The 72,089-nt window shown below is 40.6% G+C and overlaps 1 protein-coding gene across 1 annotated transcript; it reads left to right on the forward strand.

The window, feature by feature from the left end:
• Positions 1-21,990: 21,990 nt before the first annotated feature.
• Positions 21,991-56,812, forward strand: NR2E1 (nuclear receptor subfamily 2 group E member 1). The gene is made up of 9 exons (XM_066580925.1): positions 21,991-22,033; positions 25,526-25,671; positions 37,914-38,001; positions 38,429-38,664; positions 46,259-46,405; positions 47,518-47,614; positions 47,982-48,131; positions 52,584-52,689; positions 56,650-56,812. Exons 1-9 carry the CDS (start codon positions 21,991-21,993, stop codon positions 56,810-56,812), a joined length of 1,176 nt encoding a protein of 391 aa, XP_066437022.1.
• The last annotated feature ends 15,277 nt before the right edge of the window (positions 56,813-72,089 follow it).

Genomic DNA, 72,089 nt, shown 5'->3' on the forward strand with positions numbered 1-72,089 from the left:
GACTTCTTGTTTTAGGCCCCCTGCACACGGGCGGAAATTCCGTGGCGGGATTTCCCACGGAATTTCCGCTGCTGCAAGCCTGCATAGGATTGCGTTAACAAATGCAATCCTATGCAGACGGCTGCAGTTTGGCCGTGTGAAATCTTGCGCGGCAAACAAACCGCGGCATGTCCTATTTCTGTGCGGGGCTCATAGAGCCACGCACAAAAGCGTCACTCACCCGGCTCCGGCCTGCGCATGCGCCGGCTGCCCGGCAGCCAGCACTTGAAAGGGCCGGAGCTGCGGGGTGTGGGTGAGTACGCGCTGGTCCCTGCAGGCACTCGGGTCGGGTCCCGCGGTGAGAATCCTCGCAGCCAGAACCGACCCGCCCGTCTGAAGGCGGCCTTAGTAGTTTAAACACTTTTTGTTTATTGCCCCTTTACATCTTTATTGAGCCACATTGGTTTTCTTCTATTCTTGTCAATTTTATTCCTACAAGGTTTGAACCTCTCACAGTAAGTATTTAAAAATGTTTTCAAGCCTTTCCCATTTATAGTCCGTACTCTTATTTTTGAGGACATTATCCCAGTCAATATGGTTTAGGGCATCTCTGAGCTGATTGAACTTGGATTTCCTAAAGTTTAGTATTTCTGTAGCTTTCCTACAAACCTCTCTCTTGAAAGACAGGTTGAAATTTATTATATTGTGGTCACTATTTGACAGGTTCCCCCCAACTTGCACCCCTGTTATTCTGTCAGATTTGTTAGTTAATATTAAGTCTAAAATGGCTGTCACTCCAATTTGGTCCAGTACAATTTGGGTAAGGTAATTATCTTTAGTAATTGACAGAAATTTGCAACCTTTATGAGAGTCACAGGTTTCAGCTTCCCCGTTTATAACTGGATAATTAAAGTTTCCCATAATAGTTACGTCATTGTAATTTGCTACTAGATCTATTTGCTTCAGTTTTTGATTTTCAGTGGCTTCTCTTAAATTTAGTGGCCTACAGAAAACCCCTAAGATTTTATTATTGTTTCTCCCTTCATGTATATTTACTCATAGAGACTCCACATTTTCATCTCCCTCCCATATACCGTGTTTCCCCAAAAATAAGACACTGTCTTATATTAATTTTTGCCCCAAAAAAGGCACAGTGTCTTATTATTGGAGGGGGGGCTTGTACTCACCTGGTCCGCAGCGTCCCGATGCGTCGCGATGGTCTACGGGGGCGCTGCGGCAAGCTGCAGTGTCCTCTGTGCTGACATCTTAGCTTCTTTCTCTTGATGGGGCTTTGAATACCCCGCCAGCAAAGCAAGCGCTGTGATTGGATTGAGCACCAGCCAATCACAGCCATTCAGTGATGTCATTCACTAAATGGCTGGGAATGATCGAGCGCCAGATGTTATTAGCTGGTGCTCGATCAAATTATAGTGCTCACTTTGCTGGTGGTGGGGTATTCAAAGCCCCATCACCAGAAAGAAGCTGAGATGTCAGTACAGAGGACACTGAAGCTTGCCGCAGCGTCGGCAGAGACCATTGCGAGGCATCAGGACGCCGTGGATCAGGTGAGTATTCTTTTTTTTTATGCAGGTTAGCTAGGGCTTATTTTTGGGGAGGTCTTATATTTCAAGCCTCTCCGGAAAACCAGGGTAGGGCTTATTATCAGGGTGGGTCTTATTATCAGAGAAACACGGTATCTTCCCTGAGTGTGGGCTTTAAACAGGATTTTACAATAAGACAAACCCCTCCTTCTCTCCGGTTTTTACAATCCCTTCTGAACAGACTGTAACCCTGTACGTTCACCGCCTAGTCACAGCTTTCATCCAGTAAGGTCTCAGTTATTCCCAATATGTCATAGTTTCCCTCAGACATTATCACTCACATTTTATGCAGCAGTATGCACCCTCGAACTGCTGTTCAAGGACAGCATACATGGCACAAGATATGCACTGGACGGCACTGCCAATCATGGTGCACATTCTAAATGGGGATCGTACAAATAGATTAGATAAAAAAATATATGTAAAATTTCAGCTGTAATTAAATACAAGTGACTCTTCCAAAGTACCCGTAATCTAAGGTCAGTAATCCCAAGTCACACACTTGAGACACAATACTCTTAGAAAACAGTACAGTTAGAATATAGCCATGCACACTCATTTAGCTAGCATGCTCACTTAGTGCTTCTGCTTCTCCTCTGTTTTGAATAATCATCTTCATCTGCACACACACTGGCACCCAACTTCACAGCCAACACGAGACCCCACAGTGATGCACGGACGATGCTCACCACACTACCCAAACCAATTAAAATAGCAGGAGTTTACTATTTTAAAGAGAACCTATTAGATGGCATGTCTGTTATGGTAAATTCTTGTATTTCCCATAATATAATAGCAAGTTCAGAGAAGAACTACCAGGATGGTGAGCGGTCTGCAAACCGTGTTCTATAAGGAACGGTTAAAGGATCTGGGAATTTTAGCTTGAAAAAAAAGAAGGCCGAGAGGAGACTTAATAGCTGTCTACAAATAAGCAATGGGATGAAACTGAAAGGGAGGAGACACAACTTAGATATTAGAAAAAAACTTTCTGACAGTGAGGGTGATCAATGAGTGGAACAGGTTACCACGGGAGGTGGTGAGTTCTCCTTCAATGGAAGTCTTCAAACAGAGTCTGGACAGACATCTGTCAGGGACTGTTTAGTGAATCCTGCATTGAACAGGGGGTTGGACCAGAAGACCCTGGAAGTCCCTACTATGCTATGATTCTTAATAATTCTGGACTATTTCTCCTTAGAACTCTGCATTGTGCCATTCCTCTCTCATCCCTAGTAAAATTATGTGAATAAACTTTTGTACTGTTTGTTACGGTCCCATCAGTGCTGACAGTGGCAAACTGTGGAAGGACACCAACCTTTGGCATGAAAAATGGTAGTGCCAAATGTTCAATTTATTCATAAATTTCTGGGAGAAATAGAAGGAATGCCACAATGCAGAGTTCTAAGGAAAGATGTTCCAGAATTGGTATTTTATGGAGAATATTAGTAATCACTAATGTTAGGGCTACATGGCTACTTTGGCCATGGCTCACGGCGTGCAGTCAGAGATCACAGTATTCATGAAAGTGAATGAACGCACTTGCATTGTGAGTTGCACATTGCCACAACCCAAAAATAACAAGAAACCAATCAGGCTTGATTTCGTGCAATTGTTGGGTCATAAAAATGGCAATTCAAGAGTCACAATGCGACCACATTCAATAATATTAGGTTGCGATGTAATAAACCAATGTTCTGATCTTTGACTGTACAACATGTGTCTCAGCAAAATTTGTCATTTAGCCCTACCTAAGGCTAGTTTCATACTTAATCTTTTTTTGCAAAAAACTCCATATATTTGGCATTTGGACACAGTATTTTTTTTCGGCAAAATCTTTTGCATCCAGATGTTTGCTTAGGTCACTAGTAAAATATTTGCTTTATGTAGTGATGTTTTTTGGTTCCATAGCATTTTTGAAATTTACAGCATGCTGTGGGTATGCCGTTTTTTTTAGGTGTTTTTCTATAGGCATCTCAATAGGAAAAACTTTCAAAGAAAAAGCAGGTGACAAAAACCATCAAAAAGCCACTGAGAAAATGCAGACATCAGTCAAAACATGTTTTTTCCTGGCTTCTTTCACGGAAAAAAAAACCTGCCAGATAAAAACTATGTCTGAAGGAGACCTAATGGACAAATCAGAAGTGGTGACAGGTCCTCTTCAACCATATTTATTACACTTGTGTTTCCCCTTTCAGTAAACACGGGTGCTACTTTTTGATAACATAACTTCCAAGTCTCCCATAGCTGTACATTGTATAAATAAAATTTTAATGTGTGGGTTTTTAACATAGGGCTTTTTGATGATGGATGAAATTAGTTCAGAGCTATTGGCCAACAAGAAACCAATCCGATGTTGCTGTCTTTTTAACTGCATTGACCCAAGATTGACAGTAGCAAGATATTGTAATATTTCCCCTTACAGCCAGAAAGAGTTGTGCTACTCTCAGTTTATGATAACTTCAGGAATGCACACTATGTAGTTTCATTTATCTATCTATCTATCTATCTATCCGTTTATATGTTCTATGTGACTAGCTATCTATCCGTCCGTCTATATGTTCTATATGACTATGAACTACAGAATTTACACTGCAGCAGTCATACATGCACAGCCGGTATTGTAGTAAGCCGTGCAGTGAAAGTTCTTTTACAGATACAACTCACTTTCTATGAGTCCCAAATTGTGATGGATTTGTCTCCTCTCACCTGTCTGTCCCTATATAATGCCATGCATAAACTGGAATGAATGCAAAAACGAATGTCTTCACGGCACGAGATAGTTTAACGATATCATGGTGATCAGGGGAGTTGAGAGTATACAGGAGCTGTGAGAGTATACAGAAGAGGTTGAGGTATGTAGAAGAGGTGAAGGTGTACAGAATAGGTGATAGTGTACAAGAGAGGTGAGAGTATACAGAAGAGGTGAAGGTATACAGGAAAGGTGAAGTTATACAGGAGAGATAATGACATACCAGAGAAAGGGGTGAGTATACACGAGTAGTGAGATTATATAGGAGAGGTGAGGGTATACAGGAGAGGTGAAGATATACACAAGAGATGGAGGTATTCAGGAGAGGTGAGGCTATACAAGAGAGAAGGTATGCAGGAGAGGTGAAAGCATACAGGACAGGTGAAATTATACAGGAGAGTATACAAGAAAAGTATGGGTATGCAGGGGAGGTGAAGGTATACAGGAAAGGTGAGGGTATACAGATAAACTGAAAGTTTGCAGGAAAGGTGAGAATATATAGGACAGTAAAGAGTATACAGGAGGGGCATAGGTACGCAGGGGAGGTGAAGGTATACAAGCTAGGTGAGGGTTTGCAGGAGAGGTGAAGGTATACAGGAGAGGTGAGAGTATACAGATGAGGTGAGCGTATAAAGGAGAGGTGAGAATATACTTGAGTGGTATTGGTATACAGGGAAGGTGAGAGTATATGGTAGAGGTGAAGGTATACAGGTGAGCTGAGTATATAGAGGAAAGGTGAGGATATGTAGGACAGGTGAAAGTATAAAGGAGGGGCATTGGTATGCAGGGGGGGTCAAGGTATACAGGATAGGTAAGGGTGTATAGGAAATGTGAGGGTTTGCAGGAGAGGTGATGGTATACAGGAGAGGTGAGTATACGTGAGAGGTGAGAATACAGATGAGGTGAGGGTACACAGAAGAGGTGAGAGTATACTTGAGAGATATTGGTATGCAGGGGAGGTGATAGTATATAGTAGAGGTGAAGGTATACAGGAGAGGTGAGCATATACTGGGGAGGTGAGGGTATTCATGAGAGGTGAAGGTATACAGGAGAGGTGAGCATATACTGGGGAGGTGAGGGTATTCAGGAGAGGTGAGAGTAAACCAGAGACGCTTGGGTATACAGGAGTGGTGATGGTATACAAGAGAGGTGAGATTATACAGGAAAGGTGAGTGAATGCAGGGGAGGTGAGGGTATTCAGGAGAGGTAAGATTATACATGAAAAATGATGGTATATAGGAGAGGTAAGAGTATACAGAAGAGATATGTAGGGGACGTTAGGGTATACAGGAGAGGTGAGAATAAACTGGTTAGGTGAAGGTATACAGGAGAGGTATGAATATACTGGAAAGGTGGGACTGTACAGGAAAGGTGAGAGCATACAGAAGCGGTGAGGGTGCACAGCAGAGGTGAGGATATACAGAAGAGAAGACTGTATACAGGAGAGGTGAGAGTATGTAGAAGAGATGAGAGTATACAGTAGTGGTATGGGTATGCAGGAGAGGTGATAATATACAGAAGAGGTGGGGATATACAGGATAGTTGAGAATATACAGGACAGGTGAGAGTATACAGGGGAAGTGATGGTTTGCTGGAGAAGTGAGGGTATACAAGAGAGGTGATGGTATAAAGGAGAAGTGAGGGTATATAGGAGAGGTGATGGTATAAAGGAGAAGTGAGGGTATACAGGATGGGTGATGGTATAGGAGATGTTATATTATACGGGAGAGGTGACAGTATATAGAAGAGGTGAGAACATACAAGCGAGGTATAGGTATGTAGGGGACGTTAGGGTATACAGGAGAGGTGAGAATATATGGGAAACGTGAAGGTATATAGGAGAGGTGAGAATATAGAGGAGAGGGGACGGTATATAGGAGAGGTGAAGGTATACAGGGGAGGTAAATGTATACAGGAGAGTTGAGGGTATGATGGGGAGTTAAAGGTATACAGGAGAGGTGAGGGTATTCATTTAGAATAGAGTGCTTATATAACATAGTTTGTATGGTAGCAATAAAACGTTAATAGCTCAATATAATAATTATTGAAAATGTCTCATTGTTGCCTGCAATAATGGAACAGTGGATTAATCCTATTAGCATCCAACACATAAGCAATTAACTTGTCCCAGTCAGCACATGACAGTGATAGCATAGGGTGATACTCCATGCTGGAGATAATGAGATCCCGAGCAGCAGGAGCATCCACTGACATTTCAATACTGCAGGATGGGGAGTAGTCTGACGCCACTGCAGTGGGCACCGGCATGGGAGTGTTACTGCACGTAAAATACGGTCATCATGATATATATATATATATATATATATATATATATATATATATATATATATATATATATATATATATATATATATATATATATATATATATATAAATCAATGTTGCATAATAAGTATATGGTATATAGCAGAACTGTGTTTTAGATTTATTGTACATAACATGTTATATATACGAAAAATCTGAATGAAATAATGCTAATGGTAATATTAATAATGACAATATTGTGCACAATATATAATACATGTTAGAAGAGTGTTGTATAGTGAATATAAATTGTACATGAGAACAATTTTAATATATATTCAATATATGCAGTACTGTATATACTAGAACAATGGTAATATTTCTACTGTATAATCTATATACGGCTGCACTAACCAATATATACCATAAACCAGCACGGTATCTCTTATGTAACATTCAATATATGTCAGAACAAGTATTTGTTCAATATACAGTATTTACCATATAGTAGTACAGAATATTCGTTACACAATATGTTACAAAATATAGCAATGCAGTATATGCAGTCTATATCAGGGTCAAAATCACTGTGCAACATTTTCATTAGTTTCGGCGCATTATTCAGCCTAATACAAGTTATCTGCTTGCGTCCTTAAGAATATGCCCCACTTGTACCGCCGGCTGGTGTGTCGTATATTGAGCAGTCTGAGGAGTTGCTTCGATCCCTAAAGCATTGACGTCCCGTTCAGAGATCTGGACTGCGCGCCATTTGTAGCTAATAATCCTGTCTGCATATCAATGACAACTCGTATGTGGCATAGTAAGATGGAGAAGTGACATTTGTATATGTGTAGAACAATTTCAATAAAGTCGGCACAAAATTGTATTAAAGTAAATATCATAATAATGAGAAGGCCATTATCTGGATGTGGAGAAATGTGGAAATAACTAATGGGAGTGAATAACTCCTGGCATAACTGGCGTAGACGTTTAGTGCCATTATATATAGGAATGCATTCATAGCATGCAGCAGGTGGGTGGCTTTTACTGGATGGTTCTTGTGAATAGAAAAAATAATTGATCATGATGATGATGATTAGTGGGAAATATAACTATCTGATCACTTTTGGAATATCTGAATATATTTTAACTGTCTTTATTCTTAGAATTTTCAAGTATAAGCAATGTATTGACCATAAATACAATCACACTTTCATGTAGCTGACAACACAAAAAACATCAACACATCAATGTTTTATTGTAATATGATTCAGGATTTATGCCCTTTATCATCTACTGTACAAAAAATGAAATATGTGTAATGAAAACAAAGCGCACCCACAGATTGTGCATATTGTATACAGCATGCGGATGCAAATGAGATTATATAATAATCCACACTATATATATATTAGTACTGTGTAAAGGATTTGGCGGATGTGGAAAAAATGCAAAACAATATATTTTTTTTCAAAAGTTGAAGCCGTCTGATTGACTTCACAGGTATTCTGCAGCAGAACAGCAACCCCAGATATACAGCCAATGTCATTAAGAACACTCTTCGGTGTAAAGGAGAACAAGGAGTCCTGGAAGTGATGATATGGCCCACACAGAGTCTTGCTGGGATCATCGATTCTGTCTGGGATTGCATGAAGAGACAGAAAGATTTGAGAAAGCCTACATCTACAGAAGATCTGGGGCTCTTTCTCTAAGATGTCTGGAACAACCTCCCTACCGAGTTCCTTCGAAAACTGTGTGCAAGTGTACCTAGAAGAATTGACGCTGTTTTGAAGACAAAGGGCGGTCACACCAAATGTGGATTTGATTTAGATTTCTTTTTTTTAATTCATTTTGCATTTGCTAAATTGACAAAAAAATAAACTATCAGCACTTCCATTTTTAAAAGCATTCTTACTTTGCATTTTTTCCATACCTGTCTAAAATCTTTGCACAGTATGTGCGCTATAGGCATCACACCGATTAAGCACTTTACTGTAGTCTATCAATTGTCCGTGGAGACATTCTGAAAGTGTGAAAGTTTTCTTTACAGATTTAATGTATGTTCAATAAATTACTGATTAATTAGCCAAGAACTGCAACAAATCATTGGAGGCTGATTGTTTCCTGCTAATGATCCTATATTTTCATAGTAAAGTCTAGCGCATGCAGTATAGTACTCAGCGCTGTAAAATGAACCATACCATGAAGTGGATGAGAAGGGTTAATTTACCTACTGAGAGTCCCAGTGAACTCGACCATTGTAACACTGCTGTATCAGGTCTCTGCTTGTTTCACATTGAGCCACTTAAAATGAATGTTTTAAACGGAAGTTAATTAATCATGTCTGAGCTGCCCATTATCAATAATAATAATAATTATTCCCTGCACATATGGTTTAGGGACATGAACTTATACTGGTATGAAAAGATGATAGATAGATAGATAGATAGATAGATAGATAGATAGATAGATAGATAGATAGATAGATAGAAAGTTTCCATACAAGTTTCCCCAGTCTACAGTACAGTGTGTGATGCTGGAGCAATGGGCAGGGGACTGGGATACAACAGGTGGGCGGTGTTACATTACTGTCACTACTGTCACACATCACTGTATAGGGACCTCTCAGGAAAAGTCATCGGACGTTAAATTGAGCAAAAATATATAAGCACAAAACGAAATGTAAACCTGTGTCCTGGTGTCACAAAGTGACCATAAAACATTTCTATTCTAGCTTACACACGGGCACAGACAGGCAGACGTATACAGTACCTGAGTGCTCCACAGCTTGAGCTGACACAGCAGGAGGGCACTATACCTGCACCGCACTGGATGCCTCTCATTCAGCATATAGCAGGAGCATGGAGGGTTTCCTGCGGGAGGTCCATAACATTATTATCTCTCCCCCCCTTCCTCCCCCCGCCCGTGCTGTGTGACGTCACGCCCCTCCAGGTCTGGGGAAGAGCAGGGCAGCGCTAAGTGGGCATAGGGCGCATTTCCCTCCTCCCCAGTGTCCTGTCACTTGCTCCTGTCTCCATATTATTCTAAGGACTGCAGCAGAAAGTCAGTCAGTGCATTCAACTTCCCAATCCCTCCAGAGAGCAGGCACTGCCTAGTGTCACATTCTCTCAGCTCCTGCAGCCACCTCTTAACTCTGTGCCCACTCTCATAAATCCACTACGCTGGGCATGAGACATTGATTGGTAGAAGCAGCACAGCTGAGAAGTCATACGCAGTTTTTTGGCATTGGAAAAATCTAATAGAGTCAAGACCAGGACAGAAGACAAGACATTGCCACTTTCTTTGAGACTTTTGACTGCAATCTCCCAAGAACAAACCCTCCTGCGAGGAGGATGCCTGGATTGTCCCAGGAAGGAGGGCACTGAACTCTGGAGGGCACCTGTTACTGGACCTTGCCATAGGCTGCTGGACCTTCTGCCAATATGAGCAAACCTGCCGGATCAACAAGTGGGTATTACATCCTGCTTTATATTATATAATGGGAGATAATAATATGGAGAGAATCCTGTATTTCTATAGAACATAGATAGATCGATAGATAGGTATTAGAGAGATAGAGACGTAGAGAGATAGATATGAGATAGATAGATCGCACTCAGCACTTTACCTCTTTCTTGCAGTTCCTCTGATGTACTCTCTACAAGTTTACTTTAAGACTTCTGGGATAACTTTTTCCTAGAACAAGGAGAGATTTTACAAGCGGTGGTATAATGAAAAGAAAGCGGATTTGAGCTCAGGCTATTGCACCCAGAATTGCTAATTAAACTGTTCTAGAAACCAAGGATCGCAGAGAAGAAAACAACTTTAAAGTCACATTGCCCTAATCCTGAATGCAGGCTCCATACACTGCGCCTGATTGTGTATAGGGAAAGTCGCTGCCGCTAATCCTCAGCACAGGTTACTGGGAGAAAGACACATTCTTCTGGACAAGTGTGCGAAAAGTCATTGTGCCAGAGAAGTAATGCCACCATTCTCAGGATGATACATACTTTCAAATAGATTTAGGAAAAGATGTATTTATAAGATATTTTAAATACAATTATTAATTCTACATAGTGTCAAGTCTTTCTGTGATGTAGAAAAACAGGTGCATAGCACAATATACTGTAAACCTGTAAATATATCATTTTCCAATATATTTTATAATGGAGCAAATAGTTTATATGCACAAAAGAAAAATGTTTTACCCTGGGCTCATATTATAAGTAATGCCAAACTCAAGATAAGTTACGGGATATGCGAAAAGTTTGGTGTCAATTTTAGAAGATAGATAGATAGATAGAGAGTTCCGCCCCCTTATTAATTCTCTTTAGGACTAATGACAGGGAGCAAAGGTGCGGGTGTAATTGGTGGTCCTATAGTCCAGGCTATAACTGTATGAGTGTATAGCTATGTGAACTGATCTCTGCCTGGGTGGTAATAAGAAGCCAAACTGCAGTCCCTTAGACTCAGACTAACTTCTTTCAACAGCCCCTGATGGTAATTACAGTAATCTAAGCTGCCATATATCTTTAAGCAATTATAACACACAAAAAGTCCCAAAGCTCCCCCGCTGCGGGATGTTCAAAACGGTTTCCCAGTTCAATAAAAATCTGTTTTCCCTCGTTGTACTGTCAAGACCAGGCTGCCTGGAGGAAGAGATGCTGCCCAAACACAAGCCTCCCCTGAGCCTAATGAATGACCCTGGGTCACAGTCACATGGCTGCCAGCTTCCAGTACTATTATTATTAGGTCTCTCCCATCACTTATTGAGATGGACTGTTGTGGAATTCATCCCTATCCTCTTTTATTCTGTTTGTGCATTGTATGTGGGTACAGTGCTATAATATATTGCATAGCTGTAGTTGTGTCCCATACAGTACAAGCTGCAGTCATGTTGTAGTGTGAGTGTGGGGTTCAGAGGTGGAGTCTGTATCAGTGGAGGCTGCAGGAGGGGGTGAGTGCTCTCCCTGTTGGCATTGTGTGATACCAGAATTCCCATGCTACTCTTTTTGACGGGTCACTGGTGAATCAATAGTTAGGTAGCAAAAAGATCTTGTAATTACACATGAATACAAACATGACAATTCAGAGTGTGCTGCCACTGCTAAGGGCACAGCATACCTGGAGACTAGCACATGGCACCTGCTATACCTGTCCCTGTGATAGTAAACTGCATTATGACTGATATTAATTGTAGGAAAGTAACTTCACAGTCCCCCTCAGCCCCACCCAGGCTTAATCCCTCTTTTCCCTGGCCCTGTTGTATACAGCAGCTGTCGGGTTTCATTTAGTAGAAGATGTGGCAGCTTGTGCTGGCTGGAGGCAGTCAAACCACATTCAATGGGGAAATCATTAAGTTAACACTTTATCTAATGTCTCTCTAGTTATCCCCTGGGCATTGTTTTAACCCTGCTGGATCTGCTCTCCACTCTATGCTGCCTCTTTGGGAAGATGAGTAGTTGTCATTTTACCAACCCAGTCCCACCAATGTCCCCCACACAGGCTTCAGAGAATGCCAACACGTGCTAGGCTAGGATTTCTAGACACTACACACTACATACCGTATATACAGAAGTGTGCAAAAAGATAGCATCACATGCTCCATTCCGTATTTGGTAATGAAAACAGTAAGTAAGCTGCATAAATCCTCCTTGAACTGTTGGAAATACTAGTAAAAATGTTTGAAATGCAATTAAATTTAATTTAAACACATTTACAACAGCGCACTGAGGTTTTAAGCAACCTACTTTTTTCAGTAGCAAACACTAAATTAAGCATGTGATGCTATTTTTTCCACACGTCTAGATAGATAGATGAATAGATAGATATAGATATGACATTATACAATCCTGTCCGTTCAGTCTCCGTCTGAGTATTATATGTATTCACAATATACTGAGACCAGTTAGACTTTCATTTTCTTTGCTTTATTTTTATAACAACCCTTCCTATAAAAAGAACTGTAGTAGAATACCATCCAGTGCAAAACTTGTACCCTGATAACTACCCACACAGTTGGACGTTACTAATTATTGCTAGCTAGATTACTAGCTTTATTATTACATATTTATATATTAAGCAATGATTTATAACTATCGTTTATATACCAGAGAAAGATGATTATGTGATCTAGCTATTAATCCGGTAACTTCACACGTTTGTTGGACACTTGGAAGGCTCTAAAACGGTTTGCTATACAATAGGGAAGCAATACATGGACAACTAGTTGTGCGTATTAAATAGTCATACAACTCTGTAGCTGTGTATAATACTTATAGATTAGATAGATAGATAGAGATTTCTCAGGTAATATATGATTGTATGTATTTTATAATACATAGTACACATATGGTATCTGAGTTGTTTGACAAAAGTTGTAGTGTCTGTAAAACAAGTAAATTGGGTAAATAGTTACTAATGTAGCTAAATGAACTTTATTTGGATTGCCATCAATTATTTTATTTCTATCCAGTTGCTCTGTCTATTGAAAATTCTCTAATCCCACCAGTTGCACCGTCTTTAATTACTCATGTAACATCCTTCATCTACTGTTCTGATAAACTAAAGTGTCATTACACGGATTAATTCAATTTGCATGATAAATATGTATTCATATTATATAGATATTTCATCAATGGTATCAGTCACAGGAAAGCAGCATTCGTTTGATACCGATAGTCATATTAAATGTCAAACTGCAACAGTTAAAAGCCTAGAGAAATGCTGATAGTTTTTTATTATTTCTGCAATTTATTAATTCCACAACTGAGCACATATAGACATGAATGTATACAATAAATCTAGAGAAAACATATAGATAATATATTTCTAAATGTTTCCTTTTTTAACTGTGAAATATTTCAAGTTGAAAAAGCAATTATTTTCTTACAGAACTTTTCTATCCGATCTGGTATTAAATTAACGATCACTCAAAAAGTGTTTTGAATTAGGCTTTTCTATTCTGCAGTTATTGCACCATTTCTTTGTAATCATTTGTCCAGATGAATATATCTATTATATGTGATATATTTCCAATGAATATTGGACGTGAAGGAAAGATGTGCATAGAAATTAGGAATATTGCAAAATTGAAGCTCTAATCAGTTTTCTGAAAGAGGAACAAACATGCTACTTTATAAATGGCACACATGCAGTGCTATGACAGGGTTATTGGAAAACTCATAAGTTATAACTTTACATGCATACATAGGTACGTAATTAGATACCTCTTTCTCACCATCTCTCTCTCTCTCTCTCTCTCTCTCTCTCTCTCTCTCTCTCTCTCTCTCTATCTATCCATCCACTTCAAAAATTTGATGTACAAAGCCTAATACTGGGGGAAGTCTAATGTTTTTAAAACATCCCTGTAAAAGCTAAAACTAAAGAAGTTAATTATGCATTAGTCCCCAGTATTCCTAAAAGTACATTTTTAGACAAATTACAACTTACAATTTTCTTTAATAATTATACACTCTATCATTAGATTCCATCTATTTTGGTTAAACTTCTCCTTCAGCATATATGATGTGCCTTTCATTATTTATTTACTTATAATAATCTTGCACAGAAAATAGCAATCACCATAGAAATGTTACTCTTAGGGCTCTTTCACACAGGCGTCGTTTTCGCGTAGAATAGGCGCATCAAAAAATCGCCACTGACTCTGTGAAAAATAGTGTGAATGGGCAATTTGCAGCTATCAAATCTCAAGCTTAATTAGCAGTGAAATTGCCCATTCACACGATCGGGAGCTGCGTGTTGCGTGTTATTCAGCTCCCATAGGTGTCTATGGGAACTCCTGCGCATCATGCACCAAAGATAGGTCAGGTCCAAGTTTGTTGGTCAGATGCAAGTTTGTTGTGCATCTAAAGTTCTTTCATCTGAACGTTTCTATAGGAAACCATTGGTTTTAATAGATGCAATTGTTTCACGCGCCTATTCTCCATGAAAAGGATGCTCGTGTGAATGAGGCCTTAGATAAAATGTCAGTGTGGACTGTGTACAGATTACAATTTTATAGTACACAAAAGTCAGTGAATTATAAGTGACCAAGGAGGTAAAGTAGCCAAGTAATTCTATGATAATAGCATAAGACTAAAGCCACAGTCATAGGGGTGTAAAATCTTTGTGCGCAATACACAGTGAAGTGAACCCATTGATTTAAATGGGTTCATTCACATGCACATATCTTTTACTGCGCATTTCAGTCGCACAAAAAAAACGCATCATTCTCTATTTTCCTGCACATTTGCGCACCAAAAATCCCCATAAAAGTCAATGGGGATGCGCAAATGTGTGCAAAATATGCTAGGAGATGCATGAAACACTGTGTATTTGCGCAAGAAAAAGAACACATCCATAACCTATTAGTCTAATTAGCCATTTCAATGCACACCTACGCTCACTGCTATGGAGCGTAGCTGCGCATGAATAGGGTTTATTTTCTCCGGCCGTTCAAACTCTGCACCACAGTTTGAAACTCTGAGCAGAAGTTTGAAAATAAAACGTGGGAAGATAGGTCCTGCCCTAGGGCAAGTCCAATCTTTTCTCAGGCGTAGTATTCATGCTCGAGGAAAGAGCTAGTGAAAACTAAAGCATTTAAATCAATGGTTTCATTTTGTCCCGTTATGTGGCCGCATAATGTGACTGAAACACGTTCGTCTGTTTAAGCCCTCGAGCAACAGTTCTTGCGCTAACACAACTGACCCCTCCATGGGCCACCCTTCCACACAGGCAGAATAGTTTTGCATTTCACAGCTAAAAATGCTATAAATTTCCCACGAAAATCTGCAAATATACATGCAGGTAGTGGGAGAGGAAATCCACAGCTGCGGATTCAGCTAAATTTTTAGCTGCAGAACGTGGAAATATTCCACCCATGTAAAAAGGCCCCACGGTAAATGAATTTCTACATTTTTAGGGTACATTGACATGAACGTATATCGGCTCGGTTTTCACGCCAAGCCGATATACGTCGTCTTCATCTTCAGGGGGGGGGGGGTGGGAATCTAAGAGCCAGGAGCAGGAACTGCCTCCTCTCCACCCCCTCTCCGCCCCTCTGCACTATTTGTAATGAAAGGAGGTGGGATGGGGCGTGGCTAAGTTCCGAGAATTAGCCCCACCCCTGTCCCGCCTCTTCCCATTGCAAATAGTGCAGAGGGGTGGAGAGGAGGCAGAGAGGGGGCGGGAGCTCAGTTCCTGCTCCTGGCTCTTCCATCCTCCCCCCCTGCAGATGAGGACGACGTATATCGGCTCGGCGTGAAAACCGAGCCGATATACGTTCGTGTGAATGTACCCTGAGGCCTTATGCACAGGAGTGTATTTAGGCAGCTATTTAACTACATTTATATGTTAGCCGAAAATCGCAACCATCTAAGGCATTGGTTTCCAATGTATTTGTTCAGATGACTAATTTTTAGCTGCATAAAAACATTGCACCAGTAAAAATAGCACATATGCGACCAAATTGATACGCCTCTGGAAAAGATAGGTTGTGCTCTATCTTTCGACCAATATACGCTGGTGGCTCCCATAGACTCCTTTGGGAGCTGCAAAAAAAGGGAGGGGTACGCAGTTTAGCAGGGTCCAACACAGGGAAAAGCTTACAGGTGCCTCTCTTTAGGCATTAAAATTAATTCCGAGAATTCATGCCGACCGAGGGATTTTCGCTAATATGTTGCACCTGGCCGTGTGAATGGACAAGAAAACACTAATTAAGCTTGGGACTTGATGGCGGTTCTTCTTCATTCATGGGGCTAGTGTTAAAATGCATACGCTCGTGTGAAGCAGTCCTCACTGAAATCAACAGCTGAAAGCAACTTCCCTTTGCAAAATCAGGTGTTCATAGGGCCTCTTGTGGAAAAACGTAGCTAAAGTTTGCATTAGATGGTTCCGAAAACTGTCCTACATAACTGCCTCATAAATAACAGCAGCTGAAATATGATACGCCTACCATGGGGAATAATGTTGATTATGGGACTTTTCACATTAGAGAAAGGCAAGACAGTTAAGTACAGAGTGGTTGCTTAAAAGTAGATGGCTGGGAACTATAGGTATCACTAGAGAAATTAGAACATTATAGTAACATATACTATGTAATAAACCTTTACTTATAGTTTACTTTGGTGAATACATTAGGAGGGTAATATGTTACAGCAGATCGGAGTAATACATTTTAATTCTTTTAAAGAAAAGAAAATATATAGTATAGTATTGTATATGGTGTATATGTGTTCATTATGTGCTTTTATCAACATAGTTCTTTATATAAGACTATTGATTAGGCCACATATTTTAAGTGACTGGTGTCACCTAAAATCTGATGGATGACTCATGTCTTTGCAAACTAGCTGGTGTAGTTATAAATTATTGCAAAGTTAATGTACAACTCATTGTAAAAAAAATCAAGCACCTATAAGGAGTTGTCGGAACGAAATGAAACTTTATATATGTGATTGTAACATTGATATAAGTTATTTCAAAACAAAAGCATAATTTATTGTGGAGAACTGAACCTTTGAAGGGAGGCTCTAGTACCTCATTGTACCACTTCTAGCTTGGATAGAAGATGTGATACAGGTGGGCATGGAGGCATACAGGTTCCGTATGGTATCCTGTGGCATATTGGTCCAGACTTGCTGTAACTGAGCGTCTAGACTGTGCAAACTCATAGGCTGTCGGAGTTGGTGTCCCAAATGGTCCCATACATGTTCTATTGGCAATAAATCTGGTGACCGGGCAGCCACAGAAGTGTGGCAATGTTGTGGAGACATTCCTGTGACCCCCTTGTGTGTGCGGCCGAGCATTATCCTGCTGGAAAATGCTTCTTGGAAGCCGCCATGAGAGGAACACATGTGGCTGCAGGATTTCCTAAACATATAGCTGAGCTGTCATTGTCCCTCGTACCACTACTAGGAGTGACCAACTGTTGCATGCAATGGCACCCCAGACCGACACACCAGCAGTGGGGGCAGTGTGCCACTCTACAGCAAAGGGAGGATTAAGACACTCACCACTAGGTCTCCAGACACGAACACAGCCATTGTCAGTTCCCAAATTAAACCTGGATTAGTCGTTGAAGACAACCTAGTTCCACTCCATAGCAGTCCAGTTTTATTCATCATTGCACCACAGCAATTGTAGGTGATGGTGGGTGGATGTCAATGGCAGTACATGTAATGGGCACTATGAGACCAAATGTCCTTCAGCCAAGTACCTGGAAATGGTTCCAACAAACACAGGGGCCTGTAATGATGGTGCTAACTGTCTCTGGGTGGCGGACAATAAAACAGTTGGAGCTGCTCATGCTTTTCAGACAATCCTCTCTACTGGTGGTCTGCTGAGGGCGTGCTGGGCGTGGTTGCCTTGTATGTGTGCCCTCACGAATCCGCTAGTCCCAACACTTCCCAATAGTCTGGTCAGAATGGTCCAGGTGACGGGCAATTCATCAATATGCCCTTCCAGCTTCTCGCATTCCAATAATGCACCCCCTCTCAAACAGTGTTAACTGGGCAAAATCTCTCTGATTGTGTCATAGAGGCGTCTACTGGTCAACAAGCTTTACATAAACAGAAAAAGAGATCCACTACACACAAGTAGCCATTGAGAGCTATTTACAGGCCAAGGGTGGAACCACTTTTGAGGCCTCATGTGGCAAGACTGTTCATCTAATCACACCACAGCTCTAATCATTTGTATATCTGCCTGAGATGTAACTGCATGCCGAGTTTTGCAGCAAAACAACAAGTTTATATATACTGTATGTATGTATCTATAGAAAGTGAAGAACTACACATTAAGGACACCATGAGACTTCATTTCAGCGTATCTATCAGATGCTGGTAAGAGAGTACAAAAGGTATAATGCACAATCAGGGTGTGGGGTTATGGGTGGGCTTTAGTTTTATACAGAGTAAGGCCCCCTGTCCACGGCAGTTTATTCGCCGGCGGTAAACCGTCGGTGAATCACGCCGGTCGACGCTTCCCATAGCATTGCTATGGAAAGCGCCGACACCTGTCCACGAGCGGAGAATCATTGCGATTCTCCGCTCATGGCGGGCAATTCGCAGCATGCTGCGAATTGCCCCGATTCTCTTCGGTCAGCCTATCTATTAGATAGGGCTGACTGGCGGAGATTCGCCGGTGGCTCCTGCTCCCAGGCGGTGGCTCCTGCAGCGGAGCTTCGCCGCGGGATACCGCATCGCCCGTGGACAGCCGGCCTTATTATATGTCACCTTGTAAAAAGTTTTGAAAAGGTCACATGTGCATGAGACCAGCAGGTTGTAAGCTATAAATTTACACCAAAATCATTACACCTTCTGCAATTTAAAATTCAGCAAACTCCACAACTGTCATTGATATGAGATACATTTAACAGAAAACATACTCCAAAGACTGACACACATAAAAGAATGAACATGAAAATGCCAACATTTAAATATGTGTCTTCCCAGAAGCGTTTACCCATTTAGCAGCCCTAAATCTGTGGAACTATATCACTAAAACTTGATGTCGATACATTATTGTGAGATTTTGTGCAATTTGTATCTTGCATAAACAGTAAAAGGATACCTGGTATCTGTGTTGTATTGCTGGAAGATATATTTGATTCACCATGCAATCTTGTAATTAGTTTGTCGAGTGAAGTGTACCACATTCGCATTAGAAGTTCCACCTAATGATTCTTTGCAAAGCATCACTCAAAAGCTAGAATCACATATTTTAACGTTACATCCTTTTGATGAGCTATACAGTCATTTTAGCTGATATGACCCAGCTGCACCAGTCATACTGTTAAAGGGTTATCACTTACACAATATTTGAACATAAAAGACCAATCACAAGACACAGGACCACACCAGGACTATTTCAGCATGGGTGGTCCGTGTTTTTGGCAGTATTACTCTGTGTGCTCTGGTAAGGAAAGAGTTAAAACAGCATTCTAATGAGATCAACAAGCCCAGCAGCAACTGAACCTGTCTACAGGGTTTGTAATCATTTGCAAAGCTTACAGCCTATTAAGGGTGCTTTCACACGGTACGGAATTAGTGTGCCTGAGCATTTCTGCGTCACAATGTTATCCCTATGGGACTTGAATTCCGCAGTTGTTAAAATCTGCAGGTCTTTAATTGAAAACCACAAGATTTAATTTGGCAGAGGAAAAGCTTTCTTGCGGAATCAAGGATGTCTTACGGAATTGTTCTTGCGTATTAATAAAATACAGGGGATGTAATTCCACACCTAAAGTCTGTGGAAAAAAGGCAAGAAATTCCACAAGACGTTCCGTAGAATGCCTTCCACAGTTAAAAACTCAACAAAATCCGCATCTGTGCTGCGTCCTGCGGCTTCTTCCATCCCATGTGATAGCACACATACAGATGTTTCCTCAGATTACAACATGGCATCAACTGATAAATATATGTTGGTGCTATACAAATAAAGATTATTATTATAAATATACTTGGGAAATTAATATAAATATTCTCACTTCTGCGCTGTACATGTAGTTTCAAGGTACAGGGAATATTTATAATCAATGTTGTGAAGGCTATGTGTATGATTCCATTAGAGCATAGCCATCATTTCAGATGATCTTTCAGAATAAGCTTTTGTGTGTACATGAGGAATAAAACTATTTCTGGACATTACATGACTTTCCGCAGATTTTGTCTCTAGAGACCTAATCTCCAATTCTCAGTTCTCATTGAACTGGATGATGCATCCCATACACTGCATGTGGAGAAAACAGGCCTAACTCTCTATTAGAAGTACTATATAGGACATTATAGAAAATTACTGAACTTTATTAATATGTAGAGATGAGCGAGCACCCAAATGCTCGAGTCTGCGTTATGCGAGTCAAGCTTTTCGTAAAATTCAAGAGCTCTACTCGAGTAATGAACCCCATTGACTACAATGGGAGACTCGAGCATCTTTGGATGTGGGATGCCGGGAGCTGAGCTTTTTTTTTTTCCTAGGTTCGACTCTCTCTCTCTCTCTCTCTCTCTCTCTCTCTCTCTCTCTCTCCCCACCCCTGCCTGCCAGATAAAAAATTTGCCAATGACACGTGTTGTATCGTGACGGGGAGGAGCCAAAACAGGCGCGTCACAGCGGGGAGGAGCCAAAAACACGAGTAACAAGCACCATCGAGTACGCTAATACTCGAACGAGCATCAAGCTCGGCAGAGTATGTTTGCTCAACTCTAGTAATATGCATAGTGCACTTGGGGTAAAATAGAAGACTCAATATTTGCAGCAGCAGCCTCCCTGTGTCCCTCTTCACTCAGCTCCACTTCCTGCCCCTATCATCTCTTCATCGACGTCTATGGGCAGCATGTGTGTGTGTGTGTGTGTCTTTCTCCAGCGCCTCCCTTCTCCTCCCCACTCTATAGACTTTACTTGTCAGCATGTTATTTTATCTGTCAATGAGATGTTAGTCTGTCTTGTGTATATCATGATGGATTTTAGCAGATTTTCAGCTAAAGTCAGTGAACTGTTTAGGAGGAAGGGATGAGGAGGAAAGGAGCGTGCTACTGTAAGTGAAAAAATAAGCATTTTTTATCTGATAAGATACACTGTAAAGTTCATTATATTCTTCTGTACTATCGATACATGCAAAGTTTGTTAAAATGACTGTAACAATGTGAAAGGGTTATCCAGGGCCCAAAAATGCTTTCACACTTATTAACAATGCTCACCTCACTGACTCCCCACCACTCTGCTACTTCTTGGTCCACTGTTGGCCTTTACTTCTGGCTGCAGTGAGCCAGTGATTACATCACTAACAGCAGGAGCATGTGATTGTTGCAGCCAGGCTCATTTCAGCCAGCTCACATATCCATTGTTGGGACATTATCACTGCTGCACCTGGAAGTGAAGAGCAGCTAGGAGGTCACAGAGTAGGGTCTTGGGACCTCCCTTTAGGAACTTGAGAAACACTGTGAACAGCCATCAAGTAATATTATTAATTTCTCAGTAAGCGCTTGCTGCAGTAAAAAATGTGATCAAATGTTATTTCCCTGGTTTAAAAAGCCAGATCAGCTTCACTTATAGAGGTGGCTGTTGTTGTGAGGCCCCTTTAACAAATTTACTTTACTTTAAAAATTTTTTTTTTGCATAAATAATATTTATGTGCTTAAAAAAAGAGGAAAATGAAATAGAGTACCATATTGTACCAAATAGGACTGAAAATATGCTTACTTTGACACGCAAGGGTATTTCGATCTCTCCTCGAAAGTTATTTGTTTAACATAATGGGACTTATTTAGTATTGAAAATTTAATAGTTTTCTGGCGCAAATTCTACCAGAAAACTGTCATATATGCTTTGCGCCAAGTTTACTATGTGTTTTAGACACTTTCAGACACTTTTTTATGTTGCTTTGTAAAAAGTGCGGAAATGACTTACATTGCAGCAAATTGCACGCAAAACTTTGTAAATGGTAAGCACGAGCAGCACTCTTATATAGTCTCACAGTGAAGCAGGACTGGAAAAATGCACGCCACTACAGGGAATACGGATCCAAGGATTCCAGCCAGACACAGGAAAAAATAGTTCATGGCAGCATAAAGTGATGCAATAAAAATCAAAGCTTTATTTTACCTCCAGAGTAAGATCTCTTGATCGAAACGTTGCAGCTTTTACTCTGAAGGTAAAATAAAGCTTTGATTTTTATTGCATCACTTTATGCTGCCACGAACTATTTTTTCCTGCACGCAAAACTTTGGTGCCTAAAAGGTGGTCTAAACTTAGACTACACAGTCTTACACTTCAACAGATATATTATTGAACAGAGCCATTGTCATAGCACTGTCTAGCTTTTAGATAGTATTAGTAAATAAGCCCCAATAACCTTTTATTAGGCATTAAAATGTATCACATAAACAAAATAATTTTATTTCTCTTACTAAAAGTAATAACAATTTTTTTTCTCACTAAAGGCTTGTTCACATCAGCAGTAGGTGATTCCATTTTCCTGGTCTGTTCAGGGAGCAAGAAAATGGCACCCCCTGGCTGAACTGTTCCATTTTATTGAGGGAACAAAACGGCACCAAACAGCTCCCATTGACAATAATGGGGGTCTGTTCAATTTCCGGACAGTAGTCCGGCATTTTGCTGGAGTTTGCAGAACAAAATAGTGCAGCTTGCTGTGCTATTTCTTCCTATTTTCCTGTGGAAATCAGTGATGGAGGTTTCGAGCTGGAACTTTGATGCTGATGGGAATGAATCCTAACACTGTATCAGACTTTTTTCTTTTTAACTTTGGCACTGGCTTCTATTAGATTTAACATGTGCAAATGATCCAAACTGAATGGATAACTGATGGAATAATCAGTTTGCATCACTTTATTAACCAATGATGTAGTATACTGAGTTTGCTAAATCCTAAAACTAAACAGATCCTTACTGAACTGATTTATTTTTTAATCAGTTTACATTTCATAGAACTGATTAGGATCTTTTCCTTTATTCATTTTTTTCAACAAAACATGAGTCAACTAAAACAAGAACTAGTGTGAACATACTTGGTCTTAGTTGAATGGCTGACATAAAGTGAGAAACATAATGGCCATGTACTTAAAGTTTTACTAGGTAGTGTAACTTGTACCAAGTTCAAATATCCTTACCTTACATGTGGCAAAGTAACTGAAAACACTAAAACTGACCTTACTCAAAGTTTCCACTTAAATTGGCAGAGAATGTGGAGAAGAATGGTTAAGTCTCTAGACCAACTTGTGGCCGAAAAAAAGACATGTCCACCCAGTTCAGCCCATTACCTTCAATGTTAATCCAGAGGAAGGCAAAAAAATCCCAATGAGGTAGAAGCCAAAACTCCTTCCGTACTCCAATCTGGAAACTGGAATAATTCCTGGATCTACAATTCTTCTGAAATAATTAGTGATTATAACATATAATATTGTATCACTATAGGAAGACATCCAAGCCCTCTTAAACTCCTTTATCAAATTTGCCATCACCACGTCCTCAGGCAGAGAGTTCCAAGTTTCACTGCTCTTACAGGAAAGAACCCCCTTTTATCTTGGTGAAGAAACCTTCTTTTCACTAGACATCTCAAAATTAGATTATTTGTTCCATTGAGGGTAAATTTATGTTGGATTGTATGTTTCAAATAATTGTGTTAGTTATTAGGACCTTGATTTAGTCACAGAATAATGACACTTCCACATGATGAGAATATGACTCTACATGGCAGCTGTATACTCGTACTGTATTTTGAGCCAAGATGAAACTTGAGGTTATGTTGTATAAGGTTTTCTTGGTTTGTTCTAATGGGACGAGTCTTCAAAATATACAGCTCCCACACATAGCCATTTCAAGACCATCCAAAAGCAGCCTAATCCTGCCTGAGCCTACTGATCTTGTACCTAGGACATGAGTAAACATCATATCTTGCTAGCATTAAGTCAAAAGAACAGTTTCATGCATTCATGAATTCTATAGTCAAATTTTGGTTCCCAGGATTAAAGGAATGTTGCTGTATTTGCACTGAATTGGCTGTCCGTTGTCAAAGCCTCTGAGGCCAAAGCCATTATCATTGGGGGCATTCATACTGCAAAATGCAGTTATGTGAATCATCCAGGCAGTGGAGGTAGAGAATGACATCACACGGTCCTGTTGGTGGTATCTTCTATCTACATAATGCATAACTGCAATACAATTGTGTTTCTTTGTCAGTATTTAGAAATATTTACTACAGCTGCATATGAGTAAAGATCTAGGCTTCTATTCAATAAACACATCAGTCAGGCTAATAAACCGGTTCAACTGAGTCATGGATACACTTCATGTGGCTCCGCTGCTGATGCTTCCCCACTTCCCCCTGGTCTCTGCTCTTCCTGCTTCAGGTCTCCAGCAATGATGTGTTGGCATGACATGCCCACTGCAGCCAACTACTGGCTGCAGCGGTAACCTCCAAAGTGTCCACATGTAACAGTTACAGCCTGTGATTAGTTGCATGTCATGTTGAAACGTCCTCAGAGGAGGAAGACGGGAGACCAGAAGGGGACCAAAAAAAGTGTCAACACCGGAATAGCGGGCAAGTGGTAAGATGAATATTACTCCTTTTGTTACTTCACATGCTATAAGCTGTTTCTTGAAAATTTCATGGGGTTGGACAATTCCTTTAACAATTAAGCACAACATGTAAGGTTGCTCTTACATCTGCATTGGAGGTTCCATTTTCCTGCTCCTGTATGGGAACAGGAGAGGGGAATCCCCTGGCCAAATGGAACCAAGCAGCACCAAATGGACCCCATTGGCTACAATGGGGTCTGTTTTGTTTTTGCTCAGCTATCCGTCATTTTACTGGACAATAAAATGCTGCATGCAGCACTTTTTCTTCTAATATCTCGTGATGGAATTATTTTTATGATTTGTAATAGTTTGAAGTAAAAAGTAGTTAAGGGGTATCATAAGAAAACTTGTAATAGGGCCTCCACCTCACCATAATCAACAGCAAATCACATCTGGTTCTGGTTGTTATTGGCTATATTCTCTGGCTCTCTCTCTCTAAGTTCTGGGAGTGCATTACATTATGTTCCACTCAGCTTCCCTGGTCATTCAATCTTGTTCCCCTTTTCGCAGCCATATAAATACCTGATTCTTGAATAATTGTGTAAAGAATATATATTTCAGCTTAAATCTACTTTTACCCCATTGTCAATGACACATAACAGCTAATGAGGTGACAATGCAGACCTATGAAGACATTATTAAAGGAAGCACATTATATCATCACCACCCAAAACTGTCCTTCATTACAACAAATCTGTACAAATCAACTAGCAGACACAGAGGTGGCTCATGGTTGACCAGAACGCTATGAAGAATGTGCAAGTCATCTATTAAAACTTAAAATAAAAAAAAGTGGTGGTACTCATATCAATTAATTATTTGATTGCTTCTATTACAGGCCGGATCTTGGATATTCCTTGTAAAGTATGTGGAGATCGTAGTTCGGGTAAACACTACGGAGTTTATGCTTGTGATGGATGTTCAGGATTCTTCAAAAGAAGCATTCGGAGGAACAGGACTTATGTGTGCAAATCAGGAAATCAAGTTAGTATTGCTAGACATGTGTGGATGTACTGAGTAATATAAATAATGGTTATCATATGTTGTACTACATTGCATTGTTTTAACTACACACCCAAGAGGAATGTATTGAAACAAGGAACTTTAGTCTTACGGCTCACACCCACTTGCATTTTTTTAACGATATCGCAGCGTTTTTTTAACTCAACTGTCAATGGGGCTTTCTAGTGTTAAAAACGCATTGCAGGTTTGTGCTTTCGATTTTTGTGCGATGCGTTTTTAACATTAGAAAGTCTCATTGGCAATCACGTAAAAAAACCGCAGCGATATCGCAGAGTTAAAAGTGTAAGTGGGTGAGAGCCTTTATTGATTTATCAGCTTTCTGATATATACTGCGTAAGATCAAACAAAATAGAAGTACATCGGTACTTCCCAGGTACATTTTTTAAAGCCACCTCCCCCTGTGAGGGGTTATTGCAGCAGACTGTTGTGCTAAAAGTTCCAATAAACATAAAAAGGTAGACAGATAAATAGATATTAAGGAACTAACTTCATTTTTATGCAGTCAGCCTTCTAGCTTTGGTTGTTACTAAGCAGCAGTAGTCTTGTAGAATTTCTGCTTAAGACTGAGGTCAGACGAGTGTTATTTTTGCGCATGAATAGGCGTGCAAAAAGACTTTGTCTATTAGAACCAATGCTTTCCTATGAAAGTGGTCACATGTACGTGTTTTGGAGGCACAAAATACTCGCACTTGTAAAAGATAGGACAGCATGGCAATAATGTGCACCTCTAAGGTCGTGCTGAGAGGAGAGATAGGACCTGTCCTATCTTTGGCGCGTGCTTTTCAGAGACTTCTAAGTCTGCGATCACATGGGGCGGAATTTTAGCGGAATGGCCGCATAGAAAAACCACGAGATTTCCATGGGAATAGTGGGCATTCCCACATAGAGAGGAGAGAAGCTGCTGCACAAACGAGAAAAGAATTGAGATGCTGCGGAATTGCAATTCCGCCCCGTGTAAACCCAGCCTAAGGCCTCGGTCACACGGGCTTTTTTTCCCGCAATCTGCGGATGCATTAACGGATGCACATCCGCAAATTGCGTGACCGGGGCCGACGATTTGCTGAAAAAGCTGCACCTAGCAGCGTTTTCAGTGAAAGGGCCCCGATCAAAGGAGCGCTGCCCGCTGTCCTCTGCCACAGCTGTGGCACAGCTGTGGCAGAGGAGAACGATGTTCGCCCATTAAATTCAATGGAGCCGGCAATACAGCCGGCTCCATTGAAAGCAATGGGCTGCCGGCAAGCGCTGGATGAATTTTTGGGGAAGGGCTTTAAATATAAGCCCCTTCCTGAAAAGCATCCTGCAAATGTGTAAAAATAAAAAAAATGTATACTCACCTTTTTCCTGCAGCCGGAGTTCAGCTGTGTCTGGCCGGCAGTTCTCCTGAACTGCTCTGTGTAGTATTCAGCTGTCATTCAATAGCTGAGAGCTGCCTCTGATTGGTCCCTACGCTCAGCCAATCGGAGGCAGCACTCACCCATTCATGAATTCATGAATGGGTGAGTGAGAGCTTTCTCTGATTGGTGAGGGCTGTGAGCAATCAGAGGCAGCTCATTCAGCAGGCGAGGATTTTAAATCCCCGCCTGCTGAATACTACACAGAGCAGTTCAGGAGAACTGCCGGCTGTACGCAGCTGAACTCCGGCTGCTTGAAAAAGGTGAGTATACATTTTTTTTTTTTTTACACATGTGCAGGATGCTTTTCAGGGAAGGGCTTATATTTTAAGCCCTTCCCCAAAAATTTATCCAGCGCTTGCCGTCAGCCCATTGCTTTCAATGGAGCCGGCTGTATTGTCGGCTCCATTGAATTCAATGGGCGAACATCGTTCTTCTCTGCCACAGCTGTGGCAGAGGAGAACGATCTTCAGTATATGTTCTCAATGGGGTCGGCGCTGCTGCTGCTGGCCACATTAAGTGCATATATAGAACACAACGATTCGCAGAACACAGATAGGTGCGTTCTGCGAATCGTTGTGTCCTATAATTTATCGCACATCCGCATAAAAAGCGGACATGTGCCTGCTCTCATTGGGATACATGTGGTCTATAGATCTGCAGATCGCAAGCGCGTCTGCAGATCGGACCAAAAAACGCCCCTGTGACCGAGCCCTCAGGGAGCTGGAAAACACACACCTCCAATTGTGTGAACGGGCTACTTCAAATAGCTGGAATTCACCCGGTCACACAATTTTTTACACACGCGAGGAGCAATCTTTTTGCGCGCCTATTCATGTGCAGAAAAAACGCTCGTCTGACCGAGGCTTAAAGGGGATGTATGAGCAAAAATGACCTATTCTATAACTCGGGTTTTTATGCTAAACATATTTTTAAAGAATTTTTGGTGTTTTTTTTTTATTTTTTATGTCATAGTTTATATTTAAAAAAATCCTAATATCCTACAGTTTGACATGTCCTATTCTGTAGAGAAGATATTTCAGCAACTTATTATCACCATTACAATGAAAGGTAATGCCTATATATAGATAGTATATGATCCATAATTTACAGTAGGTGATGTACACAGTTTATCTACTCCTCCTCACTGCACAGCGACATCTGCACACGTCTCAGGGCACATCCACGATATTCCCTGATAGAAGTCAGTGGGTCAGATCCATGATTATCATGTGAATGGTCCATGAGTTCTGCTGTAAAGTATCTATAAATGCTGTGAATAGGGATTATCCATTTGTAAACTATTGATGCCCTATCCTCAGGACAGGTCATCAATAATAGTTCAGCAAAGGTCTGCCACCTAGGAATTCGGCTGATTAACTGTTCATTGGGCCAGTGTATTCTTGTTTTTAGCTGATTTCTTCAGGAAGCAGACAGTTCCATTCCCACTGTAGTGATCAGACTTGGCATTGTAGGTCAAATTCTCATTCATATCAATGAGAACTTGGCCTGCAATGCCAAGCCTGGCCACTGCATAACAACAGTGATGTCTGCTTCCCGCCGAGCAAACAGCTGGTTGGCAGGGGTCCCAGGTGAGGAACACCCGCTGATCTACTATTGATGACCTGCACTGAGGATAGGCCATTAATAGACAACCCCTTTAACTGTAGCAAAAGCAAGATGGCAGCATCCACAGTTATGTACAAATAATAGAATAAAAAATGTTTCACTCTCTAATTTAAATTAGTTTAAAAAAAAATATAGCCTTAAGGGCATTAACAAGGCAATCATCATCCATACACATCATAATCCTTTGCACATATAGCTTACTGAATAACATGGTGTTTGCAGGAATCTGTAGTTCACATCATGGCATGTAGCTAGGTTAGGACTATGGGTGGGCATATGCCCCAGCTGCTGTATTCCACTGGCACAAACAAATCACTCACCCTCAGTCAGGGGACTTAGACTGAGAGCTGGGGCAGTACATTTGATCTTTATTCCAAGGAAACTAAAGCCTAGCTACAACTTACTCTAAATGTTTGTGATGCAAAATGGGTAGAGATCTAGACTAAAGCTCTTTACGGAAACGTCCAAACTGGATATATTTTAAGCATCTTAAAAATTTCATGGGGTTGGACAACTCCTTTAGCAGTTGAACACAACATGTGAGACAGCTTTTACATCTGCGTTGGGGTTTCGGGTTCCTGCTCTGTTATGGGAGCAGGAAAAGAGAATCCCCTGGCTGAACAGTTCCGTCATAGGAAAGCTGGAAATCCACAAAAAATTTGTGGCAAAATCCATTTATGTTGCATGCTAATTTGCTGTGGATGTTGTTACGGATTTCACTCTATTCATTTGAGGAGATAACATTTGCAGTGAAAAATGGCAGCATGAATTGACATGTTGCTGACTTAAAATCTGCACCACAGGTCTATTCACGCTGTGGATGTTTTCCGCGGCTCGTGGATGAGATTTCTTAAAATGTCATCCACATTGCTTATAGTGTAACATGCTGTTTTTTTCTGCAGGAAAATCCATGCTGGAAAATACACCGTGACTACACTATGTGTGAACATACCCTAAACGATCTCTGTGCTGCGGTTATCAATAGTATCTCCCCGCTCGTCCCTAAAGATTCGGGGGCCGGCGCGGGTGACAGGTGAGTTGCGACGGGGAGCGGGGGGGAGAGAGGGAGAGAGAGATCTCCCCTCCGTTCCTCCCCGCTCTCCCCTGCCGCTCCCCCCCCCCGCCGCCGGCCCCGAATCTTTGGAGACGAGCGGGGAGGTACTCGGCTAAGGCACTACTCGCTCGAGTAACGTGCCTTAGCAAGTATACTCGCTCATCTCTAGTCATCACCTTTGAGCCCCATAAACTCTGGGGAGGTATCATTCATACTCATCATGTGCCCCATTCCAACGTTGTGTCCCTGCATAATCAGCAGCTTGACTTTTTCTGCACACATCCCCCATAGAGATGAATGGGAAATTCGCACGCAAAAAGAGTCAAACTATTGGAACATGCTGACTTCGTGGGGACACAGCACTTGAACATGGCAACCGTTATAAATGTATGTAACATTTGTGATTTGGGCCTCCAAATAAAATGATCTCCATAAAATGTTTAAAAGCAAATTTAACAGTAAACCAAAACTCTTTCATAATGTATTTCATCTTGAACTGTGTAGAAACTTTTTTTTTAAATTCTTTAGGTAAAACATTTTGATATCACTTACTTATTTCATCTAAGCTACTTTTAGAGTTTTACATGGCATACCAAAAATATAGCTTATCACAGCATTCACAGAGGCCGTATAAGCAGATTGTAGTTTCACCACTCACATATAATAACTATAGAAGACATAAAGCTAATGCTCAGAAAACAATGAATGCAAAAAGAAATGTGTTCTTGCCTTTTGTATATCTCAAGAGATGTTAAGAAATGACCTCACTGTATTGTTCTTCTGCTTAATGCTATAAGCTATGTGATACATATACTGGGAACTGCGTGTTTTGCTTAGCTGTAAATCTGATATGTTTTACTCGTGTTTCACGGATACTGAATGTAGTAAAAAAAAAAAAAAGAATGAAAAACAGCATGATATGATTGTCAACTATTTATTTCCACAAGTGGCTACATAATAGGACTAGCGGACTGACACTACGAGTACTATAATGAGTTATTTAGACACCTTGTTCTATAACTTTTAGGTCTACACACATCTTCAGACGCATACTACCTAGGTGCATAGATATAGTGACCTGTAGGATAGGTAGGTTTAAGCATTTTGAATGTTTCCAGGGTTGTATTTTCCCCTGTTTAGGTCTAGGTTCATGTTTTGACTGTTTATTTATCTTCAAGAAATAAAATTCAGGGAAGACATACTAAGTTAGAGATGAGCGAGCACCCAAGTGCTCGGGTCCGCGTTATTCGAGTCAAGCTTTTCGTAAAATTCGAGAGCTCTACTTGAGTAACGAACCCCATTGACTACAATGGGAGACTCAAGCATTTTTGTATGTGGAACGCCGGGTCCCAAGCTTTTTTTTTTCTTGGTTCGTGTGTTCTCTCTCTCTCTCTCTCTCTCTCTCTCTCTCCCCTCCTGCCTGCCAGCCAAAAAATTTGCCATTGACGCGTGCTGCGGCACGGTGGGGAGGGGCCAAAACAGGTACGTGACAGTGGGGAGGAGCCAAAAATGGGGCGGGGTCGAACATGGCGTGATGCTCGTTTGAGTAACGAGCACCATCGAGTACGGTAATACTCGAACGATCATCAAGCTCGGCAGAGTACGTTCGCTCAACTCTAATACTAAGCATAATTCCTGATGCCCATAGGCATATAATGGTTTTCTACAACCTCCAAGTTTTACAGAATCCTAGCACTGCACTTTTAGATCTCTTTAGGAAGAGACACTTCTATAATATGGCATTAGATGGAGCACCACACTGCACCAAACAGGGGGCCTACAAGGACTGGGTAGCACTTCTTGAATATAATATAATTCTTCACTGACCATGAGTAATTATAGCAATGAGACATATTAGTATGCCTAAAGGACCATATCTTCTGGACTTCAACTCCACAGTCCATATCATACTGTGGTATCTAGAGCACCTATAAAGTGACACAAAGCAGTATTACAGACTATGGATCAACTCTATTAGATTAGTGAGATGGTTTTGGTTTGAGGTTCATTTAAGCTATGGATTGGACTCATCTTGAAGGTCACAGTGGACTGAGCATCCATGTATAATTCAGTGGAGTTGCGGGATTAGTCTTAAGTGAACCAAAACAGTCAAACATTGTTTTAAGTCAAACTTTGGCAAAAGTTTGGATCTGCGTGATCCTGAACCTTGGACAATATAGCTTGGGTGAACAAACTAAAATTTTTCTTTATCTTAATTGAGGAGAATCTTCCTTTCTAAGTTTTTCATAAAATGTGCCTTAAAAACAGCACAAAAATACTTAGATAACGCTCTTAGATGACCTAAGAGCGTTATACACATCTTTTATGGCTCTTAAACAGTGTCATACAGCCGTTTAGAATTATTGGTAAAGTTGCGGTTCCATTCAAACTAATTCGGACTGAACCAAACTTTTTGCTGAAATTTGGCAAATAGCCCAAACCAAACTTTTCAAAAGTTCGCTCATCACCATATAGGATATATAAAATTGGATATTTATGGAAGAGTTCCTATTATCTTGTTTCCTCACTGGTTATTTCTCAATATCTTGAAAGGGCCACACTAGTGATTTTTTAGCTATAAGTAAGCTAGTGTTATCTTGGTTATTTATTTATTTCTGTCTGAAACTTCCAGCCTGTTTTTCCTCAGATGGTCATATAATTTCAATTCTGGCCAGCTCACATCTCCTTTGTGTAATTGGTTAATTCTTTAGTCAGATTCTCAGTCTGTGATGCTATTACATTGATCTACCACATAAACTGCTTACAGTTAATCATACAGGCAATCATACTTACTGATGATGATCACATGGCTCATTTCACACAGTTATAATAGAGGAGATCACAGCTCATCCTCCTGATGTTATACATATGGTCTCTAGTTTATCTAGGTGAACACATAAGGAATTGATAATTAAGCTCTCCCCCCAGCAAGCATGGTATAGTCTCAGCTAATGCTATGCTAATGCATTATGGGATTGATGTGAAACTGAAAGCCTGTCTGAGGGTAGAAGAAAATGTCAGGTTTTTTTTTCTACAGAAACAGTTATATTTTTCCATGGTTGTTGTGCGGTGTTAAAGCTATCAACCCTTAATACCAAAAGTAGAGAATATAGTAGAAAGGCTATAATAATAGAGGTATGGTGAAAGACTCAGTGAATTGTTCTTAAAGGTGATGGAAACCTTTGTGCATGAAATATCAATACACATGTATTGTACTAAGTCCCTGCAAAAAAAAAAGATTCACTCCTTTGTTTTTTGCTCTGCATTTTCATTCTCATGCACTTAAAACGCCTTATACATCCCAGCACTCATGAGCACAAGCTCAGATTCCCTCTCCTCTGTCAGACACTTTGTAGACACACCTACTCAATAATACTATACAAGGTACTGGTGTATCTTGTCCCCACCAGAACTAGGTGAGACATGGATTGGCCTGACTCAGTCACAGAGAAGGTGCTAGTGACGCTCCCAGCAGTGCATTTGCTGATGCTGGAATGGCCCCAGCACTGCATTGACAGGCTCCCCATCATTCTGCAATGCTGACCCTGCTGGTAATTTTCTCAGCGGTGTAACGTTATCTCTCCTGCACCCTCCTGTAAGTTTCTTCCTGGTGCCTGCACTAACTTTCCCAGATGGACACCCATCATTTCCCCTCCGAGCTTCTGTCAATTAACCCATCGCTGTCCCTTGTGCCATTGTGGCTTCTGTGCGTTCAGGCTCCCCGCTGCTGCTGCTCCACTCCTCTTGCAGCGCTACTTACCACGGCGGTAGTCTCACCCTCACCCACTCTCACTCTCTGCGATGAGCAAACTTGTCATGGAGCACATCAACTACAACCTGAGGCGACTAACACCCCATGATACTGATCATTCACTGTCTGCTGGGGGAACACAAGGCAAATTGAGCTTCAACACTACTGGGGGTGAGAAGCAAGACAAGCGACAATGCAAAACCATCAGGGACATGATCTGCTGACAGCTGGGGGAATGATATTCCCCACTAATGGGTTACATAGCTGGAGCCAGCACAAGACATGCTTAGGGAAGCAGCCAATCCATTGATGGGTGCGTCACCAGCACCTTCCCTGTCAGTGAGCCAGGCCAACCCATGTCTCCACCCCTAGTTCCGGTGGAGACAAGATACACCAGTACCACTATACAATGCTGCCTCTGGTTTTACTCTTTCCTAGTGAGAGATAGTTTGGTGGTGGTAGTGCAACAGATAAGCATAATGTAGTTGATCAGAGTATAGAGCTATCTCTAGATGAAATGACAGATGGTGTGAGATGAGCTTCACAAAAAATACATCCTAATTGTACTATGATCTGGATGGTAAGTTGAGCATAGCAAAACAGTACTAAAAGGTGCAGGATGGTAGGGCATGGAAGCTAGTGAGATGATAAATATCTTCCCACATCTCCCAATATTGTCATATAGCACTCTGTAATAAGGTTTCTTCCTTCAGACATATTACAATTTTTTATCCTCTTTTACTACTTGGAGTGACTGCAATAAACAATGACCTATAAGCTTTTCATAGACTTCACTTCCCTGTGTGGAGGACTCATATGAACTTACAAATGCCTATGTGCTGATTTCCTCCTGTTACTCCAGAAAGCCCCTGTGTGGCCATGTCTCACAAATGCCCTGTTGTGTAATGTTCCCCACTCACAACTACTCCTTCACAGACAGGATAGCAAGCTAGGGGAGGGCCTGAGAATCTGCCCTCAGTTTACTCTCATTTAAGGATTAGGGAAATCTGTCAGTCCTCCAGTCTGCAGTGCCTTGGAAAATAATACAAGCATAGAAACCAAGCAATAAGACATTTTTAATGAAAACCAATTACAAAAAGTCTTCATTTCCAAAGACACATTGATTAAAGAAAAAAAGGAGTGCAAAGGTATAAATAGCCTTTAAGTCTTTAAACAACGAATATTCTCAGAAATATTTTAAGGCTTAAAGCGATCCATTGGGCCTGGGAAACAAAGATGGCTGAACCACTTCTCTGACTATCTGATGCACACCATGCATAGCATGTCTTGATAGTCCAAGACACTAAATGCTGCTCCTACTGGCCAATACTGCTCACATTGGCAACACTGGTCAATCAAAGCAGGTGTAGTGTCTTAAACTAATGATGTATACTAGTGCACAGTGTGCATCAGGCAGTACAAAAAGCTGATGTGGCCATTTTTGTTTCTCCAGGCCTAGACAGTCACTTTAAGGCCTCGGTCACACGGGCGATTTTTCCTGCGATTTGCGCATGCGATCTGCGATCTTTTAGAACCATTGCTTTGCAATGGTATCGGACACATGGGCACTTTTTATGCATTTGTCCGATAAATTATAGGACACAAGAAATCTGCGATTCCTTGTGTTCTCTACATGCGCTCAATGGGGCCGGCGGCAGCAGCGCCGACCCCATTGAGAACATATACTACACAAATCATTCTCCTCTGTAACAGCTGTGGCAGAGAAGAATGATGTTTGCCCATTGAATTCAATGGAGTCGGCAATGGGCTGCCGGCGAGCGCAGGATGAATTTTCGGGAAAGGCTTAAAAATATAAGCCCTTCCCTGAAAATCATCCAAAAATGTGTAAAAATTAAAAAAAAATCTATACTCACCTTGTCCCTGCAGACGGAGTTCAGCCGCGGCCGGCCGGCAGTTCTCCTGAACTGCTCTGAGTAGTATTCAGCAGGCAGGGATTTAAAATCCTCGCCTGCTGAATGGGCTGCCTCTGATTGGTCACAGCCCTCACCAGTCAGAGGCAGCTCTCACTCACCCATTCATGAATTCTAGAATGGGTTAGTGAGTGCTGCCTCTGATTGGCTCAGTGCAGGGACCAATCAGGGGCAGCTCTCAGCTGTCATTCAATAGCTGTCACTACATAGTCTCTTTACATAGTACACAGTGGACCACTTGATACAAGCAATATCCTGCACAAATGCTGAAATAGAAACAACTATAAAAAACTGTCTTCGATCTTTTTTCTTTTTGAACATTATTTTTTTATTGAAAGCAAGATTGAAGGGTTCACATTACAATTAAACTGACACGTTTCATATAACATACAATTAAGTATACAGATCAGCTTGGTTTTTGACAATTGTTTTTGTACATAAAACGAGTTTAACTAGGTAAAGGGATACCTCCTTTCCTTACCAGAGATTTTTTTTTACTATTATATTACTACATTCTGAACGATGCTTATCAGACCTGTATCCGATCATCAATTTCAAAAGCGAATGCTAGAAGATAGAAAACATGAAACACCTGTAATCCTTGTCTATATGCACATCATCACCAGCATTTGAGTGGTAGTGATGTTTTCTAGTTTACTGACTTTTCACTTTCTAAGGCGAAGATCTTTTTGTATAATATAAAAATGTATGCAAATTGCTCTATGAAATACTGTATAAAACTCAATGATTGATAAGTAGCACAGTACTTCTTCCTTAGGCCTTAGTCAGACGGGCGTTTTTTCACGCGATTTGCGGATCGCATGACGGATGCGCATCCGCAAATCGCGTGACCGGTGCGCGCAAGTCGCCCGCAAATCGCCCGCAAATCTGCTCCTAGCCGCGTTTCATTAGAAACGGGCCGGAGCTGTCCAGCGCATTGCATTGAATGGAGACGGCAATAGAGCCGCCTCAATTTAAAGCAATGCGCTGCGGGCGAGCCCGGGATGAATTGTCGGTAAGGGCTTAAATATATAAGCCCTTCCCTGCAATTCATCCTAAAATGTGTTAAAATAAAAAAAAATTGTATACTCACCTTCTCCCGGCAGCCGGAGCTCCGTGCGGCCGTCCTGCAGTGGGTGGGAAGGGGGTGTGAGTCAGACCTGCCCCCTGATTGGCTCAGCGCTGAGCCAATCAGAGGCATGCCTCACTCACACCCATTCATGAATTCATGAATGGATGTGAGTCAGACCTGCCCCTGATTGGCTCAGCGCTGAGAGGCAGCAGTCACTCACCCATTCATGAATTCATGAATGGGTGTGTGAGTGAAACCGGCCTCTGATTGGTCAGGGCTGTGACCAATCAGAGGCAGATCATTCAGCAGGCGGGGATTTTAAAGCCCCGCCGGCTGAATAGTGCCGAGAAGCAGTTCAGGAGAACTGACAGCGGCCGCGGCTGGACTCCGGCTGCAGCGGAAAGGTGAGTATACAATTTTTTTTTATTTTAACACATTTTAGGATGAATTGCAGGGAAGGGCTTATATATTTAACCCCTTCCTGACAATTCACCCCGCGCACGCCGGCAGCCCATTGCTTTCAATGGAGCGGCTGTATTGCCGCTCCATTGAATTCAATGGGCAAACATCGTTCTTCTCTGCCACAGCTGTTACAGCTGTGGCAGAGAAGAATGATTTGTCTTCTATATGTTCTCAATGGGGTCGGCGCTTATAGAGAAGAGAACAGGAATCGCAGATAGGTGCGATCTGCGATTTTTTGTTCTATAATTTATCGGACGAGCGCATAAAAAGCGCTCATGTGTCCGATACCATTGCAAAGCAATGGTTTTATAAAATCGCCGGACGCATGTGCATGCGCAAATCGCGGCTAAAAACCCCTGTCTGACTAAGGCCTTAAAGAGTGATTTTATTCACGCTGCTCTACTGATATGACAAATAGATGCTGCAGTATATTTTATTATCCTTGTTAATATTGACCTTGCTTATAATACCCACTGTTGCCCCAAAGCAGTAATAATTGTGTCAACTGCCAGGTCTCTTTCTTAGCTTTGTTTCACTCTTAGTTAACGGTAAAATTTCTATCCAATGTGCTCATTTTCCATAGTAGCAATTCTGGTGTGTATACAACATCAACAAAATTCTTTGAAATGACCAACCACATTTTAATTGAAAAAAAGATCTTTTGAGGTCGTGGCTTTCACAAAAAAGATGGCCACTATATATGACATATAGTGGAACTAACAATCTATATCAGGAAATCTGGTCTAAAGGTTGGTCTTCTAAAAGAGGTGGCCTTTTAGAAAGGTTTCCCTGTAGGTATTTTAAGATATTTTAAGATCTTGACTGAAATGTTAACATTTGTATTTGTCAAAATTTAACTGAAAATCTACGGTTTTCCACAATACACAAACTTAATCTTTTTTGCTCTGTACAGGGTGGGTGTCCAGTGGACAAGACACATAGAAATCAATGTCGAGCATGTCGCCTCAAGAAGTGTTTAGAAGTCAACATGAATAAAGATGGTAATTAAAATACTCACTAAACGTCTGGTTCCCATTAATAGGAAACGTGATCATTTCTGGCCTAAATATACAATCATCTATTGTCGCTCATATTACAAAAAGAAAAAAATCCAATTATAAGATTTTCTTAGCAATCAGCGAGACAGTCACTGGTATCTTTTTACATAAGCAAAATCAAAAGCATTATGCTTAAGAACAGAAGCCTACATTAAAATGATTGACATAGCTCTGGTAAAATATAGATTAATACCGTTATTTAGAAAAAAGGAAATCATAAGGAAGAAATGTTCTCTCAAGGACACAGTATGAGGGAAGATTTTCATGATTTTAACCTTTTAATGAACTGAAGTATCTAAGAGCCTGCTCTTTGCATCAATTTACCAAATGAGTTTGATTAGTACTAAGATGATTACTGGATTGATTTCAGCCGTTCAACATGAAAGAGGACCGAGAACATCCACCATAAGAAAGCAAGTGGCTCTGTATTTCAGAGGACATAAGGATGTCAACGGAACCACTCCTCACTTTCCATCAGCAGCTTTGCCAACTCCTACCTTTTTCACTACTGTTAGCCAACTGGAGCCTCATAACCTAGAGTTAGCGGCTGTATCAACCACCCCTGAAAGACAGACATTAATTGGATTAGCTCAACCAACCCCAAAGGTAAGCTTTATATCATGGATCATAGTAGGATCCTACGTTAAACCTTTGCAATTGTCCTAGTACTCAGTACATCCAATCCTTTGATATTTGTTTACTAATAGTGTAAATTACTGGGCTTTACCTTCTATAAACTATTCTGACATAACTTTTCATCTTTTTATTGTATTGTTAAAGTGCTTGTCCAGGATACGAAAAACACAGCTACTTTTTACCAGAAGCAGTTCCACACCTGCCCATTGGTTATATATGGTAATACATTTCAGTTCCATTGAAATGAAAAGGACTGAGCTGCATACCACATAAAATATGTGTCCAGGTGTGGCAGTGTTTTTGAAAGAATTCAACCAGTCTTGAGTCATAGCCTTCCATTTTGTGTATACAGCTCCTATGCAGACCTATTGGTTTCCATGGTTGTAGACTACACTGTGTACATAATTGTTTTACAATGTCATGCTCAAAGTGAATATTTTAATTTCAACAATAGTATGTGTTGAACACGTTCAGATTGCAACAAAGTAATATGAAAAAGAAACTATTGTTAGTGAATAAATTAAGCAGTTTAATTAACTTTAAAAATGTTATACTGCAATATACAAGTAGTTTAGAACACTAAAAGGAAAGCTCTTTAAATAATTTATAGCTATTCAACATTGTATATTTGACAGTTTTAGTCCCAAAAATATACAGTTATAAGAAAAATGAGGTACGCCCTATTTTAATTCTATGGTCTTACATATCAGGACATAACAAAAAACAGCTAGTCCTAGAAGGACAAAACTAAACCAAAATGCAGCAGCAGTGTGAAAAAAATAAGTATACCCTTAGGCTGGATTCACACGAGGCGGGATTGCTGTGGAATTTTCGTGCAGACTTTCTGCACGGAAATTCTATTCACAATTTATATCCTGGGATAAAGCAGCAAAGTGGACGAGATTCGCAAAAATCTCTTCCACACGCTGCAGAGAAGCCGTTGTGGCCAAGCTGCGCTAAAACTGACATGCCATGCGGAATTCAAAGCCGTGGAATGTCAATAATATCGCCGTCTCTGTTGCGGTCTCTCTCCTCTCTATTGGGAGAGACTGCCGCAGTGGAATGCAGGTGGCAAAGACACTACAAAACCTGCAAGTAACATTGCGAGTTTTGCATTTCTGTCACTGAAATCTCGCAGTATTTCTGTGTGGTCATTCCGCAAAATTTCCGCCAGATTTATGCCCCATGTGAACCCAGCCTTACTGCATCCATAGCAATTAAAAGGTTAAGCAACACACAGGTGCTCCTAATCAAATGCTCTTGATTAATTGATCAGCAGCAACTGTTCCCACCTCTATAAATGCAGACATTTTGGCAATTTGCTGGTCTGGAGCACTCAAGCATTTGTTAACATAATTCCAAAGAGGAAATACATCAGCAATGATCCCAGAGAAACAATTTTTAAGAAGTATATCAAGGTTTTCCTGCACCTGGGGCAAAGATTGAGATTGGCGCCCGGCCACTTATACAGTTTACTGTGCCCCTCCCCACCTTAATGACCAACTCAATTTTTCAAATTTGTTTCATCAATGCATTCCTAGAGTCATAACTTTTTAATTTATCCACATAGCTGCCTGAGGGCCTGTTTTTTGGAGGAAACGTTTTATCTTTTTGGGGTATATCTAATATATTGTATAATTTTGGGGGGATTGGGGGAAAAAAAGACATTCCACCATTGTTTTTTGGATTTCATTTTTTCCACGTGCAGCATGCAGAATAAATAATGGGAGAATATTATTCTCTGGGTGAGCATAACTCCAGCGATACCAAGTTTATACAGTTTTTTATGTTTTGCTATTTTTGTACACTTAAAACAATTCTTTTAATAGTTTTAAACTTTTTTTGTGTCGTCACATTCCTAGAGCCATAAAATTTTTAATTTTCTATCCATAGAGCTCTATAAGGGCCTGTTTCTTGAAGGATGAGCTCTTGTCTTCATTTATCCCATTTTTGGGAACATATCACATTTTGGTCACTTTTTATTTCACTTTTTCTAGAGGCAAGATTACCAAAATCTGCAATTCTAATTTTTTTTACGGCATGCACCGCGCAGTATAAATAATATGTTCAGGTAAATCTGCAGGTCAGTACAATTACATTGATACCAAATTTATATATACTGCTGTTTTCTTTACTGACATAGGTGCTTGCACTGTCTGACTCCAATGGCCCAGCCTGCTTGTCAGGAGAACTGAGCTACTGTAATCAGCTATATACTTCAGTGGGCCCCACTGTAATACACTGCAAAAGAACAGCATCTCCTGCACTACATCATGCTGCACTTCCAGAGACCCTCAGTGCTGCCCACTCTCTGCGTCTGTGGGGCTGACAGCACTGTAGTGTTGAGCCTGCGATCCGCTGCTTAGTATGTGGGACAGGACAGAGGATGTGCAGTGGAACACTAGGACTCCCCTTTGTTAGGAACATGTTGGCTGCAGTATAGCAGTGTGCAGTGGTAGCCTTTCTTCTTTATTGCACCCGGGGCACATTCCCTGCCTTCTCCCCCAGCTACACCCCTGAAGTGTTGCTTTCCAGCAATCATGGAAGGTTAGAAGGCCATTTCCCAAAAATTCAGAGCCCATCATTCTACAGTAGGAAAGATTGTTCAGAAGTGGAAACATTCAAGACAGCTGACCATCTTCCCAGAAGTGGCTGTCCCAGCAAATTCACTTTAGGGTCAGACTGTGCAATGCTCAGAGAAATTGCAAGAAAATGCAACAGCAACATGTCAGATTCTAAATGCCGCTGAACATGTTAAATGTTTAAGTTCATGACAGTACATTTAGAAAGAGAATGAACAAGTGTGACTTGTTTGGGAGGGTTGCCAGATGAAAGCGTCTTCTTTCTGACAACTTAAGTTTGCATCTGAACAAGCTATAAGACTTCTGGAACAAAGTGGAGATGTTTGCACAGACAAGACTAATGGGAGATGTTTGGTCATAATGCACAACGCCACATTTGTCGAAAACCAACAATAACATATCACCACAAACATCTCATACCAACTGTCAAGCAGGGTCATGGAGGGGTGATGATTTGGGCTTGTTTTGCATTCACATGACCTGTGCACCTTGCGCTTACTGACTAGACCACAAACTTCTCTGTATACTAAAGTATTCTAGAGTTAAATGTGAGGCCAACCATACAAAAGCTAAAGTTTGTCCAAAACTGGGCCATGCAACAGGAGAATGGTCGCAAGAACACCAGCAAAACTACAACCGAATGGCTGAAAAAGAAATGAATGAAGGTGTTGCATCGGCCCAGTTAAAGTCCAGATCTCAACCCAACTGAAATGCTGTGGCAGGACCATAGTCAAACCCTCCAATTTCGGGAAAAAGTCTGTCCTGGGTCTGGAAGAAAAGGGGTATATTTCCTGGAATTGTTCTTCTCTGCCGTGACCTCCAATACAAAAAGTTCAAGGTCCTGTTTTTTGCCATCTAAGATGGTCGACAAAATCTTCAGACTACCTAATACCACACAGTACATTGGTAGCGCCAGTGATAGATACATACTATTGTATCTGATCTCCGATTGGCTAGAGCTGCTCATGTGATCAGCACTGCCTAATCACAGAGCAGTGCACAGTGTAGATTAGATAATTAGAAAATTGCTGCCACCATCTTTGACGGCCAAAAGCAAGGCAAGAAATCTGTAGATCAAAGTGGCAGCATAGTAGAACAACGGCAGTTAATATACCCCCTGTCTCCCAGGACAGAATTTTGTCCCAAAATTGGAGGGTCGTTTTAAGAGAGCTGCGCATAAATGAATGCCCACAATCCTCAATGAAGTGAAGCAACGCTGTGGGCCAAAATGCCTCCAGAATGATGTGAGAGACTGAAAAAGCCATATAGAAAATGAGTACATCAGGTTATTACTGTTAGGGCTTAGTCTTATGGGCGCATCCAGGCGCCGATGAGCCCGTCTTCCTGCAGGATAAGACGGCCGCACTGCAGTTGCGGAGAAAGAACCATTGCTCCATTGCCGGTCATGTGTTCTTTCTTCTGGCGCTGCAGAGGGTCGTCCGCACCTGCAGTGCGGCCATCTTCTTCATACAGAAGACGGGCGCATCGGCGCCCGGATGCGCCCGTGTGACTAAGCCCTAAAGGTGATTCTACAAGAAATTGTTTAATGGGGTGTACTTAATTTTTCACACACTACTTCATTTTAGGCTAGATTTGTAAAATAAATAAAGACAGTGTAATCTGTCATGTGTTTTATTTATATGAGGTTGTCCTAATTTTAAGACCTTCTAAGGACCAGATGCTTTGTATTATGTCCTTATGTGTAAAACCATAGATTTCAAAGAGGCTGCACTTATTTTTATTCATGTTTGTATTTCAGTTGTTTAGACAACATATGGAAAGATAGATGATATATGGTAGTTAAAGTTCCAGCAGCAGCTAGTAAAGGAAGCATAATTAACTAAGATGCAAATCCATAAACCAAAATTACAAAGTGGGAAGACTTGGGAGAGTGCAGTTTTCTAGAAGAGCAATTTGCAGCAAGTTTTGGCCATTGCTCAACAACCATATAAATATTTAAAGAAGTTTTTCCAAAAACGCAGGACTAGAAATTACTTGTAAAAATATGGATAAGTAAATTAATAATTTTACACTAGTCTTAGGTAGTGTTCTCATCTGCATTGAAGGCTCTTTTCAGAGTTGCCTTTGCAGATTTCATCATATTTGACAGGAATAAATAGCAATGCATGCAGCGTAGAGATGAGCGAACGTGTCCGTAACGGACACATCCGCACCCGGACACCGGCTTTAGCGAACACTGGAGTGTTCGCGCGTAAGTGTCCGGGTGCCGCCGGGGGGCGGGGAGATGCGCGGCGGCGCGGGCGGCAGTAGCGGGGAACAGGGGGGAGCCCTCTCTCTCTCCCTCTCCCCCCCACTCCCCGCCGCACCCCCCCGCGCTGCCACGGCGGCCCCCGAACTTTTTCGCCCGAACACCGAGGTGTTCGCAAAGTTCGGTGTTCGGGCGAAAAAGGGGCGGGGCCGAACGTGTTCGCTCATCTCTAATGCAGCGTCAATACATTGAACACCTTAGTGGAAAATGACAGACCCTATTTAAGTAAGGCCCATTGGGGTCACTGGAGTTTGTCATGTGTTTAATCCAATAGAGGGTTATACTATCTAAAACCCATGATGAATGTGCTACAAAGCGTGAAACACTAGTGCATTTTCAATAGTAAATCAAGCCCACAGTTATCACAACACCAAGAGAAATACAACATAACACAATAACATGTAATCGTGTAGGGTTGAAAGGTTGCCATGGCAATCGAATGCCAGACACTGGTGTCCTAGCCTACCGTAGCCTATGATGAGAAGTACTGCAATACATTATCATAGCGAGCATAGCTTTTATGGTTCAAGTTCCCTACAGGGGCATAAAAAAATAAATGAAAATAGTGTAAAAAAAACAAAAAAAAACTTTTTTGCACACTTTCGAATGTTTGGATAGAATTTTTTTTTTTTTTAAATCCCACATATTTGATATCCTCGTATCCATAGAGACCTGTACAATAAATTAAACACACTACTTATTCTGCACTGAAAACAAAAACCTCTAATAATACGGAGGCAAACTGCTTACTTTGTTAATTTCCTCTACCCAAAAAACACAATAAGAGAAAAAGCTGTATGTATCCCAAAATGGTAACAATAAAAACTACAGCTCATTAAGCAAAAAGCAAGACCTCACAGAGCTCCGTCGATGAAATAATAAAAAAGTTATGGGACTTTGATTGCAATAATGAAAAAAAGATTATAATTTCCCCAAAAAACGGGTTTCATTGTGCAAAAGTGGAAAAACCTAGAATAATAATTATAATTTTGGTATGGTCGTAATTGTACCAGCTTGCAGAAAAAAGTTATTAGGTCATTTATGCTGCATAATTAATGCTTTATTACAAAAAAGCAAATATACAGCACAATTGATGTTTTTTCTCTCTAACTTACGGAAAAAAATGTATATAAGTTTTACAATATATTATATGTACCCAAAAATGGTACCATTACAAACTACAGTTTGTCATGCAAAAAAATAAGCCCTCATACGGCCCTGCAGACAGAAAAATAAAAAAGTTATGGCTTTTGAAGTGTGTGGATGAAAATTCCCCCCAAATCGTTGCATCCTCATGGTCAAAATAGGCCATGTCTTTAAGGGGTTAAAATACCATTGTTGTCTAAGAGAATCAGAAAGGCAAGACTTCAGTTGGCAAAAGAGCACAACAATTGGATTACTGAGCAACAGAAAAATATTGCGTGGGCAGATTAATCTAGATTCTGTTACACCATGCTCATGAAAGGATCAGAATTTGGCACAAGCAGCATGAATCAATGAACCCTTCCTGTCAGATATCAAAAGTTCATGCTGGTAGAGGTGGAGCAATGATGTGTGAAATGTGTTTTTGGCCCATACTGATCTTCTGAACATCTATAGATAGATACCATGATTAATTGCTGTGGTTCTACCGCCCAAAGGAGACCTACAGCATTACTAAATGGTGTCTCTAAAAAACTGTATTATGTTAACCTAAAAGGAATTTTCTGAGGAAAATGGGAGTCTTCCATTGTAAGTATCAATTAATGAGCTCTGGGGTGCCCTGCAATGAAGGAATGTGACCATACTGAATCTGTATGGATTGTTTTAATTCAGCATGATCACTTCTACAGAAAGTGTTGGCACCAACAGTAATATTTCATTGAAAGGCATGATAGTCATAATTAGTACTAGAGATGAGCGAACGTACTTGTTTCGAGTAATTACTCGATCAAGCACCGCGATTTTCGAGTACTTCCGTACTCGGGTGAAAAGATTCAGGGGGCATCCTGGGGGGCGGGGGGAGGTGTGGTGGCGCGGGGGATAGCAGCGGGGAACACGGGGGAGCCCTCTCTCTCTCCCTCTCCCCCCCACTCCCCGCTGCAACCCCCCCCCCCCACTCACCCACGGCGCCCCCCGAATCTTTTCGCCCGAGTACGGAAGTACTCGAAAATCGTGGTACTCGGGCGAAAAAGGGGCATGGCCGAGTACGCTCACTCATCTCTAATTAGTACTATATAGAACAAGCTATTCATAATAAAATGTTTAAAGGTTTAAACTTCCACTCATTCTGGGCTTAACAGTCCAATAGGTGGGCCTACAAGTGACTGACAGCTATCTGTGATTGACTGTACATACAGAAATAGCTGGCAATTACTGTTAGGGCCGCTTATTAGACTATTCAACTCAGAATGAGCAGGTACGTAAATAAATAAAATACAAGTTATACTGAATCTTTCCCCATAAGACTATATACAATCTGCTCAGCCCTATATGCTCTATAATATCCCTGCAGTTTGGACAGCGTGTTCCCTTTAATTCAACTTGATGCATGCTATATTTTAGTTATGTGGTAACTGTTATGTTCAATGAAGTCAAATACAATAAAGTACCCTTCAGATGTATAGCCCATACGTAGCACTGTTTCTTTTTTTCATTAGATTGTAAAGCCCAGGAATATTATTAATGCATAATAAGACTAACAGCAATGCAAAAACAATATAACTTTTTCTAGTATCCTCACGAGGTAAACGGAGCTCCCCTATACCTCTATGAAGTGGCTACAGAATCAGTATGTGAATCTGCTGCTCGGCTTCTTTTCATGAGCATTAAATGGGCTAAGAGTGTGCCTGCTTTCTCCACTTTGTCTTTGCAAGATCAGGTAAGAGCTAATTAAATCTTATTTGGGTTTTGTAGTTTTTATTTTATTATTTTTACGTTGCTTTTATTTAATATACTATTTTTTACCATCATTTATTCAGATTAAACTAAATTATGAAACTAGAATTTGATAAAGGAAGTTGTTTTTTTCATAGAAACCCAATAAACTCGTAGATAGAGTAAACATATAATATGTCAAGTTAATTAGACTATCATAATTTAAACAATGAGATGTCACAGAAATGATGATCCCTCTTGTAATGTGTAAGTAGTCTTGTTATTTTCAGATTTATCTCTGTAGGATAGACTTTGACTGAAGGAGAAAAATACATAATCTACAATTGCTGAAAAATTATGAAATTTCTAAATGTAAATTAAAATTGAAACATTAAAATTGTGGGTTAGCGTATAAATTAAAAGAAAATAAAAATTATATGTATGTTTGTTTTAAGGCCCGATTCAAACTTTACACTGCGGAGGAAAGCTTTATCCTTCTCCTCTATGATTTTTTCCAGTTTTCCCCCAAAAAATTCTGAAAAGAAATTTAAATTTGAATTTGCAAATGTACAGACCTGACAAACCTGGCCTTGTAGTCAGCTGAAGTTGGAACAATGGTGCTTGCAGCTTCATGAACTTCCACTAGCATATTATGTCTGCTACTGTAACTACTACTGGTAGTATCATTTCATTTTTGTTCATTGTTTTGCTTTTTGTCTTTTTATCTGAGCCCCGCAACAAAATGCAATTGTATTCCATCCGAAATATTCTAAAGCTTCACCCTTCCCTCACTTTTAGTATTTAATTACACTGCATATTATCCCACATATAACTGTTCTATATAGATTGTGTTGTTCTTTCGATCCGGAATATTTGTTTCCTTAAATGAGAAATTTCATACTTTAGAGGCAATTTAGTTTGGAGGGGAACTATTATAGATACAGTCGTGTCTGATCTCCGCAGCACAGTGCATCCTCAGTATCATTAACAAAACATAATTGAGGTAAAATATTCAGCTCTAAAGAGTTCTAAAGAGCAAGCAAAGGGATCCTGAAATAAGAGCGGTATGCGTGGCTGATGTACTTCTAAACCTATCATTCATACATTGTGTGGCAGCTGATGCTCCTGGAAGATGCGTGGAGAGAGCTATTTGTTCTGGGAATAGCACAATGGGCCATCCCGGTTGATGCTAGCACGCTACTGGCTGTATCTGGTAAGGACTGCTCAATTTAATGACTTTGTTGTAGAAATTAACATTAAAATACATTGCTGGGAATATGAACAACATGTGAAGAATAACAAATCCCATGTGAACAATAGACCATACCTGTCATTTATAAATCTATATTTAAATGCAAATAATGTTGTCTTGTTGTATTCATAACTGCTTGTATCATCATTGAAATGCTAATCACTGTGTTTGTTATCATCCAAAGGAGTACTTTATTATCATTTTCATAAAAATCGACACGGAAATAGTTTATACCAGGCTGACAGATACATGTTAAGTGGAAGAGATTTGCTGGGGATTAGAAATGAAAGGTATGAAAACTATACATTTAGATATGTTTTGATTTCAGGAATGAACAACGATAACACAGATTCACAGAAGTTGAATAAAATCATAGCTGAAATTCAGGCGTTGCAGGAAGTGGTGGCGAGATTTCGACAGCTTCGACTAGACGCAACTGAGTTTGCATGTCTCAAATGCATTGTCACTTTTAAGGCTGGTACGTTGTTAATAGTTTGAATATGCCTAGATCAAATATGTAAATATATGATAAAAGTACATTTACAATAAAACAATAAATTATTTGTGTTATGTTATCTTGCCGACATATTAAACAAGCAGCTTCTAAGCTTTCTATCCCCGATCATGTTATTATTAGCAATATAGAAGTAATATGTTTAATGTAACATTCATTTTCTTTATTTTATTCTATTGTTTTCATTTTATAGAATTAGTTATGTTAGCTAAAGAAAATGTGCAAATGTCACTTGCATATGATGTATAATATATAAGTCATAAATGTTATAAGTTCTTAGATTTTATTTTAACCACCTTGCAACCCCCCACTGTAAATTTATTACACTGCTTAGCGGGCTCTGTGCAGCTATAACATAAATTTATGTTCTTCACTCATCAGGTGAGCATAGCCCCCTGAGTGGGTGAAACACCCAAAACAAACGGTTACTGACAACCTGTAGTTCAGATCCCATCATCTGGTTCCCATCATTGGTTCAGATCCCAATTACATCATCAGCCACTTGTGCTGGCTGGGAAAGTTTGCTGTAGTAACAAACTTTCCAAGCATTTCAGCACTGCAATACTCTCTCTCTTTCACGCTCTCCTGTTAGAGTGAGATCGGTGAGAAAGAAGTTGAAAGTATTGTGAAATACCACACCTTAAACTGAAACTAACTTCTTCTATTACAACCACCTGTACTATTTAGTTAGTATAGGTGATTGTATTGGGTGGGATTCATTAGTAATATCTAGAAATAAATTACATTTATAACGATATGTCCACACAAAAATCCATAGCATGTTTATGGCTTCACACCAAAATCAGCATCGCAATCCACCTCATTTGGTGCGGATTTTAACGTGGTTTTTGATGTGGATACAAACCACTTTCTATACAATCACCTATACTATTTAGTTAGTATAGGTGATTGTATACTGTAGGATTAATCTTTTACTAATTTATCTAGACATAAGTTAAATTTATAAGGGTATATTCATACACAGTGAATTTTGGTTCTGTTTTCACCCTTTCAAATATAGGGTTGAAGTCTTTTGCGGATCCAAGTCAAAATCTGCGTAAAAATCCACACAAGTGGTATAAAAGAGAATTTAACATGGATTTCATGCAGTGGAAAATCCGCATTAATTCCACTACTTACATTTACATTAAATTATTACATAAATTACTTACTATATCCATTAATCATCAATACCATGTGTATAATTTCAAAATAAATGAAAATTAAAAATGTAAAAATGAAAAAAACTTAATGTTCAGTTAGTAAGTCTCCTAAATTGCTCAGAAATGTGCTAAATTTTCCAAATGTGCTTCCAAAATATATAAGTGAAAATATATATATTTGATAAATAAATAGTACAGTATGTATATACATATTTGACACACCACATTTCAAAAAAATGAAAAAAGGAATTTTTTTTTACAGTTATGCTCAACACATGCTGAAAAAAAACAAATTTTTAAGGATTACTTAAATTTGTAAGACCTTTACGGAATTATTCTCTGTTAAACTTAAGATATTCATCAATACTAGTTACATAAATAAGTTAAAAACAATATATTTCAAAATTTTAAAAATGAATATTAAATTAGTAATTCTCCTAAATTACTTATGCAAAATTTTTCAAATTTGCTTCCAAAACAAAGTAGGCAGGTGGAAATATATATGATAAATAATTATCACAATTTGTATGTGCACATGTGGCATACTGCAGATGAAAATATGAAAAAGTGATAGATTTTTTATATTTTCCTCAATTTTGACTTTTTTTAAGTAAATATATGCAAATGATATCTAAATATGAAAATAAACTACAATATTTGACAAAAAAACAAGATTAGGATTACCTGGATGTCAAAAACCTTTATGACTCAGTCAGACAAGCGTTTTTTTTCACGCATGTATAGGTGTGTTTTAAAAACAGGTCCAATTAGAACCAGTGCTTTTCAAGGAAAGCAGTCACATGTCCGGTTTTTACAAGTGCAAAAAATTCGCACCTCTAAAAGATAGAACAGTGTTTAAAAAGCGGAGCCTTCCTCCCTACTGAAAACATAGGGAGATGATCACGCTCCTCTGCCACTGCTGTGACTGCTGTGGCAGGGGATTCCTTAATCCCCATGGGGAGTCCCCTCATCACTGAACACTGTGACAGCACTTCAGGGGTTTCACATCCAAGGAATCCCCTGATGTAGTTGTCACAGCCGCAGGAGGGACTAGCGATCCTCTCGCATTGCCAATTGGGCCGCACTATTTATCACAGTGTTGAGTGATGAGGGGACTCTCCACAGGGATGAAAAAATCCCCTGCCACAGCTGTCACAGCAGTTATCTTCTCCCATTTCAATGGGGCCAACGCTGTTGCCACCTCATTGAAAGCAATGGGATAAAGGCAACCCTGCAGGGATTTTTATTGGGGGGGGGGGAGCTAGAAATATTATTCCTACCCCCATAATATGCTCTAGCTACAAGAAGAAAAAAAAGATCACCTAGAAGCAGTCCCTGGCACTGTGCTTCTTTATTTCTTCTGGCTGGGGATTGAAAAATCCCCGCCTCCTGGAAGTGCTGCCTCCCATTGGCTAAGTGCTGTGACCAATCACAGCCATTCAATGATTGAATGGTTGTGATTGGTCACAGCGCTCAGCCAATCAGAGGTAGCGCTTCCACTAGGCTGGAATTTTTCAATACCCTGCCAAAAGAAATAATGAAGACCAGGGAAGAAGATACACCGAAGTCAGACAGTGCTTCTAGGTGATGTATTATTCATTTATTTTTGTCTGCAGCTAGGGCTTATTTTTGGGATAGGGCTTATATTTCAGTGTTCAGGGAGGAGGGGACTCCATGCGGGGATGAAGAAATCCCCTGCCACAGCTGTCACAGCAGTGGCAAAGGAGCTCAATCTTCTCCCTATGTTTTTAATGGGGCCGGGGCTGCTGTCACCGCCCCCAATAACAACAAGGTGAAACCCCTGGATGCTGTCAAATCCAGGGGTCATATCCAAGGAATCCCCTGCTGCAGCTGTCACAGCCACTGCAGGGAATGCGATCCTCTCCCATTGCTTTCAATGGGGCCACATTGTTTATGCTTCGGTCACACGTTTTTTTCACATGGGTGCTGTGTTTTTTTTACGCGTTTATACATGCATGAAAAACAAAACGCTCATCTGACTGAGACCTCACAGAGTTATTCTCTATTTATATGACACATAGCAGATTTCCAAAAATTGGCTTGGTCATTAAGAAACAAACAGGCTTGGTATTGAAGAGGTTAAATTGTTTTCTAGTTAAAATTTTAGTCAATAGTATATACTAACTTCTGGGCCATAACTGTAGGGGATGCAGAGATTGCTTTTGCACCTAGGCCCTGGGAACTCAAAGGCCTTATTACCATGTAAAAAAGAGCAGCACCATCCATGGCAGATTCTGATACCATTATAGATATTGTACTATGATCCAGGAACTTCAAGTTTACACCCCTGATTATAATATAACTTACACAAAGTAGATACAATCATCTTGTTGTTCAAACTAAAATATTTATGAGAATTTTGTCAGTATGGTAGTAACAAAAAAAAGTGAATTTGAAGGATCAAAAACACCACATTAGGCTGGTTTCATATCCATATTGCAATGAGAGTACCTGCAAAAGGCAACTACCCAGCAGCACAGTTCTACTAAAGCAAACATAGCTCCCCATAGTAATATGCTTCAGTAGAACTGTGTGGGTCTAGGCATTGAAGCTATAGTATGATTACTAAAATACAGCTATATTATGATTGTATGAAACCAGTTTTAGGGCTCAGTCACACGGGCACATCGCTCGTGTGACTGAGCCCTTCCTGCAGGATGAAGACGGCCGTACCTGAAGACGGACATCTCTCTGCAGCGCTGATGAAAGAACACATGACCGGCAATGAAGCCGCTCACATGTTCTTTCCTCCGGCGCTGCAGAGAGACGTCCGTCTTCAGGTACGGCCATCTGCTACCTGCAGTAACACGGGCGCCGATGCGCCCGTGTGACTGAGCCCTCAAAGGAACACTCCTGCCAGAACTGATACCCTGTGATATGTCTAGTATAAATTCTGTGGAGGTGGTGCATAACATGGGGATTTATAATTGACCACTCATAACCTGCACTAGGCATAACACATCAGTCTTGCCTGGAGTGTTCCATTAATTGAGCTTTTTGTCATTGATGTCCCCAATTCTTGGAAAACTAATATGGTGCATAGTAGCTCAGTGCATGCAATAGATTTCATGCCTTTCTACTTAACGGGAGCATATCAATTGTACGAATATAATTTGCATTAACTCATATTAGCAACATTATATGGAGAATATTAATTATCAGTTTCCAATATTCTGTGTCTACTGGTTTGCTGACTATGTTACTGTACATTGATAGGTTGTTATTCTTTCAGTACCTACACATAGTGGCTCTGAACTAAGAAGTTTCAGAAATGCAGCAGCCATTGCAGCCTTGCAAGATGAAGCTCAACTCACCCTCAACAGTTACATACATACCAGGTGACTAAATAACATGCTATCTTAAAGTGAATGTCTACACTTGAACACAGTTTCTTTAAATCTATACAAGTTAAACATTCTGTGCTCGTTCATTTCTGAGTAATGTATGTTTATAGTGGTTAGAACTATATATCCCATTACAGTGCAACATTTCTAGTAGATAGAGATACATTATAAACTTCCAGCTGCCAGCAGCTAGCCTCAGGGGGATTATAAGTGCTTACTGCATACTGATGTATACTTAAAAGGGTTTTATGATCTTTAATAAAACTGGCCCCAGGGTAGGAATTGGCATAGAAAAATAAAATAGCCATTACTCACCCTTCCACTTTGCCGCCGTTCTAGTGGCACCAATCCAGTTCCCTTCGCTCTGGTTCCTGTTGAAACAGAAAACAATGATATCACACATTCATCACTTATATGATAGCTTCAGTGGTCATGTGCTGTTCATGCAGATATGACAGCTGAGGCTAGCAATTGGCTGTAGAGGTCACGTGAGCGATGAATGTATGACATCATTATTTCCTTTTTCAGTGGGAACCAGATCGGAGGGGATTGGGTCGGCGATACTGGACTAGAGGCAAAGTGGAAGAGTGAGTAATGGCTAATTTATTTTTTATTCTCTACCCTGTGGCAAATCTATTTAGGGCCTCATGCATACGGGGCAAATTGAGCAGTGGATCCCGCGCTTGCCAACAGGTGGGGGCTATCCACTGCTCAATGTGCCCGTAGATGTGCAAGGAGATACCTCTCTCCATGCACACAGGGGGATTTTATTTGCAGCCACTATGTGCCAAAAATAAAATCTCAGCATGCTCTATTTTAGAGCAGATATGCAGAGACGGCTTCCATTGAAGTCAATGCAGCACATCTGCATTACAGAAGAAAAAGAATTCTGACAGGTCAGCAGGGTTGCCCACAGCGGGCACGGAAGGATTCCATGCGGGATTTCCCACACGAAATCTGTGCATGCCCATGTTCATGTGGCCTGATGGTTGGAGAACCCTTATAATAAGGACAAATCCTTCTCCTAGTGGCATTTGCAGGTAGGTAGATTTTTTAGCATAAAACTCTATTTTAATAGGATTGGAACCCCTATTATATTAACAAGATTTTACCTCAATTTATACTGTGAAACATTCAGCTACTTTCAAAAGAGATTTCATATTCTAGAGCTATAACACGTTACCCATAAAACCTTTATTTTTTATTTCAGTCAGAATGTGGTATGGGTTTAAGACATAGAGGGGGTGTATAAGATTTTTAAAACATTGCGATAAATGCAGGAAATATGACAAAACAACAAAAGAAGCTGGACCCGCCACTTCGATCCCCCACTGCTGTGGTTCTCCCCATTGGGTTTGTTTAAATAGCTGCAGTAATGACATACCTGTACACCCACATGATCACTGCAGCCAATCAGTGGTCTCAATAATATACAGCACGAGAATTTTGTTAAAAGGTTTTTTTCATTACAATTTATTTGACCTGAACCACAGCTTCACTAATACACCCCTAAACCTGGTGTATGACACTGTCCATAAAAGCCCTGTATAACACTCTTAGGTCACCAAGAAGTGTATCTAATTACATTTGAGCTGCTTTAAGGCAAATGTAAAAATGAAAAAGAAGACAAAAGCAGGAAAAAGAATTTCCTTCTTTTCCATCGTTGTCGTTTAGTGGGTTCGGCAGAAACAACTGCCCGAGGTTTGATTCTCACCTAAGGCAGGCTGTCCATAGGCGAGGTGTCATTGTGACATTCATGATGATAAATCGCACGCGGAGCTCGCATGACACGCTTTCCATAGGATAACTATGGAAAGCGCAGCCTACTGCACACGAGCAGGAAATCATTGCATAATTAAAATCGCGGCATGCTGCGATTTGATTTGCCGCGATTCTTTGTGGTGAGCCTATCATTAATATAGGCTCATCGCGGTAACCTTTCAGTGCTCCCCCATCCTCCCCGTAAGCGGAATATCATTAGTGATATTCCGTGGGCAGGCAGCTTAAGGGCTCCTGCACACTTGCGTTTTTCTTGCACATTTTTTCCACGCAATATCGCTCCCTTTTTTTCACACGATTGTCAATGGGACTTTCTAATATTAAATACGCATCACAAGTTGGTGCTTTGCAAATTTTGTGCAATGCGTTTTTTACATTAGAAAGTCCTATTGACAATCGTGTGAAAAAAACTTTGCAATATTGCATGAAAAAAACGCAAGAGGGTATTCACCCTTAGGCCTTAGTCACACGGGCGTTTTTTTCACGCGATTTGCGGATCGCATGACGGATGCGCATCCGCAAATCGCATGACCGGTGCGCGCAAGTCGCCCGCAAATCGCCCGAAAATCTGCTCCTAGCCGCGTTTCATTAGAAACGGGCCGGAGCTGTCCAGCGCATTGCATTCAATGGAGACGGCAATAGAGCTGGCTCCATTTAAAGCAATGCGCTGCGGGCGAGCCCGGGATGAATTGTCGGTAAGGGCTTAAATATATAAGCCCTTCCCTGCAATTCATCCTAAAATGTGTAAAAATAAAAAATATATATATACTCACCTTCTCCCGGCAGCCGGAGCTCCGCGCGGCCGTCCTGCAGTGGGTGTGAAGGGGGTGTGAGTCAGACCTGCCCCCTGATTGGCTCAGCGCTGAGCCAATCAGAGGCATGTCTCACTCACACCCATTCATGAATTCATGAATGGATGTGAGTCAGACCTGCCCCTGATTGGCTCAGCACTGAGAGGCAGCAGTCACTCACCCATTCATGAATTCATGAATGGGTGTGTGAGTGAAACCTGCCTCTGATTGGTCAGGGCTGTGACCAATCAGAGGCAGATCATCCAGCAGGCGGGGATTTTAAAGCCCCGCCGGCTGAATAGTGCCGAGAAGCAGTTCAGGAGAACTGACAGCGGCCGCGGCTGGACTCCGGCTGCAGCGGAAAGGTATACAGTTTTTTTTTATTTTAACACATTTTAGGATGAATTGCAGGGAAGGGCTTATATATTTAAGCCCTTCCCGACAATTCACCCCGCGCACGCCGGCAGCCCATTGCTTTCAATGGAGCGGCTGTATTGCCGGCTCCATTGAATTCAATGGGCAAACATCGTTCTTCTCTGCCACAGCTGTTACAGCTGTGGCAGAGAAGAATGATTTGTCTTCTATATGTTCTCAATGTGGTCGGCGCTGCTGCCGCCGGCCCCATTGAGCGCATATAGAGAAGAGAACAGGAATCGCAGATCGCAGATAGGTGCGATCTGCGATTTCTGTTCTATAATTTATCGGACGAGCGCATAAAAAGCGCTCATGTGTCCGATACCATTGCAAAGCAATGGTTTTATAAAATCGCCGGACGCATGCGCTGCGCAAATCGCGGCTAAAAACGCCGTCTGACTAAGGCCTTACTGAACTTTTAGCAAAGTTTGACTCGAAACAAGTTTCGACTGTTTCAATTTGCTTAACACTACTGGTGGTACTTGAGCAGGTTATTGTGATTGTAATGATCTTTATTTTAGAGATTACAGAAAAAGCTGCTTAGGAGTTCATATCAGTATCTTATAAGCATGTATCACTTAGAATCTGTACCATTCGGTAAAGTTTTCCAATGTGTCCATTAATAATGTTCAGAAGAGGTTTTGAGATTTTGCATGAAAAGTAGTTTCCATTTTTTGACAGCAAAAAGAGAACTTGAAAACCTTGAGGAATTATAACACAGAGTAGTAGAAATTGCTAAACTTCGGTTTATTAACATATTGATTAAAGGTTTATTTAAACAAAGAAAATGTCTTGAAGACAATGTAGTATTTCCAGAACCACTGAATTCACAAGTTCTTTATAAAATGTGTGTAAGGTATATCTCATATATATATATATATATATATATATATATATATATATATATATATATATATATATTCTCACCTGGTTAATCAGCTGCTTTGTTCATTGTATATATATTTCACAGATACCCTACACAGCCCTGTCGATTTGGGAAACTTCTACTGCTCCTACCAGCTTTACGGTCCATAAACCCATCCACGATAGAAGAAGTTTTTTTCAAGAAAACTATTGGCAATGTTCCTATCACACGGCTTTTATCAGATATGTATAAATCCAGTGATATCTAACTTGAAAAATCAACCTAAAGAGCTTACGCTTATATAGAACAATGACTACAGGCAGATGCATTAGTAAGACTCAAGGACACAATCATTGAGGAGAACTTTTGTCAAAAATAGCCATCATATTGATGTGCATGCTATCAAACTAGAATCTGTCCATGATGTAGTCAGTGCTATTTTGCCTATAAATCCAGGGAATGACCGTCAAGTACCTTCAAGGGCCCTGGAATCTGAAAATGTACATAACAATACAGTGTTTTGTCATGAACATAGTTGACCTTGCAGAATAAAGCCCACTGTCCACAGAAACAGATGAGAAGTCAGCCCTACAAGAATTATCTGTAAAGGACTTGTATAATAACATTGCATAGTTACATTGCATCTGTATGTCATACAAATAATGCTGGACCAAATCATTACAATCACTGGAGGCATCTATTCTGGACTCCCAATAATCTCATATACATTGCATTTTTCCTGCACATTGAAAGATTGTGATTCTATCATGACCATAGGTAAAAAGTGACTACATAAAGTCTCTATAAAGTGTATGTTCACCTGTGAGCACCATTTAGTTTATAAATAAATATAATGTATATAAAAGTTTTAGCAACTTTATAAATACATTGTAATTGCTTATGTTTTTTACTGGTCCCAAGCAAGTTATACCTGTATTATATCCAATAGTTACTTTCTGTTGTGAATGGAAACAATCAGCAAGCCTAGCTGAGCTCAAATAATTCAGAGCAACAGTTTGTTTGTTTTTCCTATATCAAATTATTGTACATTTCATAGTCTAAAGGGGACAATTTTCAGTACATAAACCACCAGAGAAACTGTGTGTAGACATTGAGCCAACAGGGGATGCTAGGAGATTTAAGCTCTGAAGCCTGCAGAATAGTGAATGCAGCTTTGCACTATAACACCCTGTATCCCAGAATCTGTATGTAAAAAGTAATACGACCTATTTACAAAGTTACTTAACATTTTATGTAGAATGATTTTATATTTTAGTTGTAAAATGGTGTTCAAAGGTGTACTGTTTAGGAAGAGACCTCAGTGTGGTGGGTAAGTAAACTGGTGTTATCGATTTAAATGGAGCTGTGTTCCAGTTGCATGTTTGCAGAATTGCCAGATCTCTATAGGTCAGTTTGATTTATAGCTCCCCGTTTCTCACTGCAATCACTGTGGAAAAACTACTGTGTTGGTTCCAGCTCATAACAGCGGTATCAGATTTAATCAGACATTTTATTTAGCAGAAACAAAAATTTGGCAGTTCAGTGGATTTCAGCATAAAAAAAGTGTTTTATTTAAATCTCATGAATTAAAAATCTCTTCCAAAATTATGCTTACATGTTTCGAACAATGTTTTTTTTTTTTACAGAATGAGCATTCTTCAAATACAAAAGAGAACCAATGAGAGAACAAGGATCACAGCCAAAAACAGAATGACATTCATTAGGGCCCTTTCATGCGGATGGAATATTTCCGTTGTGACGCAGCAGAATTTTCCACTGCGGAATTCCACATCAAGATCCGTAAGGCTGATTTTGATGCAGAATTGAAGGCTAATTTAAGCCATTTTCATTCCACATCAGAATCCGCAATTTACCTTGCTGATTTGGGTGCAGAATTTACAGCGGCTTGTTGCGTGGAATGTAAAAGGGCCTTATGCTACACCTACGAACCGCAAGACATATAAACCCAATAGTTATCTAAGAGAAAATTAAGTCACCAGATTAGTACTCATATGACAAATCGTTCCTATGATTCAAGCCCACTGGACATCAATTTTACAAAGTAAATATCCAAAAGGCCTCTCGTTTCAGTAAAAGTCTTCTCCTGTCTCCACGTTTCTCTGGTGACTTAACCTTCTCTATACCAATTACTTAACAAACTGATGTGTCTCCCTTGTGCTCCTCCTGTGAATGCTTGGAAACTACTGATACAATAAATGCACCAGTGTGAACACTGTCTGACAGATGTTTATGGGAACATGTTATGCACCCATATGTCTCACAAATCCCACATGTGATTAAATGAACAACATTTAATATAAGATGCTATTTTATGTCATACCATCACTAGAAGATGAAAAAGTGTCAGTCTTTACTACATGCTTACACACTTTACAAATTTGATGTCCACACTTATAGCATTCTTGCTGATAACCAATTTTCTTTATTCTCAGACTACAAACTTGGAGTCAAATTTTACACCAGGGAAACAGGCCTTCTGGGTATACATCTCACTTTAGTCAAAACATCAAGGATCCTGTTCTGACGCAAAATCGGTATAGCATAATGAATGTCATTTTGCTATTAGCTGTGATTTTTGTTCTCTCTTTGTTTTTCTTTTGTATTAAAGAATGGTAATTCTGTAAAAATAAATTACTATGAATAAGAAGTTTGTTCGAAACATACAAGCATCATTTTGGAAGATGTTTCTAATTCATGATATTTTTAAAAAAGGCAGTTTTTATGCTGGAATCCACAGAAGTCCCAGAGTTTTATTTCTACATGTACCTGGCTGTGAACCCGGCGAGGTGTATATGCATGCGGTGAGCTAGCATTTGGAATTGCACAGATATTTCATATAGTTTGATACTAGCAAACAAGTATGGGAGAGGTCAAATAGCTTATGTGCTAAAGGTACTGTAACTGTTTGCTAGCATGTGAGGTTATGTTTCCATAGGCATATGAACATTTTATCATTAAGCAAAAGAAAATGAAAACTTGGTAAATAGTTATTTAAAACAAAATTATCCCATATACTTGGTCATAAAAGGAAGGAATTAGTCAGTAAAAGTTATCTGTACAATTCACATACGGACTTCCCAAACATGTAGGTGATGCTGCCTTTAGATACAGTTTAATAGTTGCTTTGTGTTAAGTTTATGGTGTGTGATTAGGGTCTAGCACTAAGAAGAATCAGCACTTCAACTATTATAGACAAGTAATACAGTTCTTGTACAGTGTCCTCTAATTGTGAGCTTACAGTTGTACTCATTTCTTTACAGAGAATAAAATATATTGAATTTCAGTAATTTGCTGTTTTTAAGGATGATCTTTTTTATAGTATTTATACACAGGCAATTTTCTGTATACATGACATTAAAAAAGTGGCAGTAAAGTAATAAATCGAAGATGATTAAAAAAATTCAGATTTCACTCTAAGGTCTTTAAAATCTTTTTTGTAAACTATTTTTAGATAACTATGATGCTCTGAGTTCAGGTCAGAAGACCCGTGGTCAGGCTGGGACACGGCCTTATTACAGATTCAAAAACTCAACAGAAATTTGTCGTGTCACTGGCCTTAGAAAATGCACCTTAGGCCTCAGTCACACGGGCGCGTCGGCACCCATACACCGGCGCTGATGCGCCCGTGTGACTGACACCAGCAGACAGCCGTACCTGCAGACTGCCGTCTCTCTGCAGCACTGGAGGAAAGAACATGTGACCGGCTTCATTGCCGGTCACGTGTTTTTTCCTCCGGCGCTGCAGAGAGACGGCCATCTACAGGTATGTCCGTCTCCTTCCTGCAGTCACACGGGCGCATCGGCGCCGGTGTGCGGGTGCCGATGCGCCCGTGTGACTGAGGCCTTAGTGTGTTAAGTTTCTAAACAAGAGTTTAAAAAAATTGGCTCTGTGCAATTTTTTACCTTAAAGGGGTTGTTCCGCCGCCCAAAGTGAATTTTTTCTAGAATTAATGCCCTGTAAAGTGAAAGCATTATACAATACAGCATTACACATAAAAAACGATGTTCTGCTAACCTTTTTATTCATTATCTTCTCCTTGTAAAGCTGACCTATACAAACTTTTAAAGATGGTGGCGCCGGATTAGTTCCCATGATGTACTGCTCTCTCTCATCCTCAGTGTGTGTGCTCCCAATGACGATGGTCACATGACTGGAAGACCGACGGGAGGAGCACCCTGTTATGGTGAAAGAGAGCTTCGGCGATCTCCTGCTACTGCCCTGACAGCTGTAGCAGGAGATTCCTTCATCTCCTTGGTATGTCCCTCATCACTGGACTCTGTGACAATGATGTGACAGTGTCCAGTGATGAAGGGACATGCTGGGGAGATGAAGGAGTCTCCTGTCAGAGCTGTCACAGCATTAGCAGGAGATCGCGATTATGTCCCATTGAAAATAATGACAGAGATCACGATCTCCTGCTACTGCTGTGACAGCTCTGACAGGAGACTCCTTCATCTCCCCAGCATGTCCCTTCATCACTGGACACTGTCACATCATTGTCACAGTGTCCAGTGATGAGGGACATACCAAGGAGATGAAGGAATCTCCTGCTACAGCTGTCACAGCAGTAGCAAGAGATTGCGATGCTCTCCCATTGAAAGTAATTAAAAGTTAAAGTTACCCCACATGTCCCCACACAGTGCCTCTCCCCCCATGGTGCACCTACATAGTGCCCCCACACAATGCCCCCCCCCCATGGTGCACCTACATAGTACCCCCACATGGTGCACCCACAGTGCCTCCACACAGTGCCCCACATGGTGCACCTACATAGTGCCCCCACGTGTTGCACACACAGTTCCCTCACACAGTGCTACCACACAGTGCCCACACATAGCATAGTGCCCCAGCATGGTGCTCCCACAGTGCCCCCGCATAAAATAGTGCCCTACAGGGTGGCCCCACATGGTGCTCCCACAGTGTCCCCACATAACATAGTGCCCCACACAGTGCCCCACATAACATGGTGCCCCCACAGTGCTCCCACATTGTGCTCCCATATAGTGCCCCCACATAGTGCCCACACACACGGCCCCCACATGTTACACAACACTGCCCCCCAAGGTTCCCCCCCAGTGACCCCACATAACATAGTGCTACCACATAACACAGTGCCCTACATGGTGCTCCCACAGTGCCCCACATGGTGCTCCCACAGTGCCCCACATGCTGCTCCTACATATGCTCCTACATAGTGCTCCCACATGGTGCCCCCACATAACATAGTGCCCCCACAGTGCTCCCACACAAAGCCCCCACATGGTGCCCCATCATAACATAGTGCCCCCACAATATTAGCCACAGAAGCATCAGTGCCACCTCTATATTAGCCAAAGCAGCATCAGTGCCCCCTCCATATTAGTCACAGCAGCATCAGTGCCCCCACAGTTATAGCCACAGCAGTAATAGTGCCCCCACGATAGTAGCCCCAGCAGCATCAGTGCCACCACAATTATAGCCACAGCAGTAATAGTGCACCCACGATGATCACGATTGCGCAAAGATACAGAAACGACATCTCGGCCTCACTGGAGCTACTGTGCATGCGCAAGTTTTAACGCTCGTTCACGGACCAACAAGCTCATCTGCGCATGCCCGACGAGTGGAGAAGCCGCAGCAAGCATTTGTCGGATCCAGGGACGACGGGATCATCAACACGGGGGGGCACCCCTGTAGATAAGTATGTAACTTCCATATGGTTCACATACAAAGCACAAAGTATATTACAAAGTGCATTGTAATGGCCATACAGAAGTGCATACAACCCCTTTAATTCACTTGTAATCATGTGATTACAGCAACCTGGCCCTGAATCTCTGCGCTAGGTGTACGTTAAGAAATGGCTGAGTTTTCAAACAAAAGGTTTCATGTACTATACATGAAGGAGCACTTTGAAGTTTGTAGTTTTCAGTGGAGGTATGCTTTATTGGTCAAGTCTCTCAGACGTACATATGTCTAAAGCAAATTTGTGTACATTAAAAATAGCGAATGTGACACCTGCTGTATTCTTTGCTTCATTATCCTAATTACTATCATTCTGCTTCACACATATACAGTATATGAATTTATGTATGAGGATTGATATTCTCTGTGTTTATGTGACATTTTTGCAAGATGCTGGGAACCCAATGATGAGGTGAGCATGGCCCTTAACAGAGACCTGGAGTGGACATGGGTTGCAAGTTCTTCTAGAGTGGCGCAGATATAAAGTGGAGGCCTGGACATCAAACAACTTCATCCCAAATAGACCGCAGGTTTAGTTGTTTTGACAAACCTGTGGTTGTAGTCTCTCTTTCACACAGAGGGCACAATCTTACAATTGCATCATACAAGATGGTGGCTAGCTACATTATAGCAACTTAACTTCACTCTGGACAGTTAACATCACTGTCTGCCTTTGCTGTCTGCCTCAAGTCCCACTGGTTCAATTGCCTATACATTCTGAAGCCCAGGTGCCTGCTATCCATTAGCTCCTCTCATCGTGCCTTTTCATGCCCATGCTTGGACAGTACTCATTTCAAGAAATCATCTTGGGGAATATGCATTGAGCAGGTATATGCCCCAGATGACTAGGCAAACCCTACTTGCAGCTTCCCTTCTGGGACTCAATGTGAATAGACTTTTCTTTTGCAACTGCTGTGGTTGGGCAAATGTTCCTGATCACATACACTACTGATGACGACTACTAACGGTGGGAAACTAGGTTTATACATCAGCTTTCTCCTACCCCTACTACATATGCAGCGAGTTGGCTCCTGTGCCTAATGGCACAGTGAATCATATACAGACTCCAACCCTATTAAACTACATCCATAATTGATCAGTAATATTGCACACCAGATGGTTACTCCCCTCTGCCATGTAACTGATTGGTATTACAAAGCACTGCCAACAGGTATACCACTACATGTGCGCAACTACATATAGTACTGCACCAGCATGTATGCATTGGAAGCATACATTTGTTATAAATGCAACAAAATATATGTATATTTATATATATTTATTGTGGGCACTTAGGACCGAACACACATGACATAAAGGTACAGGCTAGCACCTTTGAGAGACCTCCTGGGCGAACAGGCCAACTTATTTGTTGTCTATGGAAAGCTCTCAGGAAACACCTAAAACATCTGCGAACGCTACTAAAACACGTAAAACATCTGCAAATACTTTCCACCATAAGACTGCTCGTGCAACATTGGAGGTAATATCGAATATTGAGCAGGGTGATCGTGCATAATGCACAAAATGCTTTGACCATTCTTATCACTTTACTGAGAAATGCCACGATGTTGCGAACCGATTAGCAGAATTTGCTTGCTCAATTGCTACTGCAACCCTGGTAAGAACTACTCATGAAAAATTTAGAGTTGTATTTGCCTCCTCTAAGGGGATTTTTAATATGTTAACTTACTCTGCTAAGAAGGATAAGCATAGCCCTACTTTATATGCTTCATTTGCCCTTCCAAATACTATTATGCAGGCCATTTCAGCTGAACCTAGTGGTGTGGATATGCAAAGTGATACACAAAATCAACGTACTCTACGCAATATTTTTCTAATTGAGACTAAAAGCCATACTGTTTTGGCTTCCCTCTCTGTTCAGTTGGGTAGAGGATGTTGGCTTTATAAGACACGATCTGTAGAAAGTTGCTGAAAGACATGTATTACTGAACTAGAAAAAAATACACTAAGGAGAAATAATTTACGACTGGTGGGGGTTCAAGAAAAGGTGGAAGGATTGTATCCAAGATAAATTTTGAAGGGTCGCCTGAAATCAGCTATTAGGAAGGATCCTTTTTCAGCTTTCTTTGCTGTGGAAAGAGCTCACAGAGCTCCTAATAAATTTCCTCCACCTGGTGCCGCATTGAGAACGGTTTTGATAAAACTCCTGCATTATATCGGTCAAAACATTATATTAAAGAACGCAAGATAAATGAAAGAGATAACTATGGATGGTTATTGTATAGCTGTTTACCCAGATTTTCATTAGTGCATTATTGGTAGAGTATTGGACTGCCTGAAATGAGCTTATTTGTTAGATAGATGGAAGGTTCCTGGGTACTACTCTTTAGTATTAATGCCCTTACTGTGATATTGGGATTTTTTTTATTATTATCACTGCATCTAGGTGAGTAGAACCCTAGGACATATGGGTTATGTGTGTACGGGGTTGGCTGTGGCAGGGTGTTTTTTTTCCTCCACCTCTACTATGCAATGCACTTGGCATTTTAAATTATATGTGTAAAACATAAATAATGAATATCATTTACCATTGTTTAAGAGGTTAATATAATTTTGTGGAATATGTTGGCTATGGGGACAAAACTAAAAGATGCGCAGTTTTTTCATCTATTCAACAATTTCAAGCAGCTATTGTCTGTCTATTAGAAAGATACTTAACACAAGATACTGTACACTTGCTTCACCATTCTGTGTGGGCACATTCTATTCATTCTGTGTACTCGAGTATTCATGTGGAGTAAGTGTGCTGATTCATAAAAATATCTCTTGTAAGTGTGAGTCATCCTTTATAGATTCTATGAGGAGATTTGTTTGTCTTAAATGAATTATTGTGCAAAAGAAATATTTTTTTGGTGGGAATATATATCCCCCTTCATAATCCAGGAAATATATTAAGAAGGTGATGGAATTTGTGGCTATATACGCTGTAACATTCGTTTAAAAATGTCCTGTGAAATCATGGATAAAACGCCATGGTTTACAATGCTGCATTTTATCAATGCATGTGTGAGAGTGGCCTTATTAATAGTGTTTAATGACTCATAGCATAAAGATATACTTCCACCATTAATTGGATGCTATGATTGTCTTAATTCCTAAACTGGGAAAGGATGTTTCTCTTCCTGATTCCTATTGTCCAATATCTCTGTTGACCACTTTCTTAAAATCTTGGTGAAGGTACTTGCGAATAGCTTTCTTTTAGTAATAAAGGAGGTTATATTTGAATCTTCAGGCAGATGATTGAGTTTGTGGGAGCAGGGCTGTTTTTCACTTGATGCTGCCAAAGCTTTTGACAGTGTGAAGCAAAATTATTTATGGGCTGTTCATAGGATGGGTTTCAGTGGAGGTGTGTGTGGGGGGGGGGGGCAGTGTTCTGCTTCACAGCACTTCTCAGCAAAAGCAGGATTGAGGCGCTCCCCACTAAGTCTCCAAACATAAACACAGCCGTCATCTGTGTGCATCAGTGCCCAAACTACACTGCAAACGGGCATGATGGTGAGTGGGTGTCAAAGGCACTGTGAGCACTGTAAGACCAAATGTCCTGCAGCCGAGCACCTAGAAATCGTTCCAACAGGGACCCGTAACAATGGTGCTACCTGTCTCTGAATGGCAAACAATGTAACAGTTGGATCTGCTCATGCTTGTTGGATGACTAGACAGTCCTCTCTAGTGGTGGTCTGTTAAGGGTGGTCATCTTGTGCGTGTATACTCATGCATCCACTGGTCCCAGCACCTACTAACAGTGAAGGTATTTGCTGCAGAATCTGGAGGCGGACACCCTCTCTAGATTCCGCAATGCAAATCTGGTCGTGTGCAGCTGGCCTAAGACAACACACAATAATAATTATGTCATTAACTGTCTAATCAAAATAAATGTGTTATTACACCGAAGGTTCTGTCTTTAAAACAGAGGGCTAGAATTAATTGGTGGTTGCAGATCATGTGATCATTGGTGAAAAAATGGCTGCTATTGGAGGGAATACCTAGATCTGCTCTTTAAGAGAGTGAAAATAGTAAGGTAAAACTTTTGACGTATTGCCTAAGAAATGCATCAGCATTAATTTCTATGTGCCAATTGTTTTTTGGGATCATATAGGCATGGGAAAAAAAGACAAAACTGGCTGACATTTGAATACAATGATATTTGGTTGCAATTTTCAGAAGGGATCATAAACTGATCTAGTAAATGAATCGTTTTAGGAGAATAACAGAAGCTATAATTCAATGGGTTATTTTTTGTTGTGCTTGAAAGGCCTCTTCAACCAATGAAAATTGTACATTGGGGTTGGCTAAAGCAATATTATGCCAGCAAATGATCATTTTCATACTCCATCCACTTAATGATCAGGGTGTTTAAGTGACTTTGACCAGATCATTTTCAGAGAATGATTCATAGGCTGCAAAAATAATGCCCTGTGGTATAGTCACTCATTGAGGATGAAGTGATTTTTCATGTCTTGCTTAGCCCAGGCAATTTAGAACCTAAATGAGAAAAAGCAATAGCCTAGTCTCAGGCTTATTTAAGCTAGAAGAAGAATGACAATGGTAATGAGGGGCAATTTTAATGGTTTCAGGAGAGCACAAGGTCCACTGAAGCAGAAGATGGCAAGTCAGAAAAGCTAAATTCCAGATAGTATCAGCAGTTTAGATATTCAGAAGAAGATTAATCAGCTGCTATTGAATCTGTAGGTTGAGGCAGGCTGAGAATAAACAAAGCAAGCAAGCAATTTGTAATTCCAAGGGGTACTTTGGTTAACAAGTTACATGGAAAGAGGCTGGAAAGCAGGCGCATGGGTCTGCCTTCAGTGCTCTCAAGAGGCGAAGAAGCATGCTTGATGAATGGATACTTTGGAAAGCTCTAAGTTGGCTTTCCAGTGCATCCTAAAGAAGTCAAGGAGGCTGTACAGAACATTATAGAAGAGATTGTCAGACCAAATACTTTTATAGACAACCATTCAGGTGAACTCCCAACTCACCCAGCATCACCTTCAGAAACAGAGACAGATAATGAGGATGATCCTGCAATGGCTTACCTTTCAGGTAGTCCCATTGGAGTTAAAGCCTTCGTAATTGGGACGTATGAAGGCAAATATTTTCCGTAAGTCATGACTATTAAGGCAGATGTTGAGGTTGACACAAAGACAATGAGTGGTCCACAACACTGGAAACGGCTGAGGAAGGAAGACAAAATTTGGTGCATTAAAAAAGTTTGCTGCTAAAGAAACCATATGTGGTTGGTGAACAAGTGTAATCATTATATTGGGCCTGAAATAGAAAAAAAAGTGGTAGGCTAAGCAAGTGGAAATAGCCTACAAACCATGTCCTAGAGGTTCTATGTAAGGCTAAACTGATGGTAGTTATTAACTGGACTTAAGTTATTCATTCAGTGGGTAATGGTAGGCGTTCACTGGCCGTTATAAACCAGACATTGTTTTTTAACCCCTTCCAACTATAGGACATATGTCCTGCGGGGTCGGGGTATGTATGAAGTGAAATTGTGCTACTATCTGTCATCATACATTGTGGGTAAAGGCTGTTTATTACAGCTGACATGCAGCGGCAACAGCTCAGATTGGCCGCACTGCTGATTGGGGCTGTTAACCCTTTAAATGCCGCTGTCAAGTCTGACGGTGGCATTTAAGTCCCCCGAATGATGTTCGGGGGTCCTGTATGGCCCCCCCGTGATGAGATTGCAGGGAGCCGTGTGGGTGCCATGGCAGCTGGGGGCCTTCTGCAAGGCTCCAAGGTTGTCTGGCAGTATGCCTATCAAGCCATCCCTGAAGGGGGCTATAGCATTACATCATGCTGCAGGAGCAATTAAAGCATCACTAGTTGTGGTCCCCTAGGGGGACTACAAAAAAAAGTAAAAATAAGAATAAAGTTTTACTAATTGTTGAAAAAAAAGAGTAATAAAAGTTTAAAAAAAAACCTTTTGCCATATTTACAATAAAATAATCTAAATAATAAAACAAAAATCCCAATTTGGTAACGCCGCATCTGTAAAAGTATCAAAGTAACACATTATTTACCCCGCACGATGAAAGTTGTCACCCTATCTCTAAGAAAAATTGCAATAAAAAGGTCGTATGAATTCAAAAATGGTACCAACACAAACTGCAGGATGTCCCTCAAAAAACGAGTCCTCGCACAACTATGTTGACAAAAAAATTATCATCTTATTGCGCACCGAAGATAACTAAAAGAAAAAAATGTCTTTGAAAAAAAAATACTAGTAGTACCACATAAAAAACTATGTAAGTTTAATATCATAGTAATCATACTGACCCATAGCATAAAGTTATCATGTCATTTTTGTTACAGTTTATGCGGAATGTCGGTTTTTTTTTATTTAACTCCACTTAGAATTTTTAAAAAGTTTTTTTGTACATTATATGGTACATTAAATAGTACCATTGAAAAATACAACTTGCCCCGCAAAAAAACAAGCCCTCATACAGCTACGTCGAAGGATAAATAAAGAAGTTACGATTTTTTAAAAGGGGGGGAGGAAAAAAACGAAAATGGACAAAAAAGGGCTGCATCATTAAGGGGTTAAATAAATTTTGTATATTATTATTTTGAAGTTTTTCTCTTGACAGTCTATTACCGAGCATCAAATGCTATGCGTTTTAATTATTTGATTTTAAATACAAGAACACAAAACTTTTTAATTATTTTATCAAAATAAATGTCTCCTTAAATGGTCATTTACTGGTTTGCCCAACTTATTCGAAATGATGTAATTTTTTTATTTTCATGGCCCATCTATATATATAAAGGTGAAAGACTCACTGACTAACTCACTCACTTACTGACTCACTGACTGTCTCTCCACTAATTCTCTAACTTCCTGATATCGTACAAATGTGAAATTTGGCACTACAACTCTTTAAGTCCTCAATAGGAAAAGTAATGGGGGTCACAACTTGATTATTCAATGCTAAGTGCAAAAGTATTGTCACCCCTGTGTAGTATAACTAATCTAATTATCTAATTTCCCGGTGTCGTACAAACATGAAATTTAGCACAACCACTTTAGCACCAAATTTAGCACAACCACTAATTACCACTTAGGTCCCAAAGTGGTAATTAGTAGGAAATTATAGCCCCAGTGTTTCTGGTGGCGCAATGCACCACACAGCTGTGCTAGATGGTACATGCATTGTGATGCCCACACATCACACACACAGCTCTACTACATCCATCTTGATTCCCAAACAAGACAAACACAGCTCTACTACATGGTACATCAATTATGATCCCCACACATCACACACACAGCTCTATTACATCCATATTGATTCCCACACATTACGCACACAGCTCTTCTACATGGTACATCCATTATGATCCCCACCAATCACACACACAGCACATTATATAGTCAGCTCTGCTACATCTATTATGATCCCCACACATCATACACACAGCTCTATTACATCCATATTGATTCCCACACATTACACACACAGCTCTTCTACATGGTACATCCATTATGTTCCCCACCAATCACACACACAGCACATTACACAGTCAGCTCTGCTACATGGTACATCCATTATGATCTGCACACAGCTTTACTACATCCATCCTGATTCCCACACAAGACAAACACAACACATTACACACACAGCTCTACTACATGGTACAACCATTATGATCTCCACACATCGCACACAGCTCTACTACATGCATTTTGATTCCCACACATTACACACACAGCTGTGCTACATGTTACATTCATTATGATGCCGACACATCACACACACTGCTCTCCTACATCCATCCTTAATGCCACACAAGACAAACAAAGCACATTACAGATACAGCTCTGCTACATGGTACATCCATTATCATCCCCACACATCACACACACAGCTTTACTACACGCATCTTGATTGCCCACAAGACAAACACAGCTCTGCTCCTCCCACAGCAGTGACATCACCGCAGGTCCTTCAGCCCACTGAATCTCTGTGGTGGTGGTAGGTCGGTGTCTTCTGTCAGGACCGCTGAGTTGTGTCTGAGATAATAAAGGCTGAGTTGTATTCTCTTTATGTTATTTTTGTCCTCCCCTTCCAAAAGCCCTAACTGTGTTGTTCTTCTGTCGGTCAGGCTCTATGTTTTATATATATTGCAGGACCTGTGATAATGTCACCAAGGGGCGAAGCAATGATGTCACCAGGGGCGGAGCATGAAAAGCACATACATACATACTCGCTGACAAGTGGCCATTAGTAAGTTTGATAGGAAAAGTAAAGAGGGCACAACTTGATTATTCAATGCTAAGTGCAAAGGTATTGGCCCCTCCTGTGTAATGTACTTAATCTAATTCTTTAACCTCCCGGTGTTGTACAAACATAAATAAATTGGCATGACCATTCTTTAGGTCCTAAATACAAAAATCAAAGGGGTCACAACCTAATTATTCAATGCTAAGTGCAAAAGTATTGGCACCCCTATGTAATGTAGTTAATCTAATTCTCTAACTTCCGGTGTTGTTCAAACATGAAATTTGGCATGAGCATTCTTTACGTCCTAAATAGGAAAAGTAAAAGGGTCACAACTCAATTTTTCTGTGCTAATTGCAAAAGTAAGTGCACCCCTATGTAATGTAACTTCTCGGTGTCTTACAAGTGTGAAATCTGGCATGGACATTCTTTAGGTCCTAAATAGGAAAAGTAAAGAAGCCACAACTTGATTATTCAATGCTAATTGCAAAAGTAAGTGCACCCCTATGTAATGTAACTTCCCGGTGTCATACATATGTGAAATTTGGCATGAGCATTCTTTAGGTCCTAAATAGGAAAAGTGAAGGGGTCATTACTCGATTATTCAATACTTAGTGCAAAAGTAAGTACACCACTATGTAATGTAACTTCCTGGTATTGTACAAGCGTGAAATTTGGCACAACAATCTCACTGACCTCTGTGTGTATATACTGAGGAGAATCTACCTCACCTCTATGTGTAAGTACTGAGAACAATCTAACTGACCTCTATGTGCATATATTGAAAGACTGTAAAGTACATGAGCCCTTAACAGAATAGACGTAAATTTGCTAAAACCTAATTTTATTAGTAATGCATTAAAAGATTTTTTAGGGCTAGGACAAACACAGAATACCTTGCCACATGGTCACAAAATTGTGTTCATGAAGGCAAAGAGAGTAGAGATGAGCGAACGTACTCGTCCGAGCTTGATACTCGTTCGAGTATTAGCGTGTTCGAGATGCTCGTTACTCGTGACGAGTACCACGCGATGTTCGAGTTACTTTCACTTTCATCTCTGAGACGTTAGCGCGTTTCTGGCCAATAGAAAGACAGGGAAGGCATTACAACTTCCCCCTGTGACGTTCAAGCCCTATACCACCCCCCTGCAGTGAGTGGCTGGCGAGATCAGGTGTCACCCGAGTATATAAATCGGCCCCTCCCACGGCTCGCCACAGATGCGTTCTGACAGAGATCAGGGAAAGTGCTGTCTTGCTGGAGTTGCTATAGGGAGAGTGTTAGGAGTATTTTAGGCTTCAAGAACCCCAACGGTCCTTCTTAGGGCCACATCTAACCGTGTGCAGTAGTGTGGAGGCTGCTTTTTGCAGTGTTGCGCATTTTTTTTTTTTGTATATCGGCCGTGTAGAGCATTGCGCCCTGCAGTAATTATACATAGTCCAGGGCCAGTAGTGGTGGTGAGGCAGGGACGGAAGACATATATTTATTGAATATAGGCAGTGGGCCTTTCCAAAAACATTTGGGGAAAAAAATCTATTTGGGCTGCC

Source organism: Eleutherodactylus coqui, chromosome 1 (genome assembly GCF_035609145.1).
Source record: "Eleutherodactylus coqui strain aEleCoq1 chromosome 1, aEleCoq1.hap1, whole genome shotgun sequence".
In the NCBI taxonomy this organism is placed as follows: domain Eukaryota; kingdom Metazoa; phylum Chordata; class Amphibia; order Anura; family Eleutherodactylidae; genus Eleutherodactylus; species Eleutherodactylus coqui.

What these genes read in the sequence shown, in the direction of transcription:
- NR2E1 (XM_066580925.1), top strand. Translation starts at nt 21,991, where the DNA reads ATGACTTACATTGCAGCAAATTGCACGCAAAACTTTGTAAATG. An exon ending in AGTCAACATGAATAAAGATG is followed by an intron (nt 38,002 to 38,428) that starts GTAATTAAAATA and finishes GATTGATTTCAG; the next exon opens with CCGTTCAACATGAAAGAGGA. An exon ending in TAGCTCAACCAACCCCAAAG is followed by an intron (nt 38,665 to 46,258) that starts GTAAGCTTTATA and finishes AACTTTTTCTAG; the next exon opens with TATCCTCACGAGGTAAACGG.